General features: G+C 43.0%; 1 protein-coding gene across 2 annotated transcripts; it reads right to left on the minus strand.

The window, feature by feature from the left end:
- Positions 1–20,742: 20,742 nt before the first annotated feature.
- Positions 20,743–57,981, minus strand: LOC143764282 (nicotinamide N-methyltransferase-like). 2 transcript variants are annotated; one of them, XM_077249715.1, is made up of 3 exons: positions 57,786–57,981; positions 30,667–30,808; positions 20,743–24,080 (listed from the first exon to the last, which is right to left on the minus strand). In XM_077249715.1, the coding sequence occupies exons 1-3, from the start codon at positions 57,934–57,936 to the stop codon at positions 23,657–23,659; spliced, it is 717 nt and encodes a 238-aa protein (XP_077105830.1). In that variant the 5' UTR covers positions 57,937–57,981; the 3' UTR covers positions 20,743–23,656. The 2 variants fall into 2 exon arrangements, with proteins under 2 accessions (XP_077105830.1, XP_077105829.1); XM_077249714.1 differs by having other exon boundaries at positions 30,667–30,874; positions 57,786–57,980.
- Between the last annotated feature and the right edge of the window lie 13,276 nt (positions 57,982–71,257).

Here is a 71,257-nt window from a genome sequence, read left to right on the forward strand (position 1 = left end):
TGTCACAAAGATTGACAGGCCTCAAAATGCTGACAGGGATTTCTCTCAGAAGAGACAATTACCGTATTTTTCGGACTATAGGACGCACCGGACTATAAGGCGCACCCAGGTTTTAGAGGTGGAAAATAGGGAAAAAAATATTTGAAGCAAAAAAAATGTGGTAAAATATTTAATAACATAAATAACATACTATTATATGTGGTGTTATTATATATAATAGTATGTTATTATGTTGGAAGCTGCGGGACCAGTGTGGTGTCTGTGAAGTACGATATGAAGACACTGGAGGGTGAGTATAAGGGCACATTTCCACATGCGAGGCACACGTCCGTATCTCCCATGTGGAAACCAAGCTCTGGCGCCGCCACTTTGGAGCGGAGCTGTGCAGCTCCATGTGTTCCTATGCGGCCGCATGCTCCGCTCTGGAGTGCCGGCTCCACAGCTTGGTTTCCACATGCGAGACACGGACGTGTGCCTCGCATGTGGAAATGAGCCCTAAGAATGGGGGCACAGGGCTTATAGTGAAAGCACCACTCCAGCACTGCAAAATAGCACTGAAGTGCTGCTTTAAAATCCCATGGGAGAACTATAACTCCCAGCATGTCTTGCAGATCCTATGACATGCTGGGAGTTATAGTTCACCAAAGGAGTGGCAGAGTGCTTTATTGTGTTTTGTAAAGACTGACCTCTTGATTGTGGCAGCCAGCCATACTGTGGTGAGGTAAAAGCTGGAGCATCCCATGGCTGCACACACACAGAGCCCTCCCTGTTGTTGTTGCCTTTCCACAGCGCAGGACATAAGAGGAAGCTGCAGATTCTAGGTGGGAGTCTGAAGGACCTGTGATGATGTCAGAAGAGGGAGGGCTCTGAGCTGCCATGTGATGCTGCAGCCCGCCCACTTCTGACATCACACAGGTCCTCCCTGTGCACCACAGACAGCTCAGCGTCCAGTACAGGCAGGTAGGCAGCGATCTCCTGGCCCCTGCTGCTGCCTCCTCCTCCCCCGGACACACAGATTCTCCCCGGAATCAGTGCTGGGGAAACTGTGTGTCGCTGCTTAAGTGCAGTATTCATTTGCTGCTCCCGGCTCACCGCTCAGCTGATCGGTGGGCGGGGAGTAGCTAATAAATATTCACTGCACTTAATCAGCGGGGCCAAGTGGTTTCCACAGCAGCTGATTCCGGGCAGCGGGGACATCCTGAAGTGGGATAACAGTGCGATCCCACTCACTGCTGCCCCCCTCCCCACATTCTATATCCGTACTATATGACGCACCCACACTTTCCTCCCAAATTTGGAGGAAAAAAAGTGCGACTTATAGTCGGAAAAATAAGGTAAGTCACAAATTTAGGTTCTCTGTTATCCTAGAGAGATACTGGGAACATATCCTCGATTATTTTACCAAAGGATGTTGTTTTTCCACGGTTTGAGTTGATTTTAGACGATGTAACTCAGGAGCTTAGGCACCGCACACCTTACACCATTGCTGCCTAGGCCACGCCCCTCCGATTTCTCATTTTTCCAGCAAAATTTACAAAATCATTTTTATAGGGACCACATCACATTTGAAGTGACTTTGAGGAAAATTACAGAAAATACACAAAAGTGACATCATTCTAAAAATTACACCCTCAAGGTGCTCAATACCATATTCAGCCAGTCTCACACATCCAGATAATTCCGGTACCGGAGCAAACGGTACCGGAGTTATCCGTGTCCGTGTGTCCGTGTGCTCACGTAGGCCATCCGTGTGGGATCCGTGTGATGTCCGTGAGTACGTTTTTAGGGTCCGTGTGCTGTCCGTGTGCTGTACGTGTGCTGTACATGTGTCCGTGTATTGCAACAATTTTTACAATTTTAACCCTATGACAGGAAAAACGCACACGGACAGCACACAGATGGCACACGGACAGCATCCATGTGCGGTACGTGTTTACATGGACCCATTGACTTTAATGGGTCCGTGTAATCCATGCGCTCCCACGAACACTGACATGTCTCCATGTTTTGCAAACGGACACACGGTCCGTGAAAACATGCTGACATGTGCAGAGACACACTTATTTTAATGTGTCTACGTGAGTCAGTGTCTCCGGTACATGAGGAAACTGTCACCACACGTACCGGAGCCACAGACGTGTGAAACCGGCCTTGAAGAAGTTTTTGGAATGAAAAAATTAATATTTAAATTTTTGTCACAAAAATTTTAGGTTAGACCCAATTTTTTTATTTTAGCAAGGGTAACAGGAAACAAATTGACCCCAAAATATGTGGGGGAAAACCACTGTTTGGGCTCGGAAGGGAATGAGCGTCATTTGACTTTTTGAATTCAAAATTTGCTTGAATAATTCGCAGACGCCATGTCGCGTTTGGAGAGCCCACAAGTTACACTGTTATGGAAACTAGACCCCTCACGGAACTTATCTAGATGTGTGGTGAGCACCTTGAACCCCAAGCTGCATCACAGAAGTTTATAACATAGAGCCGTGAAATTAAAAAAAATCTAAATTTTCCCACAAAAATGTTATTTTAGCCCCATTTTTTTATTTTTGCAACCATAGCTGAAGAAAATAGACCCCAAAATTTGTTTTGCAATATCTTTGGAGTACACAGATATACCATATCCAAAACTACTATTGAGATACAGTTCAAAGCTCAGAAGGGAAGAAGCGCCATATGGGAATTCACATTTTGTTGGACTGGTATGAAGATGCCATGTCACATTGGCAGAGCCCCTAAAGTGGCACAACAACAGACTCCCCCCATAAGAGACCCCATTTTACAAACTACACCTCTCAATGAATTCATATAGTGGTGCAATGATCATAATGACACAACAGGTGGGTCACAGAATTTTATAGCAATGGGTGATGAATAGTGTTGAGCGATACCGTCCGATACTTGAAAGTATCGGTTTCGGAAAGTATCGGCCGATACCGGCAAAGTATCGGATCTAATCCGATACCGATACCCGATACCAATACAAGTCAATGGGACTCAAGTATCGGACGGTATCCCTGATGGTTCCCAGGGTCTGAAGGAGAGGAAACTCTCCTTCAGGCCCTGGGAACCATATTAATGTGTAAAATAAAGAATTAAAATAAAAAATATTGATATACTCACCTCTCCGAAGCAGCCTGGACATCACCGCTGGTAACCGGCAGCCTGCTTTGTTTAAAATGAGCGTCTTCCGTGCCTTCCATGACATCACGGCTTCTGATTGTTCGGTGCCGCTCATGTGACCGCTCAGCGACCAATCATATGGCTAAGCAGTATGGTAAAAAAGGAGGCATCCTGGAGCACAGAATTTTCTATAATAGTTTGCAGACTCCATATAGAGAGCCCCTAAGTGCTAGAAAAGCAGAATCCCGCCTCAAGTGACCCCATTTTGTAAATTATACCCCTTTGGGAATTTATCACAAGGTGTCGCCATGATTTTGACTCCATAGATATTATCCAGAAACAAGCAGCAATGGATGTTGCTGAGTGAAAATTGCAAACTGCCATTGTAGTGACCAGTATGTTGTGCCCAGCTAATACACCCACAAATTTAACGGACTCTCATCACTACAGCAATGCCAAACATGTGGACGCTAACTGCAGTTTAGGAACACTGGGGCTCAGAAGGGAGAGGGACATTTGGATTTGGGAGCTCAGAATTTGCTGAATTGCTTTTGGGGGACAAGGGCCATTTCACTTTTACTGAACCTTTGTGCTATCAGTAATGTGGAAGCCCTTATATTTCCATTAACAGATGATGGACCTGAGAAAGGACTTGTTTTTTTTTGTGAATTGAGTTGAAGCTTTTATTAGGAACATTTTACATAGCATTTAGGTTCACATTTATCCAGCACTCTACGCTGAGCACTTACATTGGGGTTTTACATCTAAATCTCCAAGTGACATGATTCAGATGAAAGCCCCAAGGGATTCATTCACTACAATGAGCCTGCAGAGTGTCTCTGGTCTCTGTCTGACCTCTGTTAAGTGGTCTCCTTTTTTTTAGAGGTGCACAACACTGTGGTGGACATCACTTTTAAACCCTCCTAAAAAAAGATGAACAGCACGAGATTACTGGTCAGGCGATGTCCACAGTGCCTCCATTTGCCTGATTATAGAGAATCTTTTGCCAGAGGTTCCGTCTGAATCACATGTTTCAGAGATTTACACAGAAACCCCGGTGTAAGTGCTCAGCACAAAGTGCAGAATAAATGTGTGCCGAGCATAAACTGTGATCTTTGGGAGGCAGAATGAACATGTGAAGAATTGGCTTTATTTATTTTTACGCCGTAAGTGATTTGGTGACTTTATTCTTCCGGTTGGTGCGATAACAGTGATACCAGACTTATATCGGGTTTTTATGTTTGGCTGCTGTCACACACTAAAAGACACTTTATGTTTCAAAAACTAAAAGACACTTTATTTTTCAAAAACTAAAAGACACTTTATTTTTCAAAAACTAGTTTTTGCAGCGCCACATTTAGATAGCTATAACTTTTCTATATTTTGGCCCAGAGAGTCATGTGAGGGCTTGTGAGGTGTTTTTTTTTGTGGGACAAAGTGACGTTTTTATTGATACCATTTTCATGCTCATGACATTTTTTGATCGCTTTTTACTCTGATCTTCGGGAGGCAGAATAAACAACAACCAAGAATTCAGGAATAGTTTTTTTTGTTTTATTTTTTTATGCCGTTCCCCGTATAGTAAAATTGATAAGGCAGCTTTATTCTATGGGTCAGTACGATTACAGTGAAACCTATATTTTTTTATGCTGTTTCATGTGTAGTAAAATTGGTAAGGCAGTTGTATTCTTCGCGTTAGCACAATTATAGTGATACCTAATTTATATAATTTTTTATGTTTTGTCACTTTTACACAATATAAACTATTTTAAAGAAAAAATAATTATTTTTGCATCAATTAATTCTGAGAGCTATAACTTTTAAATTTTTCAGCTCATGGAGCTGTATAACAGCTTGTTTTTTGCAAGACAAGATGACGTTTTCAGCGGTACCATGTTTATTTACATTTGTGTTTTTGATTTTATTCTGCTTTTTGTTCATCAGTATGATAATAAAGCATTGTTTTTTGCCTCATTTTTTATTTTTTTTTATTGTGTTCACTAAAGGGGTTAACTACTGGGACAGTTTTATAAAGTGGGTCGTTATGGATGGCGATACCAAATGTGTAATTTTATTGCAATGATTAAGGATCTCATTCCGAAATGCGTTTGTCCACGTGTCTAATCCGATGCACATGGCTGCGACTTTTATATCTATGAAATTTTAGATTTTTTTTTAATTAAGGCTCTATTTTACTCAAGATTCAGATGATGGATATTTTTCTCTCTTTTTTTGGCTCCTTCCTCTTTCTTCAAAATTATCTGGGCACACAAATCTCAAAGGGTGCCCAAACCTTTGCATCGGTGCATTTTCCTTTTTTTGTAATTTTTAAAATGAAAAAATAATGACAATATATATATTTTTTGCCTAAAATACAAAGGAATTATGTCATTTTTTTAACTTTAGCCCTTTCAGAGATCATTTCACCTTGCATATCTGTTCACAATAACAGTAATTTTGAACAGGGGTGCCCAAACGTTCACATGCCACTGTATGAACAAAATAACAAAGATTTAATCAATAGCTCCCAACTGTCCTAGATGCAGAGTAACAGTCCCAGATTTGGGTCTACTTCCTGCTGTCCTGGATGGTCTAATGAATGGTGAATGTCCTTTGCAGTCACCATGCCCCCTTTTTATCTCTTTTTATAAGGATAGAAAGAAATGGTAAATGGGTCTGTATAGGGGTGTGGTTAGGGGTACACCAAAAATTTCCTACATCGTAAATATTTGTCCCTTTTTCTCTTCTGTGAAAGTTGGGAGGTATGATGCTGGTGCACTTATTTAAACATTATACTGTGCTCATTAATATCAATAGGTTATAATCTGAGCTCAATGCAAACAAATCTTCAGATATTGACCTGAAGTGTGTAGACTTTAACATTGGATTTTACCTTTTGCAATGCATGACAAATTAGTGTCAAAATCCACATTGAATGTGGATTTCCTATTGATCTGCAACAAAATCTGCATTTGTAAATTTGTAAATGTGAATGCATCCTTGCAGCAGATTTAAGAGTAATTATAACAACAACTGAAACTTTTGTTTAACCGTTTATCATTCTCAACATATTTTCCAGGGTTCTGAAAATTACAGAGGAAAACAGTTACACTACTAACCCCTGAAATATCATATTATTCATCATATGGAATATTCAAATACAGCTTTGCTCTACTTCCCTTGCTTGAGATGAGTCGGGCACTGTACTTTCCACCTTAGATCCCCCAAACTATTACAAATCAAATTTGCCTCTGACACTTCACTTCAGATATTTGTAGACAGCTATTAAGTCTCATCTTAGCCTTCGTTTTTGCAAGCTAAAGATTCCTAGATTCTTTAACTGCTCCTCGTAGGTCATACTTTGCAGTCCACTCACCATCCTGGCAGCTCTTCTCTGAATTTGCTCCAGTTTTTCAATTACTTTTTTAAAATCTGGTGCCCAGAACTGGACACAGTATTCCAGGTGAAGCCTGACCAAGAAGGAGTAGAGGGGGATAATGACTTCACGTGATCCATACTCTATGCTTCTCTTAATAATCCTAGAATGGTATTTGCCTTGTTTTACTGCTGCATCACACTACTATCATCGGTGTAAGAGAGAGAGGGGTTTTGCCTTTGTCAGGCGAAGGCAAAGCACCGAAACGCGCGTTGGGGAGGACGCCATTCAGGAACCAGGGACTTACTAGCTCACCGAGGTGATTAAACACTGCTGATATTCCTTTTTACAGTGTTTTCAGTGTTTCCCTGCTTGCTTTTTTACTTTTTTTTACGGCTCAACCCCTCTCTCTCTTACACCGATGATAGTATACTGCTACTATTTCCTATATTTATCCAAATGAAATCTCACTTGTTTTCTATTTATACCTCACGGTATTATTATTTGGTTTATTGGCACTGAGTAGTGTTGAGCATTCCGATACCGCAAGTATCGGGTATCGGCCGATACTTGGCGGTATCGGAATTCTGATACCGAGATCCGATACTTTTGTGGTATCGGGAATCGGCATCGGGATTAATATCAATGTGTAAAAGAAAGAATTAAAATAAAAAATAGGGATATACTCACCTCTCCGGCGGCCCCTGGACTTTACCGCCGTAACCGGGAGCCGTTGTACCTAAGAATGCGCACTTGAAGGGCCTTAGATGACGTCACAGCGCTCTGATTGGTCCGTAGCGGTCGTGTGACCGCTACGCGACCAATCACAAAGCCGTGACGTCACCTAAGGTCTTTCAAGCGCTTGAAAGCCCTTAGGTGACGTCACGGCTTTGTGATTGGTCGCGTAGCGGTCAAGCGACCGCTACGCGACCAATCAGAAGCTGCGGACGTCTTCTAAGGTATTTCAAGCACTTGAAAGACCTTAGGTGACGTCAAGGCTTTGTGATTGGTCGCATAGCGGTCACGCGACCGCTACGGACCAATCAGAGCGCCGTGACGTCATCTAAGGCCCTTCAAGCGCGCATTCTTAGGTACAACGGCTCCCGGTTATGGCGGTAAAGTCCAGGGCGCGTCAGAGGGTGAGTATATCCCTATTTTTTATTTTAATTCTTTCTTTTATACATTGATATGGATCCCAGGGCCTGAAGGAGAGTTTCCTCTCCTTCAGACCCTGGGAACCATACAGGATACCGTCCGATACTTGGTGTCCCATTGACTTGTATTGGTATCGGGTATCGGTATCGGATTAGATCCGATACTTTGCCGGTATTGGCCGATACTTTCCGATACCGATACTTTCAAGTATCGGACGTTATCGCTCAACACTAGCACTGAGTCAAGTATTGAATTTTGTGTGAATTGCATTTTTTTCACCTTATGTACACTATTGTTTTTATTTTTTTACACACTGTTTTTGGTAATATATGGGGATTTTATTATTATTTTTTATTTTTTTTTTTATTTTACCTCAGTGATATTATACATCACGATTTTTTGCACATGTTCTTGGCCGTGATTTATATTGTGTCCTATTGTATATATATTTATTCAAAATTTTTCCTTTTGCAATTCTATTGATAATTGCTGTTTTTATTATCCTGGAGATTTTCCCGCTACTGTACTACTTATTGTAATCTTATATTGATAGAATAAAGTTATTTTATAGTGGACTTTTTGGTCGGTTGTGCTGCTCCTTTTAGTGTTCCACTACGGCTGATGTAGAATGGGAGACCGCAGCAGACATGGTTCGAGATTCCCCCTGTGCAGCGGCGGGAACTCGACACCTAACAAAAGTCATCTTCAAGGTAGCACTTGCGGGTGTTGGAATCCATCATCCAATCTTCTATCACAGGCAGGGTGACTCCATCAACACTGCTGCTTAAGGCCTTTATATCATCATCAGAAATCTATTTTTAAAGCATGCTAGCAAGGAATATATTAACTTATATCACAAGTTCTTCTCTTTATTTATACAGTCATTCCATTAAACTGTAACATGTAGAATGTAAGTCCGCAAGGACAGGGTCTTCTCCCCTCTGCACCAGTCTGTCATTGTAAATTTATTTACTGCAGACTTTATCTATATAACCCTGTACTTAACCCCTTTTCTCATGTACAGCACCATGGAATTAATGGTGCTATTTAAATAAATAATAATAATAATAATATAAGCAAAAAAAATAATGTTTTACCCATTAATGACCCTAATTTCAGGAATACTCTAAATTTTTAAGTTTGCTTTTTGCCATGGAAAAGCTAATATTTTGCCCATTACATATATCCTGTGACAAAGCATGGCAAAACATGAGACATGATGCCCCACCACAATAGCTGACTAGAGTATGCTGTTTATTATCTGATAAAGCATGCTCACTACTTACTTATGGGGCCTACAGTACAATATGGTGGTGGTTTCCTTATGCGGGTCTGCTGGAGTTGGGGAGCTACAGTTCATTGATGGTATTGTAAATTCATATATGGACGCCTGCTTTATATTGAAAGAGAAGATGCTGCCATTGCTCTGTGCCCTTTGTAGATGAGCATTTTTCCAACATGGCATTGATCCAAAACTCACATCTGTTGTACTTCAGAAGGAAAGCAGGTGACAGTGATTCAGTAGTCAAGTGTGTCCTGATCTGACCCTAATCAAACACCTATGGGGACTTCTGAAGGCGCAAGTTGTCATCACTCTCCATTCAGCATCTGGGCTCTAAAAGATCTCGTTCTCGAAGAATTGAATAAAAGGGATGTTGGAATATGTCGCCAACTTACTCATTCCTGGCCTTGAAGACTTGATGCTTTCTTTACAAATAATCTAGGTCACATAAATACTAGATGTAGTAGATTTTGATGTTTTGATTTTTGCATTAACTAATTTGAGTAAAATGTAAGATTGTGTAATGAAAGATATATTATTAACCTTTCTCTGTCATGTTATGGGCTAAAAAAAGTTCTATGAAATTCAGTCTCATAAAAATTTTGTAAAATGTTATTTTATTCAATGAGATATTGATTAAAATCTTACTTTTCAAAGGGCAATGTAGACATTTATGCTCAAACTCACCTGTGGATAGCAACAGGTATGGGCAATATGAAAATCACACCTAACACCAGTCAAAAAGGGGAGAAGTTGACTCAGTCTTTGCATTGTGTATCTGTGTGTGTCACACTTAGCATGGAGAACAGAAAGAGGATAAAAAATTGTCTGAGGACTTGAGAACCAAAATTGTTAAACAATATCAACAAGTTCATCTCCAGAGATCTTGATGTTCCTTTTTTTTTTTTACTTTTCCAACCCTCTACTTTTCAGCAGGATAATGGTCGCAACTAGATGCCATTTTGCTGAATTCGTGTGCAGCAGAGTACAATAAATCTGAATTTGCCAGAATGCGGCTTTTTGTTGAATTTGAGAATTAATTTCCACTCGAAAAAATTCCTCCTTCTCTAGTTGTTACTTATAACTTACGAAATTATTTAATTAGGGGTATATTACACTAAACTTACAAACAAAACTACCCTTTAAAAACTGTACATTTTTAGTGTTATCATATCAATTAAAATCTAAGCAAAAGGTGGCTACTTTAAAGAGCCTGGAATATAAGACATAATTTCAGTTGTTTCACACTTTCTTGTTAAGTATATAATTTCACATGTGTTAATTCATAGTTTTGATGCCTTCAGTGTGAATGTGCAATTTTCATAGTCATGAAAATACAGAAAAATCTTTAAATGAGAAGGTGTGTCCAAACTTTTGGTGTGTACTGTATAGCACAGGCCACGTAGTATAAAGGAGCCATGTAGTATATAGCAGACAAATACTATGTGGACTGTGCTATATACTATGTGACTGCTATATACATACATACATACATATTGTAGAATACCCGATGCATTAATACAGGTCATGCAATATATAACAGTGGCCATGCAGTATATAACACAGCCCAAACAGTATATAACACAGCCCATGTACTATATAACACAGCCCACGCAGTATATAGGAGCCACGCAGTATATAACACAGGCGATGTAGTAAATAACACAGGCCTTTGACACTGTAAATAACACACGTCTCTTTGACACTTTCCGGTCCCTACTCAACCCAAGAGAGCAGGCCCCAACCACAGATCTCCGCGCTGACGATCTGGCCAATTACTTCAAAGAAAAAATTGACCACATTCGACAGGAAATCATTTCCCAATCTCTTCATACCAAGCACTGTCCTCCCTCCCCCACTGCATCTAGTTCACTCTCTGACTTTGAACCAGTTACAGAAGAAGAAGTAAGCAGGCTCCTTGCATCTTCTCGCCCGACCACTTGCACCAGCGACCCCATTCCGTCGCATCTCCTCCAGTCCCTTTCCCCGGCTGTCACCTCTCACCTAACAAAAATATTCAACCTTTCCCTCACTTCCGGTATTTTTCCCTCCTCATTTAAGCATGCCATCATACATCCACTACTTAAAAAGCCCTCCCTCGATCAAAATTGTGCCGCTAATTATAGACCTGTCTCTAATCTTCCCTTCATCTCTAAACTCCTGGAACGCCTGGTCCACTCCCGTCTTACCTGCTATCTCTCAGATAATTCTCTTCTCGACCCTCTTCAATCTGGTTTCCGCTCTTTACACTCTACTGAAACTGCCCTCACTAAAGTCTCTAATGACCTACTAACAGCTAAATCTAATGGTCACTATTCCATGCTCATTCTCTTGGATCTCTCCGCAGCATTCGACACTGTGGATCATCAGCTCCTTCTCACTATGCTCCGCTCCATCGGCCTCAAGGACACCGTTCTCTCTTGGTTCTCCTCCTATCTCTCTGGCCGATCCTTCACTGTTTGTTTTGCTGGTTCCTCCTCCTCTCACCTTCCCCTTACTGTTGGGGTTCCTCAAGGATCAGTCCTAGGCCCCCTCCTCTTCTCTTTGTATACTGCCCCTATTGGACAAACAATCAGTAGATTTGGTTTCCAGTACCATCTCTATGCTGACGACACCCAATTATATACCTCTTCTCCTGTTATCACGCCGACCTTTTTAGAAAACACCAGTGATTGTCTTACCGCTGTCTCTAACATCATGTCCTCCCTCTATCTGAAACTGAACCTGTCAAAAACTGAACTCCTCGTGTTCTCTCCCTCTACAAACCTACCTTTGCCCGACATTGCCATCTCTGTGTGCGGTTCCACCATTACTCCAAAGCAACATGCCCGCTGCCTTGGAGTCATCCTTGATTCCGAGCTTTCATTCACCCCCCACATCCGATCACTGGCTCGCTCTTCTTATCTGCATCTCAAAAACATTTCCAGAATTCGCCCTTTTCTTACTTTCGACTCTGCAAAAACTCTTACTGTCTCACTTATTCATTCTCGTCTGGACTATTGTAACTCTCTACTAATTGGCCTACCTTTTACCAGACTCTCCCCGCTCCAATCTGTCCTGAATGCTGCTGCCAGGATCATATTCCTCGCCAACCGTTACACCGATGCCTCTACCTTGTGCCAGTCATTACACTGGCTACCCATCCAATCCAGAATCCAGTACAAAACTACTACCCTCATCCACAAAGCACTCCATGGCTCAGCACCACCCTACATCTCCTCTCTGGTCTCAGTCTACCAACCTACCCGTGCCCTCCGCTCTGCTAATGACCTCAGGTTAGCATCCTCAATAATCAGAACCTCCCACTCCCGTCTCCAAGACTTTACACGTGCGGCGCCGATTCTTTGGAATGCACTACCTAGGTTAATACAATTAATCCCCAATCCCCACAGTTTTAAGCGTGCCCTAAAAACTCATTTGTTCAGATTGGCCTACCGCCTCAACGCATTAACCTAATTATCCCTGTGTGGCCTATTAATAAAAAAACAACAACATAATCACGTTCCTCCATCATGTTCTCATACACTTTATGCAGTTAATAGCCTCTGTGTCTGTACTGTTACATACTTAGGTAGTTAACTGGTTCATGCAGCTTTACATGAACACCCGAGCCTTACACTATGGCTGGTCCAAATAACTAAAGCAATTGTTACCATCCACCTCTCGTGTCTCCCCTTTTCCTCATAGATTGTAAGCTTGCGAGCAGGGCCCTCATTCCTACTGGTATCTGTTTTGAACTGTGATTTCTGTTATGCTGTAATGTCTATTGTCTGTATAAGTCCCCTCTATAAGTTGTAAAGCGCTGCGGAATATGTTGGCGCTATATAAATAAAATTATTATTATTATTATTACAGGCCACGCTGTAATGATTCCCCAATGGCATGGGAACATCAGAAACACAAAAATAACAAACGAGCTCTCGGGAGATGGAAACTCAAGCTGACCGTGACCTAAATCTACCACACAACTAAAAGTAGCCAGGGAGCATTCCTACGGCTGCCTAGATGCCACGCGCCAGCCGGAGAACTAACTACGCCTGGAAGAGGAAGGAACAGACCTGGCTTACCTCAGTGAAATTCCCCAAAGATGATAGTAGCCCCCACATATATTAACGGTGAGTTCAGGGGAAAAGACATACACAGTATGAAGGTAGATTCAGCAAAGCGAGGTCCACTTACTAGATAGAGGAAGGATACAAAAGAGGACTTCACGGTCAGCTGAAAACCCTTTCAAAAACCCATCCTGAAATTACTTTAAAACTCCTGTGTCAACTCATCACACAGGAGTGGCAATTTCAGTCCACAAGAGCTTCCAGTAACAGGGAATGACAAAACTGTAAACTGGACAAAAAATACAAAACAACAAGGACAAGAGTCCACTTAGCTGATCAGTAGTCTAGTAGCAGGAACATGCACTGAAAGACTCAGGTTACAATGATGACCGGCAAGGAAGTGACTGGAGAGCAAGGTTAAATAGGGAACTCCCAAACACTGATGGAAGCAGGTGAGCTGAGGCAGAAAGGTACACACAAATCCCCAGTACCACCAGCCACCACCAGGGGAGCCCAAAAAGCGGATCACAACACCACGCAGTATATAACACTGGCAACGTAATATATAACACAGCCCATGCAGTATATAACACTGGCCACATAATATATAGCACAGCTCACGCAGTATATAACACTGGCCACATAATATATAGCACAGCCCACGCAGTACATAACACAGCCCACATAGTATCTAACACTGGCCAGGTAGTATATAGCAGCCACGCGGTATATAACACAGCCCACGCAGTATATAACACTGGCCACGTAATATATAACACAGCCCATGCAGTATGTAACACAGCCCATGCAGTATATAACGCAGCCCATGCAGTATATAACACAGCCCAAACAGTATATAACACTGGCCACATAATATATAGCACAGAATAGCAGGTTTTTTGTTTTTTTATTATTTTTAACATTACATCTTTTTACTATTGATGTTGCATAGGCAGTATCAATACTAGAAAGTTGGGGACACACAGGGTTAATAGCAGCGGTAACGGAGTGCATTACCCGCGGCATAACGCGGTCCGTTCCTGCTGGCATTAACCCTGCGTGAGCGGTGACTGGAGGGGAGTATGCGGGCGCCGGGCACTGACTGCAGGGGAGTAGGGAGGGACTAATCGGACTGTGCCCGTCACTGATTGGTCGAGGCAGCCATGACAGGCAGCTGGCAAGACTAATCAGCGACACGGGATTTCCATTAAGGAAGTTGCAGACAGACAGACAGACAGAAGTACCCCTTAGACAATTATATATATAGATACCTATAAATATACAAACAGATAGAGGGATGTTCTCCCTGCTCTAGACTGTGAATCCGTCCCTACCTAACAACGGATGTTGGCACCCTAGGGATTTAGGAATTGGCACCCCTGCTCCACAGCAGCTTACCTTGCTGCCCTCAGTTTGCTCTATAACAGGGGCTACTTATCAATACTGAAATATTATCTTTGTCCTATTTGGGGCAGAGAAAGATAGTGTCAAGTTTTAGGTCACAAGGTAGTCCACCCTTGCTAGACCAATCTCTTCCAAGATGAACATAGAAAGATTGGTGCGACAGTCATGTTAGCAAAAATTATATTAAATATTTAATCTCATTCCTCCTAGTCATCCAGAATATGTAGAGTTAAGGGGATAGTTTCCCTACAAACATCTAACAAATTATTTCCATACCTGCCAGCAGAGGTTGGCACCCTAGAGGGACACATTATGGCGCCCTTGCTCCATAGCGTCTTCCCCTAATTTTCCCTAATTCGCCTTGATAGAAGTAGAAGAGATGGGTAGGGGAGGGGTATGTTTGTGAAGGTTAAGATATATATATCCCAGCCTAGTTTTGATGAGTTCTACCATATTGTAATGATATCACTTATTTGAAATGTATACACTCCTACTGTCACGATAGGACTGGCGAGTAAACTGGGACCAGGGGCACCTTTCCTGGCCCTAGGACTAGGGGGTGTCCTACCTTGCCCTGTTCCCCGGATTACTTCAGATGGCGAGGATGTCGGGGCCTCCACCCTTGCCCTGTCTCCTAGCTGCAGCCCTGCATCTGTCCCCTTCCTCCACCAGGGGGAAGAGAGGCGCTACCGTGTGCCGCAGTGCACCAACCCGACAGACAAGGGATCAAAGACAAGGGTAAAAGAACATTCCACTCACACAAATATACTCTCACAAATAACAGAGGTATTCACCAGGGTGTGAAGGATGGGGGAAGAAAAAAAGCACGTAAGGATGAGGAATTTCCAAGCGTACAAACCAAGCAACAGTTGCACAATAAACTCCTCCAGCTCTCCAGATACCAGTTCTTCACTCTCCAGGTCTATCTAGCAAGTGCTAACTCAGACATGGATCTGGCCAGAAGGCCTAGCTTTTATAGGAGAGAGTAGTGGCTAACCGAGCACAGCTGAATGCAGGGATTTCCACATGGCCAATTAACCCCTGCCCTGCCCTGTCAAACACATTTAATGCAGCGGAGAAGTGCTTCTTCTCAGCGGTGAAGCAGGAGTCATCAGACACCGCGGCCTTCTGTCACTACTCTGTTGTGGTAACTCCGTGACACCTATCTCAATGATGTCACTTATCTCAAATGTTGGTAGAGTATGCACTCCTGCCTCTATGTGTTTCCCCTCATTCCCCTCAGTTGTTACCAATAGTTAATTATGTGTTGTAATGTTCTTTATTAAATTTGATTAAAATTTTCAGATCCATTGACAGTGGATTGCTATAAATCAGCAGTTTATACCACCTGTTATAGTTGATTAGCACCAATATATCTATCCTCTATATTTTTTCGTGGCCATAAAGCAGAAAACAAAGAAACTCCAAAAGTAAAACTTTACATACGCCCAAAGTGAACATTTAAAAGATATATACATTTTTTTTAGAACGATTGTAAAAACAAGGTAAAAAGTGGAAAGAAAACCACTGGTACAGACAGATCGGTGGTTACACCCGGATAGATTAACCCCTTAACGACCGCCGATACGCCTTTTAACGGCGGCCGCTAAGGGTACTTAAACCACAGCGCCGTTAATTAACGGCGCTGTGGAAAAAGTGAATAGCGCCCCCCAGAGTCGGATTTTCTCTGGGGTCTCGGTTGCCGAGGGTAGCCGAGACCCCAGAGAACATGATTCGGGGGGTTTTTACCGACCCCCGAGTTGCAATTGCCGGTAATTAACCGTTTACCGGCGGTCGCAACAAAAAAAAACCCCGCGATTTGCCTTTTAATTCCTCTGTCCTCCGATGTGATCGCACATCGGAGGACAGAGAAATAGGGTCCCCGATGGCCCCCAATAGCCCCCCAATACTCACCTATCTCCCCCGGTGCTCCTCGTGGCTCCCGATGGGTGCCGCCATCTTTTTTCCGGGAAAAAATGGCGGGCGCACGCGTAGTGCGCCCGCCGCCCAGCACCCGGAAGATCGAGACCCCAAAGAACATGATCGGGGTCGGTTTGCACCGACCCCTGTTTTGCGATCGCCGGTAATTAACAGTTTACCGGCGACCGCAAAAAAAAAAAAGCGATCTGTAATTCTCTGTCCTCTGATGTGATCGCACATCAGAGGACAGAGAAATAGGGGGATTCGGGGACCCTAACATACTCACCCGGTGTCCCTGGGTCCTCTTCTGTCTTCTCCTGCCGGCCGGCTTTTTTCTCATGGCGGGCGCATGCGCAGTGCGCCCGCCATCTGCTGCCATCTGCCGGCCGGCAGGAGAGACGAGTTGGGGCTAAAATTAGGATTAGTGTTGTGAATTCTGTTTTTGGGCTCCCTCTGGTGGTTACTGGTGGTACTGGCTGACTTCTGTCTCTTATTTCCAGTGCACCTGTTCCCATCAGGAATTGGGAGTTTCCTATATAGTCTGGCTTCTCAGTCATTCTAGTGCCGGCTATCAATGTTACCAGAATACCTCTGTTGCTTGCTACCTGCTCCAAGTTTCCTGATTCAGCTAAGTTGGATCTTTTGCATTTTTGTATATGTTTGTCCAGCGTGCACTTATATGACTCTTGCTGCTGGAAGCTCTAGTGAACTGAAATGACTACTCCGGTGTCATGAGTTGATATCAGAGTTAAAGTAATTTCAGGATGGTTTTTTTAGGGTTTTGAGTTGACCGCGAAGTCCCTTTTGTATTTTCTGCTATCTAGCTAGTGGGCCTCTCTTTGCTGAACCTATATTCATACTACGTACGTGTTTTCCTCTTACCTACCCGTCATTATATGTTGGGGGCTACTATCACTTTTGGGGTTTCCCTGGAGGCAAGCCAGGTCTATGTTTTCCTCTGTTAGGGGTAGCTAGATCTCCAGCTGGTGCGAGACATCTAGGGATAAAACGCAGGTATGTTCCCCGGCTATTGTTAGTTGTGCGTTAGGTTCAGCATCGCGGACAGCTTAGATTCATCATCCTAGAGCTAGTCCTGATTTTGACTATTTCCCTGCCATTGGGAATCATGACAGGTTAGGGTTAGGGTTAGGGTTAGCGTTGGGGCTAAATTTAGGGTTAGGGTTAGGGTTGGGGCTAAATTTAGGGTTAGGGCTAGGGTTAGGGTTGGGGCTAAATTTAGGGTTAGGGTTAGGGCTAGGGTTAGGGTTAGGCTACTTTCACACTAGCATTTTTTGGCTTCCGTCGCAATGCGTCGTTGGAGAAAAAACGCATCCTGCAAAAGTGCTTGCAGGATGCGATTTTTCTCCATTGGCTTGCATTAGCGACGCATTGCGACGGATTGCCACACGTCGCATCCGTCGTGCGACAGATGCGTCGTGCTTTGGCGGACCGTCGGCACAAAAAAAGCTACATGTAACTTTTTTGTGCGACGTGTCCGCCATTTCCGACCGCGCATGCGCGGCCGGAACTCCGCCCCCGCCTCCCCGCACCTCACAATGGGGCAGCGGATGCGTTGAAAAAACAGCATCTGCTGCACCCGTTGTGCGGCGCTTACAACGCTAGCATCGGTACGTCGGCCCGACACACTGCGATGGGCCGAGTACGACGCTAGTGTGAAAGTAGCCTTAGGCTTCTTTCACACTTGCGTCGGTACGGGGCGGTCGCAATGCGTCGGCCCGACGTACCGACGCACGTTGTGAAAATTGTGCACAACGTGGGCAGCGGATGCAGTTTTTCAACGCATCTGCTGCCCAGTCTATGTCATGGGGAGGAGGGGGCAGAGTTACGGCCACGCATGCGCGGAAATGGCGGATGCGACGTACAAAAAAAAGGTTACATTGAACTTTTTTGTGACGACGGGGGCTAAAGTTATGGTTAGGGTTGGGGCTAAAGTTAGGGTTAGGGCTAAAGTTAGGGTTAGAGTTGGGATTAGGGTTAGGGTTTGGATTAGGGTTGGGATTAGGGTTACGTTTGGGATTAGGGTTGGGATTAGGGTTACGTTTGGGATTAGGGTTTGGATTAGGGTTAGGGATTAGGGTTAGGGGTGTGTTGGATTTAGGGTTTTGATTAGGGTTATGGTTGGGTTGAGATTATGGCTGTTTTGGGGTTAGGGTTGTGATTATCGTTAGGGTTGTGATTAGGATTATGGATCGGGTTGAGATTAGGGTTAGGGGTGTGTTGGAGTTAGGGTTGGAGTTATAATTTGGGGGTTTCCACTGTTTAGGTACATCAGGGGGTCTCCAAACACGACAGCCAATTTTGCGCTAAAAAAGTCAAATGGTGCTCCCTCCCTTCTGAGCTCTGCCGTGCGCCCAAACAGTGGTTTACCCCCACATATGGGGCATCAGCGTACTCGGGATAAATTGGACAACAACTTTTGGGGTCCAATTTCTCCTGTTACCCTTGTGAAATTAAAAACTTGGGGGCTAAAAATCTTTTTTGTGGGAAAAAAAAATATTTTTTTATTTTCACTACTCTGCATTATAAACTTCTGTGAAGCACTTGGGCATTCAAAGTTCTCACCACATATCTAGATAAGTTCCTTGGGGGGTCTATTTTCCAAAATGGGGTCACTTGTTGGGGGTTTCTACTGTTTAGGTACATTAGGGGTCTGCAAACGCAACATAACGCCCGCAGACAATTCTATCAAAGTCTGCATTCCAAAATGGCGCTCCTTCCCTTCCGAGCTCTGCCGTGCGCCCAAACAGTGGTTTACCCCCACATATGGGGTACCAGCATACTCAGGACAAATTGGACAACAACTTTTGGGGTCCAATTTCTCTTGTTACCCTTGTGAAAATAAAAACTTGGGGGCTAAAAAATCTTTATTGTTAAAAAATATATATTTTTTATTTTCACGACTCTGCATTATAAACTTCTGTGATGCACTTGGGCATTCAAAGTTCTCACTACACATCTAGATAAGTTCCATGGGGGGTCTAGTTTCCAAAATGGGGTCACTTTTGGGGGGTTTCTACTGTTTATGCACATCAGGGGCTCTCCAAACGCGACATGGCATCCGATCTCAATTCCAGTCAATTTTGCATTGAAAAGTCAAATGGCGCTCCTTTGCTTCCGAGCTCAGCCATGCGCCCAAACAGTGGTTTACCCCCACATATAAGGTGTCGGCGTACTCAAGACAAATTGTAAAACAACTTCTGGGGTCCATTTTCTCCTGTTACCCTTGGTAAAATAAAAATTTGGAGGCAAAAAGATCATTTTTGCAGAAAAAATGCGATTTTTTATTTTCACGGCTCTACGTTATAAACTTCTATGAAGCACTTGGGGGTTCAAAGTGCTCACCACACATCTAGATAAGTTCCATAAGGGGTCTAGTTTCCAAAATGGTATCACTTTGGGGGGGTTTCCACTGTTTAGGCACATCAGGGGCTCTCCAAACGCGACATGGCATCCGATCTCAATTCCAGCCAATTCTGCATTGAAAAAGTCAAACGGTGCTCCTTCACTTCCAAGCTCTGTGGTGCGCCCAAACAGTAGTTTACCTCCACATATGGGGTATCGACGTACTCAGGAAAAATTGCACAACAAAATTTGTGGTTAAATTTCTGTTTTTACACTTGTGAAAATTAAAAAAATGGTTCTGAAGTAAAATGTTTGCAAAAAAAAAATTAAATGTTCATTTTTTTTCTTCCACATTGTTTTAGTTCCTGTGACGTACGTAAAGGGTTAATAAACTTCTTGAATGTGGTTTTGAGCAGCTTGAGGGGTGCAGTTTTTAGAATGGTGTCACACTTGGTTATTTTCTATCATATAGACCCCTCAAAATCACTTCAAAGGTGATGTGGTCCCTAAAAAAAACATGATGTTGTAAAAATGAGAAATTGCTGGTCAACTTTTAACCCTTATAACTCCATAACAAAAAAAAATTGTTTCCAAAATTGTGCTGATGTAAAGTAGACATGTGAGAAATGTTATTTATTAACTATTTTTTTGTGACATATCTCTCTGATTTAAGGGCATAAAAATACAAAGTTTGAAAATTGCAAAATTTAAAAAATTTTCGCCATATTTCCATTGTTTTCATAAATAATCGCAAGTAATATCGAAGAAATGTTACCACTAACTTGAAGTACAACATGTCACGAAAAAACAATCTCAGAATCAGCGGGATCCGATAAAGCGTTCCAGAGTTATAACCTCTTAAAGTGACAGTGGTCAGAATTGTAAAAATTGGCTCGGTCATTAAGTACCAAATTGGCTCTGTCACTAAGGGGTTAAATATGAACTCTCTGTATCAGAGACCTCATTTGTATGAGTAAAACCCAGCTAGTAAGAGGGGGGCGAAGCATGTCAGTGGAGTTTCTTCTAGCTGATTAGCACCAAAGAAGAGATTTCTCCAGCCAGTTGGATTAAAATAAATCCATAATTTTTATTTCATCAGATTAAAACCAGGTAAAGTATAAGCAACAATTATAGAATCATCCTACATGGTTTAGATGCAATAGACTGAAATTTATATATCCTGGCCGAATCATATAAAACAGAAGATACTATTAGAGATAAGTGAATACAAAAAATAAATTAAAAATTACTCTAACTAGTTGGCTCTTGTGAAATTTTCACAGATTGGTTGTCGGGGGCGCAGGCAATTTCAGGAAAATCAAGCTGGTAAAATGTAAATGTATTTAATGAGATGATAAACACAGAGAGGTATGTGTCTCGCTGACATATATAGTGAGACTGTACATATGTTTTCACGACTATTTGGACCCATGGATCCATTATATGTCCATTTTGCAAGCCGCGGAGAATATCTCGCCATACGGATGTCATACGGATGTCACACGGATGCTTACATGTGAGAAAATTGCATCCTCGCACTGCACACGGATGACATACGGATCACTATTCAGTGAACATTTCATCGGATACAATGTACAGTCTGAGTTATGTCAACGCTGCAGTTTTTTACTTGGAACCAGAGGTGACTCCAGGGCACCAATAAGCTGCAACCTTAGAAGGAAGATAGACTTTTCAATGGCTATCCAGTAATATGGAAAATCTGATGGTTCAGAACCTGTCTGGTCCCCTTTAGGCTGCATTCATTGATATCTTCAGTTTTAAAGCTGAAGTCTTAAACAGTTAAAGTTTTACTTTTATTCTACTTCCACATATGTAGCAAATATTTTATGTGTACCTGCCTGAAATTGTCTCCTTTAGGTCACCTAAATAAAATGGGAATGGTTGGTGGTATCAATTTCCTGTTTGTGGCACATTAGTATATGGGAGGGGGAACACTTTTCAAGATGGGTGGTGACCATGGCGGCCATTTTGAAGTTGGCTATTTTGGATCCAACTTTATTTTTTCTATTGGAAAGAGGGTCATGTGACACATCAAAATTATTGAGAATTTCGCAAGAAAATTGAGATAGCACATCTTGTATCTTCACAGCTTAGACAATTGCTGTCAGATGACCCCAAAGAAAAAAGTCTAAAGATCAGGAGACCTTGGTGGCCATTCAACTTGCTCACGATGACCAATCCACTTTCCAGGAAACTGTTCATGTAGGAATGCTCAGACCTGACACCCATAATGTGGTGGTGCACCATCTTGCTGGAAAAACTTAGGGAACGTGCCATCTTCAGTGAATAAAGAGAGCAAAACATCATCATGTAGCAATATCAGATATCCAGTGTCATTGAGGTTTCCATTGATGAAGAATGGCCCCACTATCTTTGTACACCATATACCACACCATACCATGTGCAGCATCTGAAAACACCGGATACTGGAAGCCTGTTCTAGCATTTTTTCTGTGTTGTTGCTATCAGTGTGTCAAGAGTGGGAGAAGTGAGTTGCATTGACAATCCATCACAAGGGGCAGCACTTTGAACACATTTTATAATAAACTTGTAAATAGCTCATGAAAGAATAAAGTTACGTTAAAACCAAGCACACCATTGTTTTTCTTGTGAAATTCTCAACAAGTTTGATGTGTCACATTACCCTCTTCCCATTGGAAAAAATAAAGTTGAATCCAAAATGGCCAACTTCAAGATGGTCACCATGGTCACCACCAATCTTGAAAAATGTTACCCCTCCCATATTCTAATGTGTCACAAACAGGAAGTTGATATCCCCAACCATTCCCATTTTATTTAGGTGTATCCATATAAATGGCCCACCCTGTATAATAAGGGTTATTCAATTTGCAGAGAAATAATTTTCTACAAACAGAATTTCCACTAAGCAAACAGCTAAATTTGAAATTTGCTTGATTCACTCATCTCTAAGAACCATAGAAAATAGATAAAAAAATAACCTATTGTCTCTATGTAGAATGGTTATACATACGCATGCGAAATATGGACGATAAAGAATTAAGGCAGAGGAAGAATCGACAACTACGAAATGTGGTGCTAGAGAAGGATGTTGTCAATACCATGGAATGCAAGAAGACCAAACTAATCAATTTTGGAAAAAATCAAGCCAAACATGTCAATGGAAGCAAGGATCACCAAGCTATGATTTGCCTACTGTGAACACATAATACAAAGAGAGCAATTATTAGAGAAGAACAATATGGATGGAAGAATAGAAGGAACAAAGCAAAGAGAAAGATCAGCATCCCGATGGCTTGATACTTTCAAGATAACAGCGGAGAAGACCCTGGTTGGCCTTTTTAGCCTTGCACAAGATCCATCTAACCACAGAGCATTCATCCATCAAGTCACCATGGCTTGAGATTAAGCTGAGGCCAGTAAATAAAATAGGAATGGTTATTATTGATGAACATCACATCCCTTTTAGAATTTATACCTTGGAGGTCTCTAATTTTCAAATTCATGATCCAGTAGGTTTTCCGGGTAAAAAGGAAATATTTATATAAAAGTTCATTGGAACAAGATGCTGACTAAAAGCAGATATCTGTCAAAAATCAATTTGATCTGATTTCATTTTTGTTTCTGCTTGCTCATAAATAATTTTTTTCAAAACTTAGAGGAAGTAAGTGTGAAAAGTTTTGTCTTAGTAAAGGACACAAGTAGGAAAATCGGACATCTGTCCTCTTATAATGACTTCATTGTGTGCATTTATAATATTAAAGATCCAACTCCTTGGTGGAAGACATGAGTGTGAATGGATATTCTTCAGTATTTCCCCCAGGGACACATTGTGCACAATGCATTTTATAATAAATAAAGAACAATTATATTGTTTGTTATACAGTTGAATCATGCACTAGACACAAATTAAGGATTTTTTTGTAGGATTTAAGCTTTACATAAAACATTTGACTTGGCAACTCATCTCGTGTCATAGACCTACATCTCTTTGTGAGCTGCAATGAATATCATGGCCTTATAATCATTGTGGTCATTCATAACTGTTCTCTTTTTAACCTCACAGCGGTCAATGATTAAACCTTCTCCAACTAGAGCTTTCCTGGCAAAATCCTCATCATAATTCAAAGCATGGAACTTTTGTTTCCCAACTGTGTAAAATGTCATCTCTAAGCCACCAATTAATATAATGTGCCCTCCAGGTTTCAGCAACTTTAAGAGCTTCCTGAGATATCTAATGTAATCATCTTTATCTTTGCAGATCATATCCAGAAGCCCAAAACTGATGATACAATCTGCTGGTGGTAGGACGATTGGATCCATAATATTTTCTTTCTCAAGGTCACATTTCACAATATGTTGAAGGGCTGATCGCACTTTTCCTTCTTTGTCCTGTAACTGATCACTGAAATAAATGAGAAAAATTGTGAAAATTATAGTCCCCCAGTCAATACTGAATAAGACGGATTTATAGCTCAGTGGTTAGCTCTGGATCATTGACTTTCAGTTGAGGAAATACTTGAATCCTCCAAGACTATTATACACTGCTCAAAAAAATAAAGGAAACACTAAAATACCACATCCTAGGTATCACTGAATTAAATTTTTCAGTTGCAAATCTTTATTCATTACATAGCAGAATGTGTTGAGAACAATAAAACATAAAAATGATCAAAGTAAATTAAAATGAATATCCCATGGACGTCTGGATTGGAATGATACTCAAAATCAAAGTGGAAAATCAAATTACATGCTGATCCAACTTCAGTGAAAATGCCTCAAGACAAGGAAATGATGTTCAGCTGTGTGTGTGTTGCCTCCATGTGCCCGTATGAACTCCCTACAATGCCTGGGCATGCTCCTGATGAGGCAGCAGATGGTCTCCTGAGGGATCTCCTCCCAGACCTGGACTAAAGCATCCGCCAACTCCTGGACAGTCTGTGGTGCAATGTGACATTAGTGGATGGTGCGAGACATGATGTTCCAGATGGGTTCAATTTAATTTAGGTCTGGGGAATGGGCAGGCCAGTCCATAGCTTCAATGCCTTCATTTTACAGGAACTGCTGACTCACTCCAGCCACATGAGGTCTGGCATTGTCCTGCATTAGGAGGAACCCAGGGCCAACCACACCAGCATATGGTCTCACAAGGGGTCTGAGGATCTCATCTCAGTACCTAATAGCAGTCAAGCTACCTCTGGCGAGCACAAGGAGGGCTGTGTGGCCCTCCAAAGAAGTGCCACCCAGTGCCATTACTGACCCACTGCCAAATGTGTCATGCTCAAGGATGTTGCAGGCAGCAGATTGCTCTCCACGGCATCTACAGACTCTGTTATGTCTGTCACATATGCTCAATGTGATCCTGCTTTCATCTGTGAAGAGCACAGGGCACCAGTGGCGAATTTGCCAATCCTGGTGTTCTGTGGCAAATGCCAAGCATCCTGCACGGTGTTGGGCTGTGAGCACAACTACCATCTGTGGACATCAGGCACTCAGACCACCCTCATGGAGTCAGTTTCTAACCATTTGTGCAGACATGCATATTTGTGGACTGCTGGAGGTCATTTTTCAGGGCTCTGGCAGTGCTCCTCCTGTTCCTCCTTGCAAAGGCTGAGGTAGTGGTCCTGCTGCTGGGTTGTTGCCCTCCTACGGCCCCCTCCACATCTCCTGGTGGACTGGCCAGTCTCCTGGTAGCGCCTACAGCCTCTGGACACTACGTTGACAGACACAGCAAACCCTCTTGCCACAGCTCGCATTAATGTGCCATCCTGTATGAGCTGCACTACCTGAGCCACATGTGTGGGTTGTAGAGTCCGTCTCATGCTGCCACAAGTGTGAAAGCACAACCAACATTCAAAAGTGACTAAAACATCAGCCAGAAAGCATTGGTACTGAGATGTGGTCTGTGGTCCCGACCTGCAGAACCACTCCTTTATTGAGTGTGTCTTGATAATTGCCAATAATTTCCATTTGTTGTCTATTCCATTTGCACAACAGCATGTGAAATTGATTGTCAAACAGTGTTGCTTCCTTAGTGGACAGTTTGATTTTACAGAAGTTTTATTTACTTGGAGTTATATTCTTTTGTTTAAAGTGTTCCCTTTATTTTTTGAGCAGTGTATATTGTTTGAATATAATTGTTTTGTTGCCTTCAAATGCATAAATCTGTAGGACTCCATTCATTTATATGAGGCCACATACTGTATAGTGTCTTATCGTTCTCTGTTAATGTATTATACGCTGGCAAAAATGTTTACAAAATAGAAAAGCACAGCAAATAGCGCTTTCCTGTACAGAAAGCCACTGCAAAAAAAGGTATACCATTAAATGGTCTGTGAAGGATGAGGGAGACTCTATTTTGGATTTATTAATTCTGGCCCCATAGATTATCCAGAGATCTCCCTTGAACAGCAGGGTTGTGGCCCCCACCCTTGGGACAAGTACACAATTTCCAAAAGAACAGAACTTCGTGATTTGGCCACTGAATTAGAGGCCATGTGTTAATGAAGGCAAGGAGGAGCAGAGCTGAGACCCCCTGCTGTCTTTTGTGCAAGGCAGCCAGCATCAATTATCTATCAATGGAAACCCTAGACCGAGCGTCACCAACATCTAGAGATGAATTATAAAAGTACCGTGCATCTCAGGGTTAAGTCCCATATGCCACCAAAACCCTGGGAGACCTCTGCACACACCCCTGCATCGGGGTAAAGGTACCTTCACACGAAACGACTTTGAAACGATATCGCTAGCGATCCGTGACGTTGCAGCGTCCTCGCTAGCGATATCGTTTCGTTTGACACGCAACAGCGATCAGGATCCTGCTGTGATGTCGCTGGTCGCTGAATAAAGTTCAGAACTTTATTTGGTCATCCAATCGCTGTGTATCGTTGTGTTTGAAAGCAAAAGCAACGATACCAGCGATGTTTTACACTGGTAACCAGGGTAAACATCGGGTTACTAAGCGCAGGGCCGCGCTTAGTAACCCGATGTTTACCCTGGTTACCAGCGTAAAAGTAAAAAAACAAACAGTACATGCTCACCTGCGCGTCCCCCAGCGTCTGCTTCCTGGCACTGGCTGAGCGCCGGCCCTAAAGTGAAAGTGAAAGCACAGCGGTGACGTCACCGCTCTGCTGTTAGGGCCGGAGCTCAGTCAGTGTCAGGAAGCGGACGCTGGGGGACGTGCAGGTGAGTATGTAGTGTTTGTTTTTTTACTTGTACGCTGGTAACCAGGGTAAACATCGGGTTACTAAGCGCGGCCCTGCGCTTAGCAACCCGATGTTTACCCTGGTTACCCGGGGACCTCGGCATCGTTGGTCGCTGGAGAGCGGTCTGTGTGACAGCTCTCCAGCGATCAAACAGCGACGCTGCAGCGATCGGCATCGTTGTCGCTATCGCTGCAGCGTCGCTTCGTGTGAAGGTACCTTAACTCTTGACTCTGCCCTGTCCTTCAAACCTCCCGTCCAAGCTCTTGCCACCTCCTGTCGCCTTCAGCTCAAAAATATTACCAGAATCCGTTCCTTCCTCAGTCCACAATCTACCAAAACTCTTGTGCATGCTCTCATCATCTCCCGCCTCGATTACTGCAACACCCTTCTCTGTGGCCTCCCCGCTAACTCTCTCGCACCACTCCAGTCTGTCCTCAACTCTGCTGCCTGCCTAATCCACCTCTCTCCTCGCTACTCCCCTGCTTCTCCCCTCTGCAAATCCCTCCACTGGCTCCCAATCCCCAACGAATCCAGTTCAAACTACTAACACTGATTTACAAAGCCATCCACAACCTGTCCCCTCCCTATATCTCTGAACTAATCTCCCACTATCTTCCCTCACGTAATCTTCGTTCATCCCAAGACCTCCTACTCTCCTCCACACTTATTCGTTCCTCACACAATCGCCTCCAAGATTTCACCCGAATATCCCCCATCCTCTGGAATTCCATGCCTCAACACGTCCGATTATCCACCACCCTCGGATCCTTCAGACGGAACCTGAAAACCCATCTCTTCAGGAAAGCCTACAGCCTACAATAACCGCCGCCGCCTCACCCCTACCTTCTGTATCTTCCCCACTATCCCATAGAATGTAAGTCTGCAAAGACAGGGTCCCCTCCTCTCTGTACCAGTGTGTCACTGTAAACCTGTTTACTGTAAATGATATCTATAACTCTGTATGTAACCCCTTTCTCATGTACAGCACCATGGAATTAATGGTGCTATATAAATAAATAATAATAATAATAATCTCATATTTCTCTAGCTGTCCCAGATACCGAGCTATCGAGACTGGCCCTCCAGAACCTCTTAGTCGACCTAAATTTGGACTCTCCTTATCGGTCCAGACCCAACTAACCCATTGAGATGTTAGTCGTCCCGCTTGGACCCCCCTTGGAAGTTATGACCCATCCTAGATATTGAGAATTATTTCATCTAGAAGGTAAAGGGAGGAGAATTCAGTCCAACACAGAGGGACGGTGGCAAATATGGGAGGGGGTGAGCTAGTGGTTAAAAGCTAGCTGCACACCTTTTGCCTTTGTCATTGTTATGCCATAGAAGCCGCATCACGTCACGCGTGGAGACGGACCAGAAACTAAGAAGGTGCCTGTGGATATGAGAGCTTTCCTCCATTTACAAGTTAGAAGAAATGGTAATGTGACACATACAGCTAACTACTATCCCCAACCTGTACCCTACCTATATCTGTACTTCTGGCTGTAATATCTGTATATTATTCTGTATACATGTAGTATCTAGTGCACCTTTTGGTGATTAAAATATCAATTAATTTTGGGCTGCTCTTTTATCTCGAAACCTGATTTCCCATGTCCAGGAGTCTGGCTAGTACTTTCACGCTACCTGGGGCTGGTTTCTGACCCGATATAAGCTTGATAACAGACCGGGCTAATATCTAACCAGGAATTGGTGGCAGCATACCATTCTGGTGTTATTGGGGGAGCATGGCAGTGACAGATCGGAGGTTTATATATATATATTCCCAGCCTGGGACTGGTGATATATATACCACCTTCACTGCAGAATGCCCCTGTTAGGGTTGGCGGATTGTACTAAATGAAATAAATAATAAAGTGCAATCTCAACCCAGGGTCCACCGTGCAGAGATGTAGAACTGCTGCTAGTGAGCAATTGTGGAACTAAACGGAGAATGAAACACCTTGAACGCACAGTGTTAAACACCACACTGTGTGAGCAGGACCAAGAGTACTCAGCTCAGTTACTTTACAGAGTTTTACTTAGCTGAAGAGCCAGCAATAACCAGAGGTATATCACCAGCCTGAGCAAGATTCTGGGACCGATGTTTGTGCTGAGCAGCAATCCCAATGGCAGGACCAGAATGGGAGACCACACCAGACAATGCCTCGGATCTATCCCGGGCAGCAGAAGAATCCTGGCACCCAACAGCCCCAATAGCCAGTACATGACAGGGCAGCCTCTCTGGTGACTACTTATCCTAGGTGCAGTTCCCTGATTGACCTGAAGGTAGGGGGGGTGCCAGAGAGATGTGACTGTGTAAGCTCTGTCACAGAATGGTAATGGCGGGGGGATATCTGTTTCCCCCGACTCTCCTCTCGAGTTTTTCTCACATGCTCTTTTTTTGCTCTTTGGTCAATGATAACTAATTCCCACTATATGGCTAATCAGAGGAATATATTGGATATATACATCAGAGCTGATGTTTGTATGCTGCCATTTTATTCCTCCAACCAAAATGTGACAGAAATAAAGCCTTACTGTGCCCTTCCAACAATACTCATTACTCTACAGCTACAAAGAGGGTGAATTTTCTTAGTGGCATCTAAATTTTTTTTTAAAATAGGTTGCGATTATAAAATAAGGTAGACAAAAGATACACAAAATTACACTAAGACCGCAGTCATAGCATTTGTTATAAGAATAGTATGCCAACTAGCACTATGGGAAATGATGAAAAGGACTACTTGAGGTGATGTATACACTCCAGTATATTTAGACTTATGGAAAAATGTTATCCTTACATGTATTGCACTTGCTCCAGATTTCCCATTAAAATTTGCTATGGTTCAATATGTAAAAAACTTTAGCCGTGGCTCGCACAAGTTTCCTACGCTTGGAACTGAGGGTGAAACATCCAAATAAATCCCGTTCGATGAAGGACTAAGTATTGCTAATTACATGCGGGCTTAATCGTTGTTTGGCAATGCCAATTGCCGCCATGAAATGTCTTTAAGCAAAGACTTATTATTCCCACGTCTGCTAATATAGGTCCATTTTTAAATATCTAATATGAATATAATAATATTGCACACTGAATAAATGGACCAGAATGTGCCAACCTTAGTAGTCCCAGTACTTGCTCCTGTTGGTAAGATGTCCACTTTGCACAGTCCACGTAAAATGTAGTTAGAATGCTGAAGTGTTCCATTACAGATGACGGCGCGCCTGGAAGATTAAGAAGCTGTAGCTGCTTGCTAAAATCCTCACCTGTGTAAGTTGAAGACTCCGGTGAATTCAGTGTGCAGGTAAACTTGAACAACCTAGTGTCACGCGACTTCACGATGGTTGTAAGGAAAACTGAATGTATCAATTCCTACTCGTTTTGGAAGCAAACGGCTTCCTTTATGATGCCTGATGACAGAAGCCGTTTGCTTCACATCACACCAAAAGTTTTTTACTTATTGAACCATGGTGAAATTTGTAGGGAAATCTGGGGCAAGTGCAATATATGTAAGGATGAAAAATTTTACATAAATCTAAATAAATGGGAGTGTACACATCACCTCAAGTGGTCCTTTTCATAAATTCCCATAGCACTAGTTGGTGTACTACTATTGCAATACATTTTCTTTTTTGCAAACTGTGGAATTGGCTATTCAATCAGCAGCTGGGGAAATTAAGGATATTTAGTGCCAGTGTACGCTCATTATTATTAGACAGTCATCTCTTATGTACTGTAGAAACAATGACAGTGGAATTCCCACAAGTTTTGGAAAAATGCTTAACCTGTTTCCTTCTATGTCAGCATGAAGTTGTGTGGCATGGTTCCAATCAAACGCTCCTGTACGTGAGTCCACCCATCTTTTCATCTCCATGATGCATCTGTCTCTCATCTTCAGCACTATGATGTGCTTGAAAAAGTCACAAGCTGCAAACAGATGATGAACAAGGGAACCAACAGTGAGGTCAATCAAGATATCGCCTTTAACATGACCTGCAAAGAAAATTCAAATATTGAAATATTTATACATAGAGATGAAAAGGTCACAATATCAGTTACGAATATCTAAATATACTACTTTTACTGTAAACTACAGGAGGATTAAACACTTGTTTATTTTTTTATGTCTTGTGATATTTATTGACCTTTTTGCAACAAAATCTTCAAGTTGGAGACGGCTGTGGAGTTGGTAAGTCAAACCTCCGACTCATCAATTTCTATGACACCTACTCTGACTCCCTCATACATGGCTCATGTTTAAGATTATTTGTTTTAAACATCTTTTTATTGAGTTTAACATATAAAACAATAAAAAAGTAGCGGTGATGAGATTTCCATGTGATAAGATTCACAGTAATTGAAGTAGTCAGTTCTTCTTAGAAGAACAATATCATTGGTAAAATAGTTGGTTATACAAACAGCTGAAACATAGTAAAACATGATAAAAACGGTTCACAGCAAAGTGAAGTAAACTAGTGACTACTCTGAAGTTAGAATTAGTAGGTCACCAATGTAACTTTAACATAACAGATAACTGAACAGAATAGAAAGAGGGGGAAAGAAAGAAGGGGGAAGCAAGATTTAGGATTTACCCCTAAGGTGGGGATAGTAGCCGGCATATGAAGAAGTAAAAACGAGAGAGGTGATATAGTAAATCAGAGTGAATATTTTTGATTTGTTGTGGAGTCCAAGAAGGCTCATGTTTAAGATTAAGTAATAAATTTACTGTAGTAAAATGGTAACATCAGGCTTTTAATCATTATTATGATACAATAATCAAGCCTTGTAGATAGAATATAAAATATATTTATTGGAATACAGTTTTAGAACAAAAAACTTTTGCATATTTACAATTTATTATGCACTATGCAGTACGTGGAAAAAAACAGTTTTCAATAAAAACGTACTGAATTACATTTGTGCAGTCTACGAATTTGTTCTGAGAAATAGTATCGCCTCCTACAGATCCTCCTTCATATATGACCTCAAATCTGACCTAATTATTTTAACCCCTTCCCGACCTTTGACGCAGCGTATGCATCATGAAAACCAGTGCCAATCCGACCTGTGACGCAGCATATGCGTCATATTCGGATTGCGTCCCTGCAGGCCGGGTGAAAGGGTTAACTCCAATTTCACCCAACATGCAGGGACAGGGGGAGTGGTGCTACAGCCCAGGGGGGGTGGCTTCACCTCCCCGTGGCTACGATCGCTCTGGCTGTTGAAAGTGAAACAGCCAATCAGAGCAATCTGTAATATTTCACCTATGAAAATTGGTGAAATATTACAATCCAGCCATGGCTGATGCTGCAATAGCATCAGCCATGGCTGGAGACCCCGATCTGGCCCCCCCACCGACTGACGGCGGCGATCTGCAGCTGCCGTCAGTGTTCCCTACCCCTCCGTCCTGTCCTAAGCGCCTTCCTCTCCCCTCCGACCCTCCCTCGTCCTTCCCTCCGCCCACCCCCCCGCTGTCCGATCGCACCCCCCATACTTACCTAGTCCCGGTGTCCCTCCCGATGTCCTCAGTCTTCTCACATGGGCGCCGCCATCTTTGAAAATGGCGAGCACATGCGCAGTGCACCCGCCGAATCTGCTGGCCGGCAGATTCGTTCCCTGTGCATTTTGATCGCTGTGATAAGTTCTATCACAGCGATCAAAATTAAAAAGATAGTAAATAACCCCCCCTTTATCACCCCATAGGTAGGGACAATAATAAAGTACAGAAAATATATTTATTTTTGTTTTTCCATTAGGGTTAGGGGTAGGGTTAGGGTTAGGGTTAGTGTTAGGGTTAGGGGTAGGGTTAGGATTGCACTTAGGTTTGCACTTAGGGCTAGAGTTGCACTTAGGGCTATGGTTGCACTTAGGGCTAGGGTTGCACTTAGGGTTGCACTTAGGGCTAGGGTTGCACTTAGGGCTAGGGTTGCACTTAGGGCTAGGGTTGCACTTAGGGCTAGGGTTGCACTCAGGGCTAGGGTTGCACTTAGGGCTAGGGTTAGAATTAGGGTTACAATTAGGGTTAGAATTAGGGCTAGGGTTGGAATTAGGGTTAGAATTAGGCTATCTGCACATGGTGCGGATTTGGCTGCGGATCCGCAGTGGATTGGTCGCTGCGGATTCGTAGCAGTTTTCCATCATGTTTACAGTACCACGTAAACCTATGGAAAACCAAATCCGCTGTGCCCATGGTGTGGAAAATACATAGCGGAAACACTGCGTTGTATTTTCCGCAGCATGTTCATTCTTTGTGCGGATTCTGCAGCGTTTTACACCTGCTCCATAATAGGAATCTGCCGGTGAAATCCACACAAAAAACACTGGAAATCCGCAGTAAATCCGTAGGTAAAGCGCAGTGCGTTTTACCTGCAGATTTATCAAAAATGGTGCCGAAAAATCCACACACAAATCCGCAACGTGGGCACATAGCCTTAGGGTTAGGGTTGGAATTAGAGTTAGGGTTGGAATTAGGGTTAAGACTAGGGTTAGGGGTGTGTTGGGGTTAGGGTTGTGGCTAGGGTTGGGATTAGGGTTAGGGGTGTGTTGGGGTTAGTGTTTGAGTTAGAATTGAGGGGTTTCCACTGTTTAGGCACATCAGGGGGTCTCCAAATGCGACATGGCGCCACAATTGATTCCAGCCAATCTTGCGTTGAAAAAGTCAAATGGTGCTCTCTCCTTTCCGAACCCGGATGTGTGCCCAAATAGTGGTTTACCCCCACATATGGGGTACCAGCGTACTCAGGAGAAACTGGACAACAACTTTTGGGGTCAAATTTCTCCTGTAACTCTTGGGAAAATAAAAAATTGCGGGCTAAAAAATTATTTTTGAGGAAAGAAAAAGGATTTTTTATTTTCACGGCTCTGCATTATAAACTTCTGTGAAGCACTTGGGGGTTCAAAGTGCTCACCACACATCTAGATAAGTTCCTTTCGGGGTCTAATTTCCAAAATAGGGTCACTTGTGGGGGGTTTCTACTGTTTAGGCACATCAGGGGCTCTGCAAACGCAACGTGATGCCCGCAGAGCATTCCATCAAAGTCTGTATTTCAAAACGTGACTACTTCAATTCCGAGCCCCAGCATGTGCCCAAACAGTGGTTTACCCCCACATATGGGGTATCAGCATACTCAGGAGAAACTGGACAACAACTCTTGTGGTCAAATTTCTCCTGTTACCTTTGGGAAAATAAAAAATTCTGGGCTAAAAAATTATTTTTGAGGAAATAAAATGTATTTATTATTTTCATGGCTCTGCGTTATAAACTTCTGTGAAGCACTTGGGGGTTTAAGGTGCTCACCACACATCTAGATAAGTTCCATTGGGGGTCTAGTTTCCAAAATGGGGTCACTTGTGGGGGGTTTCTACTGTTTCGGCACATCAGGGGCTCTGCAAACGCAACGTGACGCCCGCAGAGCATTCCATCAAAGTCTGCATTTCAAAACGTCACTACTTCCCTTCCGAACCCCGATGTGTGCCCAAACAGTGGTTTACCCCCACATATGGGGTATCAGCGTACTCAGGAGAAACTGGACAACAACTCTTGGGGTCAAATTTCTCCTGTTACCCTTGGGAAAATAAAAAATTGCGGGCTAAAAATCATTTTTGAGAAAAGAAAAATTATTTTTTATTTTCATGGCTCTGCGTTATAAACTTCTGTGAAGCACTTGGGGGTTCAAAGTGCTCACCATACATCTATATTAGTTCCTTGGGAGGTCTAGTTTCCAAAATGGGGTCACTTGTGGGGGCGCTCCAATGTTTAGGCACACAGGGGCTCTCCAAACGCGACATGGTGTCTTCTAATGATTGGAGCTAATTTTCCATTCAAAAAACCAAATGGCGTGCCTTCCCTTCCGAGCCCTGCCGTGCACCCAAACAGTAGTTTACCCCCACATATCGGGTATCAGAATACTCAGGACAAACTGAACAACAAAATTTGGGGTCCAATTTCTCCTGTTACCCTTGGGAAAATAAAAAATTCCAGGCTAAAAAATCATTTTTGAGGAAAGAAGAATTATTTTTTATTTTCACAGCTCTGCGTTATAAACTTCTGTGAAGCACCTGGGGGATTAAAGTGCTCACTATGCATCTAGATAAGTTCGCTTGGGGGTCTAGTTTCAAAAATGGGGTGCCTTGTGGGGGAGCTCCAATGTTTAGGCACACAGGGGCTCTCCAAATGCGACATGGTGTCCGCTAACGATTGGAGCTAATTTTCCATTCAAAAAGTCAAATGGCGCGCCTTCCCTTCCGAGCCTTGCCGTGCGCCCAACCAGTGGTTTACCCCCACATATGAGGTATCGGTGTACTCAGGAGAAATTGCCCAACAAATTTTACAATCCATTTTATCCTGTTGCCTATGTGAAAATGAAAAAATTGAGGCTAAAAGAATTTTTTGTGAAAAAAAAGTACTTTTTCATTTTTACGGATCAATTTGTGAAGCGCCTGAGGGTTTAAAGTGCTCACTATGCATCTAGATAAGTTCCGTGTGGGGTCTAGTTTCCAAAATGGGGTCACTTGTGGGGGCGCTCCAATGCTTAGGCACACAGGGGCTCTCCAAATGCGACATGGTGTCCGCTAAAGATTCGAGCCAATTTTTCATTCAAAAAGTCAAATGGCGCTCCTTCCCTTCCGAGCCCTGCCGTGCACCCAATCAGTAGTTTACCCCCACATATGAGGTATCAGTGTACTCAGGACAAATTGGACAACAACTTTTGTGGTCCAATTTCTCCTTTTACCCTTGGGAAAATAATGAAATTGTTGCTAAAATATCATTTTTGTGACTAAAAAATTAAATGTTCATTTTTTCCTTCCATGTTGCTTCTGCTGCTGTGAACACCTGAATGTGGTTTTGAGCACCTTGAGGGGTGCAGTTTTTAGAATGGTTTCATTTTGGGGTTGCACTGTGTTATGCATTATGCACAGTGCGGGGCGGGGATTCAGTAACAGGGTGGCCGCACTGCCCGCACAGGCGCAGACCGGAACCCAGCATCAGAGCTTGGAAGGCCAATGCTCTATGCGCCTGCTCCAGGCAGAAGAGCAGAGCGCAGGCGCCGGATTTCGGACGAAAACAGTGCTGAGGGGGCGGCGACAATCGCCCCAGAAGAGATGACTGACTGCAGTTGGGCGCTTCAAAGAGGAGGCTTCAGACCTGCCTCCAGGTACAAAGATAGGTATTTGAGCAAAATTATAAATACCTTTATTGTGGGAATATCAGCAACAAAAACTAAAAGAGTCACCTTGGTAGACTGCAGCATTACTGCTGCACAAGGTGGCTCTTTTAGTTTATAACGGCTGGAGGGGGTGACAGTGTCCCTTTACGGTCAAAATAGACTGGGTCATGAAGGGGTTAAGGCTAGAGAACAACCTCTCTACCCTAACTTGGGTTGGTGGAAAAGCAGTAACAACATGGGCAACATCTCTAACAATTTCAGGGTATAAAGGAATTGCCTCATGCACAGTCAGTTTTGATGAACAATTGGACTCTTTTACTTCTTTGAGAACAAGTGAAAAATTATGCTGAAATATGGTCAATCGTTTTTTTATGGGAGTGGAATCTTTTTCTCTGTAGCAACACTTTGCCTGCTCCATGTCGTCCAAAAACTTTTCGAAATCAAACTCCTCATCTGATGAGGATGAAGAAATGGCAGCAGCAGCACTGGCAGGACTCGAGTCCTCTTGCACTTTGCCATCTTGTAGCCCACTCATCCTAACTGCTACCACAATCAGAGCTTCTTTTCCTTTAGTAAGCTGTTGATCATCCAGCAATATATGATGACTCGGGTCCACATAATCAACTGCCAGAGGAATTTCATTTTTAATAGCATTGTCTCTCTCCATTTCATTGAAGCAGCAATGCCATCTGCGATTAAACCTCCTCTTTGGGACAGGCAAAACAACAAGTTCTTCCACTCCTTTATAAAAATGCCAGGAGTTAAATCCTCTGCTTGTAACTTTTTTAGTCACTTTAAATCGGTGATGAAGCAATTCCTTTAATTCAGCCACCTGTATCTGTTGACTTTCATGTAGTGTTACCTGAGGGTTGGCCATATCTACAAGGAAGGGTTTCAGCTCAAGCAGTCGATCAATCATTAAATAGGTGCTGCCCCACCGTGTGGCTTGATCCACAATTGCCCCGTTTCCAGCACGTCTCTTCCAGATGGAATCAATTTTAGGGGTTCTGGCACCAATAGCCAACTTCCTCACTTTGTTAATCAGAGTTCCAGCATGTCCATCTTGCAGACTATCTCTTATTGCCAGCTGCAGCCTATGCACAACACAGCGCTTGTGATGAATAGGAAAGAGGTGTGAAGCAGCTGCAACAAGATCATATAATTGTTAAGAATCATTTTGCTGTTCTTCTGTAGTATTATCTGTTTGCTCCTCTGTTACGGGAACAGGACTCTGGCCTTCTATCTCCAACATACTGAATGTGAAATGTTCTTCTAGCTGCTGTTCACCTTCATTATTCTCATTCAATGGTTTAATTGTACTTATCAATTTTGAAGCATTATCAGTTACAATAGCAAGACACCTGTTCTTTTTTGAGTTCATAATCTTGCAGAACTTTTTCCAATAAGGTCTGGAGAAACTGTCTGCTGTGATGAGCTTTAGTATATTTTACTGTCAGTGTCTTAGTATCAATTTTTTGGCTGTCACAAACATATCATACGTTGATAGTAAAATAGTTTAATCAGTGACGTGTGCAGGTACCCATTTTAAGAAACACAAAACATCTCTTGAGAGTCTTTTTAAGATCTTCCTTTTTGATTAAGGGTTTCTTCAATCACTAATTTTCTAATACTTTCTCTTTCCAGAGAAACACCAAGTTTGCGGGCCAATTCTCCATTAAGAGCTGTAACAGCTGGTCGTGCAAATAATGACAATGGTACATTGTCCTTCACAACAAGCTTGATGAGCTGTCTTTTAAACACATCTGCTGTCATTGATACAGTAACCTTTTCACTTACAAAATATCTTGTAACTGATGTTTGAGAGATGCTCTTTCCTCCTTTGCCTGGTGGGAAGTGCTGGTCTCTGGTTTCTTGATGGTGCTGTGATCTTTTTCAATCACAGCATTGCAAACTTCTGGGTGGCAGTATTGTAAATGTATTTTTGGATTGGAATCTCTTGAAGGTGCATTTTTATCACTGCCTGAGTATGCACTGATTTTGGCATCACAGCATTTGTTTTCATCTGGGTCACTTATACACTGACAAACAAAATGTTTTTAATGTTGAGTCACTGTGAAATGCAGTATATTTTAGGATAATTTAGGATAGAAATAAAACAATCTTTGCATAAATCAATAAGACAGATGATAAGTATAAAGTTTGTAAAATATGTTGATAGAAAGCTTTACACTGAGCTTTCAATGTCAGTCTTGTCTCAGGAAAGTCAGTCTTGTCTCAGGGTACAGCTCACTAAATGCTTCACATCATATTTCTCCACAGTCTATGAGAGTGGAGGAGGGATCATGTTTGTGCCGTAGCTATTCCAGAACACACACATAGACAAATATATATATGTCCTCATCGATCCTGTTACTGTATTTCCAAATTTGAGATGTTAGAAAACAGTTTTTCCACTTATATTCTACGTATAGTGTATATAAGTCATCAGAGCAGCTAATTTCTCCAAATACGAGCTTAGAGGAAAAACAAACTAAAACATCAAGCATACAGAGACAACATATACTGGACTATTGATTTATGCAGTTTATTGAAAGTTTAGATATGGTTTAAAAAATACTTACCTTAATCCTGCTTTCATTTTCATTCCAGAAGTTCTGTGATGAATGCAAGCATTCCTTCCCTCTGTGTTTGTAATTTTTTCCCTTATCTGTAGAGAAGGAGCTTCACCACTTATTATGAACATGAACTGCAGCACAGATTCATCTCAGCTAAAAGTCTAGACCTAAGATCAGGAATAGGACAGACATTTATAGGACATTTCATAACTCTCCCAAATTCTTTCCAAAAAAATATTCCCCACACACTGCATTGAACTACTGTACAAAATTTATTATATATTTTAGGAGTCGGTCCATTTTATACCGACTCTGTCACCACCAAAATGGGCTCCGACTCTTATTCCACGACTTCGACTCCACGTCCCTGGTTGGAGATACTCTAGATTATAATAAGGTACAAATTTCCTGGGAAAATCCACTCAGTCAAATTCGAAATTTGTCTGATCTGTTCATCTATATTTTTTTTTTCCTTTTTTGTCTTTGACACGTATTTCTTCTTTTTTTGTTCAAAAAGTCCCACATTGCCTCAAAATTTGCTCCAAAATAGCTAGTGTACATGAAATCATCTTAGGTGAAGTCTAAACCACTCACTCTAGAGGAAAAGGATTCAATCCGGCACACCCAACTCGGTTAAAAACATGAGTTTATTTCATCATGATTTAAAAAAAAAGCTTAAAAAGAAACTTGATGATTTTGTGGCGCAAGTGTGGCGCCCTGACTCACAGGACGTCAAAAAGAAAATGGAAACATGCATATGAAGAAAAATTAACAAATCATCTATCAGAATTAATTAAGTGTAGGTGCCTGCATATGGGCAAGCAAATGACAGCACAAATCTGGATACAAGCAGTTAATAAATGGAATATAAGTCGTTCTTGTAATTCATCACATTAGGAAATTTGGTATTTAAACATAAGATCCAGTATTCATCCATAAGAGCAACCTCTCTGTGCCAATTTGGGATAGAGGACCTTCTCTAAACCACAAAAAAACACAAATTGTGTAAGGTCGCTCATGTGAATTGTGATTAAATGTTTGCATGCACCTGATTAGGAGCTGTTTTTATTATTGATGTTTGCTGTGTCGTCAACAATTCTTTCTTTCAATTTTTCTGGTTGTGCAACCTATGCAGTTCAGTTTGCATGTAACACACTGTTAGGGATGGCGGATTGCACTAAATAAAATCCCACACCTAAAAAGGGAGATTTCTATTGCCAATCAGTGCATCTGCGCCAGTCCTGTCTGTGGTATCTCTGTCAGTCATTTTCTGCCACAGAAACTATACTGTAATACAGTGGGCCTGATTTATTCACTAGTCTCCATAAAAAAAAGGGAGATTAATATTGCCAAATCTGTGCATCTGTGCCAGTCCTGTCTGTGGTATCTCTGTCAGTCATTTTCTGCCACAGAAAATATACTGTAATACAGTGGGCATGATTTATTCACTAGCCTCCCATTAAAAAAAGGGAGATTAATATTGCCAAATCAGTGCATCTGTGCCAGTCCTGTCTGTAGTATCTCTGTCAGCCATTTTCTGACACAGAAACTATACTGTAATACAGTGGTCCTGATTTATTCACTAGTCTCCCATTAAAAAAAAGGGAGATTAATATTGCCAAATCTGTGCATCTGTGCCAGTCCTGTCTGTGGTATCTCTGTCAGTCATTTTCTGCCACAGAAACTATACTGTAATACAGTGGGCCTGATTTATTCACTAGTCTCCCATAAAAAAGGGAGATTAATATTGCCTAATCTGTGCATTTGTGCCAGTCCTGTCTGTGGTATCTCTATCAGTCATTTTCTGCCACAGAAACTATACTGTAATACAGTGGGCCTGATTTATTGACTAGTCTCCCATTAAAAAAAGGGAGATTAATATTGCCAAATCTGTGCATCTGTGCCAGTCCTGTCTGTGGTATCTCTGTCAGTCATTTTCTGCCACAGAAACTATACTGTAATACAGTGGGCCTGATTTATTCACTAGTCTCCCATTAAATAAAAGGGAGATTAATATTGCCAAATCTGTGCATCTGCGCCAGTCCTGTCTGTGGTATCTCTGTCAGTCATTTTCTGCCACAGAAACTATACTGTAATACAGTGGGCCTGATTTATTCACTTGTCTCCCATAAAAAAAGGGAGATTAATATTGCCAAATCTGTGCATCTGTGCCAGTCCTGTCTGTGGTATCTCTATCAGTCATTTTCCGCCACAGAAACTATACTGTAATATAGTGGGCCTGATTTACTCACCCACACATAAAAAGGGAGATTTATATTCACAACAAGTTAACATACACTTTCTACCTTGTTTTTCAGTACCATATAACGGTTGTTAGTTTGGTTACATTTTTCCAAGAATGAGGAAGGCTGGTGGAAGAGGTCGTGGCCATGGGCGGTCATTGCCATCTGGTAATGCTGATGGTGGTGGTGGTGGTGCTGGTGGAGCATCGGGTGGCAGAGGGAAAATCAAAATCGCACCTAAGTCTCGAGTTGTTGAGCCAGCGTCATCGTCTGGCTACACAAGGCCTCGAACGCTACCTTTTCTGGGAGTAGGAAAACCGCTGTTAAAGCTGGAGCAGTAGGAAAAAGTTTTGGCTTTCCTTGCTGACTCTGCCTCTAGCTCTTTCGCCTCCTCTTCAAAAAGTTCAAAATTGAAAAGTAGCCAGTCATCGGTGGATGCTCTTGGTCAGGAACAAGTTGATTCCTTGTGTCCTTCCCCCAAAACAACAGTGAAGGATGCGTCAGGCAACACAACAGGTTACTCCATGGAGCTCTTTACACATACCATGCCTGGGTTAGAAAGGGAAATAGTTAACAGCCCACTAGAAGATAATTCGGACATGGAGTGCACTGATGCACAGCCACAGCTAGATTGTCATGCTGTTCCATTGACTCACATCACTACATTGCCCTCGCAGTGTACTGAGCCAGAAACTGACCCTGATGAGACGATGGTGCCCCTTCCCGAACGTTATAGCACCTTACATGGTGACACAGAGATAGCTGAACATGAGATTGAAGAGGAGGTGATAGATGACCCAGTTGTTGACCCAGATTGGCAGCCATTGGGGGGGAAGAGGGTGCTGCTGGCAGTAGCTCAGAAGCGGAGGAGGAGGATCAGCAGCAGCCATCGACATCACATTTGCTTTCATCTGGCAGGCCTGCCTCTGGGCAAAAAAGTTTGTCAAAACCAAAACTAGTTTTAGGACAGCGTGGCCATCCAGTGAAAGTAACACAGTGTGCAATGCCGGAAAAGGTATTCCATAGTAGGAAGAGTGTAGTGTGGCAATTTTTTACCCAAGATCCGAATGATGAGTGCAAAGTTATCTGTAAGAAATGCTCAAAAACATTTAGCAGAAGGAAGAATCACCACAATTTAAATACAATGTGCATGCTCAGACACGTAACCAGCATGTACTTGCAAGCCTGGAATAACTCCCAAACGTCCCGTACCATTGGTGCACCTGCTCAGAATCCAGGTAGTCAGCAACGCTACATCGCTTCCCCCACTGTAAGCCCACTGGTTAGAACAACTACTGCAGCAAATGTGGAGGTGTCATCGCTAGGACAAAGCAGTCAGGGAATCACAAGTTTATTGGTAGGAAACACAGCATATAGGCCTACATCGAGAATACCATCACCAACCCTCTCTCAATCCGCCATGTCCACCACCACCACCACCGCTAGTTCCACCATATGCACCTCGCCAGTCCAGCTCACCCTCCAAGAGACTCTCATTAGGAAAAGAAAGTACTCACCCTCTCATCCGCGTACACAGGGTTTGAACGCCCACATTGCTAGACTTATATCGTTAGAGATGATGCCCTACCGATTGGTTGAAAGCGAAGCTTTCAAAGCCTTGATGGCCTACTTGGTACCATGCTATGAGCTACCCAGTCAACACTTCTTTTGATTAAAAGCCATCCCAGCCCTCCACCAGCATGTCAAACACCGCATTCTCCATGCACTAAGGCAATCAGTCAGTAGAAAGGTGCACCTCACAACTGATGCGTGGACCAGTAGGCATGGTCAGGGACGTTACGTGTCTATCACAGCACACTGGGTTAATGTGGTGGATGCAGGATCCACAGGGGACAGCCACAGTGGGACAGTTCTGCCTAGCCCACGGTCTAGGAAACAGTTGGCTGTAGGCATTCGCCACCCCTCCTCCTCCTCCTCTTCCAGCCGAAGCGAAAGGTCATTCACAGAGCGCAGTCGCACGACCAATCCATCCGCAGCTGCCAGTGTTGAACACGAGGTGTCCCATTATGGAACAGCTAGTGGTAAGCGTCAGCAGGCTGTGTTGGAAATGAAGTGCTTGGGCGACAAAAGACACACCGCGGAAGTTCTGGCCGAGTTCTTGCAGCAAGAAACTCAGTCATGGCTGGGCAGTGTACATCTTGAGGCAGGCAAGGTAGTCAGTAATAGCGGGAGGAATTTTATGGCTGCCATATCCCTTTCACAACTGAAACACATACCTTGCCTGGCTCACACCTTGAACCTGGTGGTGCAGTGCTTCCTGAAAAGTTATCCGGGTTACCAGCCCTGCTCCTGTACGTGCGACGACTTTGCTCTCACATCCGCCATTCGCCCGTACACTCCAGCCGTATGCAGAACCATCAGCGATAGTTGAAGCTTCCCCAGTGCCGCCTAATAATCGACGTTGCAACAAGGTGGAACTCCACACTGCACATGCTTCAGAGGCTGTGCAAACAAAGGCATGCTGTAATGTATTTGTGGGAGGATACACATACACGTGCAGGCAGTTGGATGGCAGACATGGAGTTGTCAGGTGTGCAGTGGTCGAAGCTAGAAGACCTCTGTCAAGTCCTTCAGTGTTTTGAGGAATGCACACGGCTGGTCAGTGCAGACGACGCCATCATAAGCATGAGCATCCCACTAATGCGTCTGCTGATGCAAAGTTTGATGCACATTAAGGAGCAGGCATCTGCAGCCGAGGAGGAGGGAAGCCTTGATGACAGTCCGCCATTGTCTGCTCAGAGAAGTCTCCGGGACGAGGTTGCGGACAAAGAGGAGGAGGAGGAAGATGGGGATGATTATTTATGGGAGGAGGAAGCTTCTCAGGGGGCAATAGAAACTGTTGGTGGTGCAAGGTCAGGTACAGGTTTTTTGCGGGAGACAAGTGATGTGGATTTGCCAGAAAGTGCTCCTCAACCCAGCACAAGCATTGATTTGACACCTGGAACATTGGCCCACATGGCTGATTATGCCTTGCGTATCCTAAAAAGGGACCCCCGCATTATCAAAATGATGACCGATGACGATTACTGGTTGGCCTGCCTCCTGGATCCACGCTATAAAGGGAAATTGCTAAATATCATGCCATATGAGAAGCTTGAGCAAATATTGGCTACCAAACAAGCAACTCTTGTAGACCATTTGGTTCAGGCATTCCCAGCACACAGCGGCGGTGATGGTTCTCACACGAGCTGCATGGGGCAACATGCAAGAGGTGTTAGAGGGGCACAAATCAGAAGTGGCGTTGGACAGAGGGATTTTATGACCAGGTTGTGGAGTAATTTCGCAATGACCGCAGACACGACAGGTACTGCTGCATCGATTCAAAGTGACAGGAGACAATATTTGTCCAGTATGGTTACTAACTATTTTTCCTCCCTTATCGATGTTCTCCCTCACACGTCATTCCCATTTGAATACTGGGCATCCAAAATAGACACCTGGCCTGAAATGGCAGAATATGCTTTACAGGAGCTCGCTTGCCCAGCTGCTAGTGTGCTATCAGAAAGAGTATTCAGTGCTGCTGGTTCAATACTGACCGAAAAAAGGACTCGTCTGGCTACCCAGAGTGCTGTGCAAACTGTCAGATCAGCGATCTGTGATGTCCCCCCCGGGACAAAGTAAAAAAGTTTTAAAAAAAATTTCCACATGTGTAAAAAAAAAAAAAATCCTAAATAAAGAAAAAAAAAATATTATTCCCATAAATACATTTCTTTATCTAAATAATAAAAAAAAACAATAAAAGTGCACATATTTAGTATCACCGCATCCGTAACGACCCAACCTATAAAACTGTCCCACTAGTTAACCCCTTCAGTAAACACCGTAAGAAAAAAAAAAAAAAACGAGGCAAAAAACAACGCTTTATTATCATACCGCCGAATAAAAAGTGGAATAAAACGCGATCAAAAAGACAGATATAAATAACCATGGTACTGCTGAAAACGTCATCTTGTCCCGCAAAAAAAGAGCTGCCATACAGCATCATCAGCAGCAAAAAAATAAAAAAGTTATAGTCCTCAGAATAAAGCGATGCCAAAATAATTATTTTTTCTATAAAATAGTTTTTATCGTATAAAAGCGCCAAAACATAAAAAATTATATAAATGAGGCATCACTGTAATCGTATTGACCCGAAGAATAAAACTGCTTTATCAATTTTACCAAACGCGGAACGGTATAAACGCCTCCCCCAAAAGAAATTCATGAATAGCTGGTTTTTGGTCATTCTGCCTCACAAAAATCGGAATAAAAACCGATCAAAAAATGTCACGTGCCTGAAAATGTTACCAATAAAAACGTCAACTCGTCCCACAAAAACAAGACCTCACATGACTCTGTGGACTCAAATATGGAAAAATTATAGCTCTCAAAATGTGGTAACTAGTGTTGATCATTCCGATACCGCAAGTATCGGGTATCGGCCGATATTTGCTGTATCGGAATTCCGATACCGAGATCCGATACTTTTGTGGTATCGGGTATCGGTATCGAAACAACATTAATGTGTAAAATAAAGAATTAAAATAAAAAATATTGCTATACTCACCTCTCCGACGCAGCCTGGACCTCACCGAGGGAACCGGCAGCGTTGTTTGCTTAAAATGCGCGCTTTTCCTTCCTTCCGTGACGTCACGGCTTCTGATTGGTCGCGTCGCGGTCACATGGGCGACGCGACCAATCACAAGCCGTGACGTCACAGGAGGATGGACACGCGCGCATTTTAAAATGCGCGCGTCTCCTGCCTCCCGTGACGTCACGGCTTGTGATTGGTCGCGTCGCCCATGTGACCGCGACGCGACCAATCACAAAGCCGGAACGTAATTTTAAAATACTGAAGGACCTGAAATTACGTCATGGCTTTCTGTGATTGGTTGCGTCGCGGCCAACATGGCGACGCGACCAATCACAAGCCGTGACGTCACGGAAGGAAGGAAAAGCGCGAATTTTAAGCAAACAACGCTGCCGGTTCCCTCGGAGAGGTGAGTATAGCAATATTTTTTATTTTAATTCTTTATTTTACACATTAATATGGTTCCCAGGGCCTGAAGGAGAGTTTCCTCTCCTTCAGACCCTGGGAACCATCAGGGATACCATCTGATACTTGAGTCCCATTGACTTGTATTGGTATCGGGTATCGGTATCGGATTGTGTCCGATACTTTGCCGGTATCGGCCGATACTTTCCGATACCGATACTTTCAAATATCGGACGGTATCGCTCAACTCTAGTGGTAACGCAAAAAATATTTTTTGCAATAAAAAGCATCTTTCAGTGTGTGACGGCTGCCAATCATAAAAATCCGCTAAAAAACCCGCTATTAAAGTAAAGCAAACCCCCCTTCATCACCCCCTTAGCTAGGAAAAAATTAAAAAAAGTATTTATTTCCATTTTCCCATTAGGGCTAGGGTTAGGGTTAGGGCTAGGGTTAGGATTAGGGTTAGGGTTAGGGCTAGGGTTAGGGCTAGGGTTAGGGTTAGGGTTAGGGTTGGGGCTAGGGTTAAGGCTACAGTTAGGGTTGGGGCTAAAGTTAGGGTTAGGGTTTGGCTTACATTTACGGTTGGGAATAGGGTTGGAATTAGGGTTAGGGGTGTGTCTGGGTTAGAGGTGTGGTTAGGCTTACCATTGGGATTAGGGTTAGGGGTGTGTTTGCATTAGGGTTTCAGTTATAATTGGGGGTTTTCCACTGTTTAGGCACATCAGGGGCTCTCCAAAAGCGACATGGCGTCCGATCTCAATTCCAGCCAATTCTGTGTTGAAAAAGTAAAACAGTGCTCCTTCCCTTCCGAGCTCTCCCGTGTGCCCACACAGGGGTTTACCCCAACATATGGGGTATCAGCATACTCAGGACAAATTGGACAACAACTTTTGGGGTCCAATTTCTCCTGTTACCCTTGGGAAAATACAAAACTGGGGGCTAAAAAATTATTTTTGTGGGAACATTTTTTATTTTCACGGCTCTGCGTTATAAACTGTAGTGAAACACTTGGGGGCTCAAAGTTCTCACAATACATCTATATAAGTTCTTTGGGGTCTAGATTCCAATATGGGGTCACTTGTGGGGGTTTCTACTGTTTAGGTACAATAGGGGCTCTGCAAACGCAATGTGACTCTTGCAGACCAATCCTACTAAGTCTGCATTCCAAATGATGCTCCTTCCCTTCCGAGCTCTGCCATGCACTCAAACGGTGGTTCCCCCCCACACATCAGGTATCATCGTACTCAGGACAAATTGGACAACAATATTTAGGGTCCAATTTCTCCTGTTACCCTTGGAAAAATACAAAACTGGGGGCTAAAAAATAATTTTTGTGGAAATTTTTTTTTTTAATTTGCATGGCTCTGCGTTATAAACTGTAGTGAAACACTTGGGGGTTCAAAGCTCTCACAACACATCTAGATGAGTTCCTTACGGGGTCTACTTTCCAAAATGGTGTCACTTGTGGGGAGTTTCTACTGTTTAGGTACATTAGGGGCTCTGCAAACGCAATGTGACGCCTGCAGATCATTCCATCTAAGTCTGCATTCCAAATGGCGCTCCTTCCCTTCCGAGCCCTCCCATGCACCCAAACAGTGGTTCCCCCCCACATATGGGGTATCAGCGCACTCAGGACAAATTGACAACAATTTTGGGGGTCCATTTTCTCCTGTTACCCTCGGAAAAATACAAAACTGGGGGCTAAAAAATAATTTTTGTGGGAAAAAATTAGTGTTTTATTTTTATGGCTCTGCATTATAAACTTCTGTGAAGCACTTGCTGGGTCAAAGTGCTCACCACACCTCTAGATTAGGGTTGAGCGAAATGGGTCGGCAATTTTCAGAAGTCGCCGACTTTTGGCAAAGTCGGGTTTCATGAAACCCGACCCGACCCCTGTGTGGGGTCGGCCATGAAGTCGGCGATCTTCTGAATCTGGAATCGGAATTCCGATACCGATTCCCGATATGTTTAAGATATCGGAAATTGGTATCGGAATTCAGAATTAAGTGTAAAATAAAGAATTAAAATAAAAAATATCGCTATACTTACCATCTGATGCGCCCTGGTACTAAGCGGGAACCTTCCTTCCTTAGAATCAGCCTTCCAGGACCTTGCGGTGATGTCGCGGTGACGTCGCGGCTTGTGATTGGTCGCGCGGCCGCCCATGTGACCGCTCGCGCGACCAATCACAAGACGCGACGTCATCGTGACGTCACCGAGGGTCCTGGAAGGGCTGATTCTTAGGAAGGAAGGCTGCCGGAAAGAAGCAGGGCGCGTCCGAGGGTGAGTATATACCTAATAGGAATATACTCACCCTCGGCTTCTTTCCGGCAGCCTTCCTTTCTAAGAATCAGCCCTTCCAGGACCCTCGGTGACGTCACGATGACGTCGCGGCTTGTGATTGGTCGCGCGAGCGGTCACATGGGCGGCCGCGCGACCAATCACAAGCCGCGACGTCACCGCAAGGTCCTGGAAGGCTGATTCTAAGGAAGGAAGGTTCCCGCTTAGTACCAGGGCGCATCAGATGGTAAGTATAGCGATATTTTTTATTTTAATTCTTTATTTTACACTTAAATATGGATCGCAGGGCCTGAAGGAGAGTTTCCGCTCCTTCAGACCCCGGGAACCATTGGAAACCCAATGCACTGCATTGAGTTTCGCGTTTCGGCCGACCCCGACCCCGACTTTTTTATAGGATCGGCCGATTGCACTCGACCCGACTTTTGAAAAAGTCGCGTTTCGTGAAACCCGACCCGATCCTATAAATGTAAAGGTCGCTCAACCCTACTCTAGATAAGTTCCTCAGGGGGTCTACTTTCCAAAATGGTGTCACTTGTGGGGGGTTTCAATGTTTAGGCACATCAGTGGCTCTCCAAACGCAACATGGCGTCCCATCTCAATTCCTGTCAATTTTGCATTGAAAAGTCAAACGGCGCTCCTTCCCTTCCGAGCTCTCCCATGCGCGCAAACAGTGGTTTACTCCCACAAATGGGGTATCAGCGTACTCAGGACAAATTGTACAACAACGTTTGGGGTCCATTTTCTCCTGTTACCCTTGGTAAAATAAAACAAATTGGAGATGAATTAAATTTTTTGAGAAAAAAAGTTAAATGTTCATTTTTATTTAAACATTCCAAAAATTCCTGTGAAACACCTGAAGGGTTAATAAACTTCTTGAATGTGGTTTTGAGCACCTTGAGGGGTGCAGTTTTTAGAATGGTGTCACACTTGGGTATTTTCTATCATATAGACCCCTCAAAATGACTTCAAATCAGATGTGGTCCCTAAAAAAAAAATGGTGTTGTAAAAATTAGAAATTGCTGGTCAACTTTTAACCCGTATAACTCCCTAACAAAAAAAAATTGGGTTCCAAAATTGTGCTGATGTAAAGTAGACATGTGGGAAATGTTACTTATTAAGTACTTTGTGTGACATATCTCTGTGATTTAATTGCATAAAAATTCAAAGTTGGAAAATTGCGAAATTTTCAAAATTTTCGCCAAATTTCCGTTTTTTTCACAAATAAACGCAGGTAATATCAAAGAAATTTTACCATTATCATGAAGTACAATATGTCGTGAGAAAACTTTGTCAGAATCACCAGGATCCGTTGAAGAGTTCCAGAGTTATAACCTCATAAAGGGACAGTGGTCAGAATTGTAAAAATTGGCCCGGTCCATAACGTGCAAACCACCCTTGTTACCCTTGGAAAAATACAAAACTGGGGGCTAAAAAATAATTTTTGTGGAAAAATATATATTTTTTTTATTTTCATGGCTCTGCGTTATAAACTGTAGTGAAACACTTGGGGGTTCAAAGCTCTCACAACACATCTAGATGAGTTCCTTAGGGGGTCTACTTTCCAAAATGGTGTCACTTGTGGGGAGTTTCTACTGTTTAGGTACATTAGGGGCTCTGCAAATGCAATGTGACGCCTGCAGACCATTCCATCTAAGTCTGCATTCCAAATGGCGCTCCTTCCCTTCCGAGCCCTCCCATGCACCCAAACAGTGGTTCCCCCCCACATATGGGGTATCAGCGCACTCAGGACAAATTGGACAACAATTTTGGGGGTCCATTTTCTCCTGTTACCCTCGGAAAAATACAAAACTGGGGGCTAAAAAATAATTTTTGTGGGAAAAAATTAGTGTTTTGTTTTTATGGCTCTGCATTATAAACTTCTGTGAAGCACTTGCTGGGTCAAAGTGCTCACCACACCTCTAGATAAGTTCCTCAGGGGGTCTACTTTCCAAAATGGTGTCACTTGTGGGGGGTTTCAATGTTTAGGCACATCAGTGGCTCTCCAAAAGCAACATGGCGTCCCATCTCAATTCCTGTCAATTTTGCATTGAAAAGTCAAACGGCACTCCTTCACTTCCGAGCTCTCCCATGCGCTCAAACAGTGGTTTACTCCCACATATAAGGTATCAGCGTACTCAGGACAAATTGTGCAACAACTTTTGTGGTCCAATTTCTTCTCTTACCCTTGGGAAAATAAAAAAATTGGGGGCGAAAATATAATTTTTGTGAAAAAAAATGATTTTTTATTTTTACGGTTCTGCATTATAAACTTCTGTGAAGCACTTGGTGGGTCAAAGTGCTCACCACACCGCTAGATATGTTCCTTAGGGGGTCTACTTTCCAAAATTGTGTCACTTGTGGGGGGTTTCAATGTTTAGGCACATCAGTGGCTCTCCAAACGCAACATGGCATCCCATCTCAATTCCTGTCAATTTTGCATTGAAAAGTCAAACGGCGCTCCTTCCCTTCCGAGCTCTCCCATGCGCGCAAACAGTGGTTTACTCCCACAAATGGGGTATCAGCGTACTCAGGACAAATTGTACAACAACGTTTGGGGTCCATTTTCTCCTGTTACCCTTGGTAAAATAAAACAAATTGGAGATGAATTAAATTTTTTGAGAAAAAAAGTTAAATGTTCATTTTTATTTAAACATTCCAAAAATTCCTGTGAAACACCTGAAGGGTTAATAAACTTCTTGAATGTGGTTTTGAGCACCTTGAGGGGTGCAGTTTTTAGAATGGTGTCACACTTGGGTATTTTCTATCATATAGACCCCTCAAAATGACTTCAAATCAGATGTGGTCCCTAAAAAAAAAATGGTGTTGTAAAAATTAGAAATTGCTGGTCAACTTTTAACCCGTATAACTCCCTAACAAAAAAAAATTGGGTTCCAAAATTGTGCTGATGTAAAGTAGACATGTGGGAAATGTTACTTATTAAGTACTTTGTGTGACATATCTCTGTGATTTAATTGCATAAAAATTCAAAGTTGGAAAATTGCGAAATTTTCAAAATTTTCGCCAAATTTCCGTTTTTTTCACAAATAAACGCAGGTAATATCAAAGAAATTTTACCATTATCATGAAGTACAATATGTCGTGAGAAAACTTTGTCAGAATCACCAGGATCCGTTGAAGAGTTCCAGAGTTATAACCTCATAAAGGGACAGTGGTCAGAATTGTAAAAATTGGCCCGGTCCATAACGTGCAAACCACCCTTGTTACCCTTGGAAAAATACAAAACTGGGGGCTAAAAAATAATTTTTGTGGAAAAATATATATTTTTTTTATTTTCATGGCTCTGCGTTATAAACTGTAGTGAAACACTTGGGGGTTCAAAGCTCTCACAACACATCTAGATGAGTTCCTTAGGGGGTCTACTTTCCAAAATGGTGTCACTTGTGGGGAGTTTCTACTGTTTAGGTACATTAGGGGCTCTGCAAATGCAATGTGACGCCTGCAGACCATTCCATCTAAGTCTGCATTCCAAATGGCGCTCCTTCCCTTCCGAGCCCTCCCATGCACCCAAACAGTGGTTCCCCCCCACATATGGGGTATCAGCGCACTCAGGACAAATTGGACAACAATTTTGGGGGTCCATTTTCTCCTGTTACCCTCGGAAAAATACAAAACTGGGGGCTAAAAAATAATTTTTGTGGGAAAAAATTAGTGTTTTGTTTTTATGGCTCTGCATTATAAACTTCTGTGAAGCACTTGCTGGGTCAAAGTGCTCACCACACCTCTAGATAAGTTCCTCAGGGGGTCTACTTTCCAAAATGGTGTCACTTGTGGGGGGTTTCAATGTTTAGGCACATCAGTGGCTCTCCAAAAGCAACATGGCGTCCCATCTCAATTCCTGTCAATTTTGCATTGAAAAGTCAAACGGCACTCCTTCACTTCCGAGCTCTCCCATGCGCTCAAACAGTGGTTTACTCCCACATATAAGGTATCAGCGTACTCAGGACAAATTGTGCAACAACTTTTGTGGTCCAATTTCTTCTCTTACCCTTGGGAAAATAAAAAAATTGGGGGCGAAAATATAATTTTTGTGAAAAAAAATGATTTTTTATTTTTACGGTTCTGCATTATAAACTTCTGTGAAGCACTTGGTGGGTCAAAGTGCTCACCACACCGCTAGATATGTTCCTTAGGGGGTCTACTTTCCAAAATTGTGTCACTTGTGGGGGGTTTCAATGTTTAGGCACATCAGTGGCTCTCCAAACGCAACATGGCATCCCATCTCAATTCCTGTCAATTTTGCATTGAAAAGTCAAACGGCGCTCCTTCCCTTCCGAGCTCTCCCATGCGCGCAAACAGTGGTTTACTCCCACAAATGGGGTATCAGCGTACTCAGGACAAATTGTACAACAACGTTTGGGGTCCATTTTCTCCTGTTACCCTTGGTAAAATAAAACAAATTGGAGATGAATTAAATTTTTTGAGAAAAAAAGTTAAATGTTCATTTTTATTTAAACATTCCAAAAATTCCTGTGAAACACCTGAAGGGTTAATAAACTTCTTGAATGTGGTTTTGAGCACCTTGAGGGGTGCAGTTTTTAGAATGGTGTCACACTTGGGTATTTTCTATCATATAGACCCCTCAAAATGACTTCAAATCAGATGTGGTCCCTAAAAAAAAAATGGTGTTGTAAAAATTAGAAATTGCTGGTCAACTTTTAACCCGTATAACTCCCTAACAAAAAAAAATTGGGTTCCAAAATTGTGCTGATGTAAAGTAGACATGTGGGAAATGTTACTTATTAAGTACTTTGTGTGACATATCTCTGTGATTTAATTGCATAAAAATTCAAAGTTGGAAAATTGCGAAATTTTCAAAATTTTCGCCAAATTTCCGTTTTTTTCACAAATAAACGCAGGTAATATCAAAGAAATTTTACCATTATCATGAAGTACAATATGTCGTGAGAAAACTTTGTCAGAATCACCAGGATCCGTTGAAGAGTTCCAGAGTTATAACCTCATAAAGGGACAGTGGTCAGAATTGTAAAAATTGGCCCGGTCCATAACGTGCAAACCACCCTTGTTACCCTTGGAAAAATACAAAACTGGGGGCTAAAAAATAATTTTTGTGGAAAAATATATATTTTTTTTATTTTCATGGCTCTGCGTTATAAACTGTAGTGAAACACTTGGGGGTTCAAAGCTCTCACAACACATCTAGATGAGTTCCTTAGGGGGTCTACTTTCCAAAATGGTGTCACTTGTGGGGAGTTTCTACTGTTTAGGTACATTAGGGGCTCTGCAAATGCAATGTGACGCCTGCAGACCATTCCATCTAAGTCTGCATTCCAAATGGCGCTCCTTCCCTTCCGAGCCCTCCCATGCACCCAAACAGTGGTTCCCCCCCACATATGGGGTATCAGCGCACTCAGGACAAATTGGACAACAATTTTGGGGGTCCATTTTCTCCTGTTACCCTCGGAAAAATACAAAACTGGGGGCTAAAAAATAATTTTTGTGGGAAAAAATTAGTGTTTTGTTTTTATGGCTCTGCATTATAAACTTCTGTGAAGCACTTGCTGGGTCAAAGTGCTCACCACACCTCTAGATAAGTTCCTCAGGGGGTCTACTTTCCAAAATGGTGTCACTTGTGGGGGGTTTCAATGTTTAGGCACATCAGTGGCTCTCCAAAAGCAACATGGCGTCCCATCTCAATTCCTGTCAATTTTGCATTGAAAAGTCAAACGGCACTCCTTCACTTCCGAGCTCTCCCATGCACTCAAACAGTGGTTTACTCCCACATATAAGGTATCAGCGTACTCAGGACAAATTGTGCAACAACTTTTGTGGTCCAATTTCTTCTTTTACCCTTGGGAAAATAAAAAAATTGGGGGCGAAAATATAATTTTTGTGAAAAAAAATGATTTTTTATTTTTACGGTTCTGCATTATAAACTTCTGTGAAGCACTTGGTGGGTCAAAGTGCTCACCACACCGCTAGATATGTTCCTTAGGGGGTCTACTTTCCAAAATTGTGTCACTTGTGGGGGGTTTCAATGTTTAGGCACATCACTGGCTCTCCAAACGCAACATGGTGTCCCATCTCAATTCCTGTCAATTTTGCATTGAAAAGTCAAACGGCGCTCCTTCCCTTCCGAGCTCTGGCATGTGCCCAAACAGTGGTTTACCCCCACATTTGGGGTATCGGCGTACTCAGGACAAATTGTACAACAACGTTTGGGGTCCATGTTCTCCTGTTACCCTTGGTAAAATAAAACAAATTGGAGATGAATTAAATTTTTTGTGAAAAAAGTTAAATGTTCATTTTTATTTAAACATTCCAAAAATTCCTGTGAAACACCTAAAGGGTTAATAAACTTGTTGAATGTGGTTTTGAGCACCTTAAGGGGTGCAGTTTTTAGAATGGTGTCACACTTGGGTATTTTCTATCATATAGACCCCTCAAAATGACTTCAAATTAGATGTGGTCCCTAAAAAAAAAATGGTGTTGTAAAAATGAGAAATTGCTGGTCAACTTTTAACCCGTATAACTCCCTAACAAAAAAAAATTGGGTTCCAAAATTGTGCTGATGTAAAGTAGACATGTGGGAAATGTTACTTATTAAGTACTTTGTGTGACATATCTCTGTGATTTAATTGCATAAAAATTCAAAGTTGGAAAATTGCGAAATTTTCAAAATTTTCGCCAAATTTCCGTTTTTTTCACAAACAAACGCAGGTAATATCAAATAAATTTTACCATTATCATGAAGTACAATATGTCGTGAGAAACAATGTCAGAATCACCAGGATCCGTTGAAGCGTTCCAGAGTTATAACCTCATAAAGGGACAGTGGTCAGAATTGTAAAAATTGGCCCGGTCCATAACGTACAAACCACCCTTGGGGGTAAAGGGGTTAATTCATAGTTTTGATACCTTCAGTGTGGATTCGCAATTTTCACAGTCATGAAAATACAGAAAAATCTTTGAGAAGGTGTGTCCAAACTTTTGATCTGTACTGTATATGAGAGGGCAGTGGCCAACACTTAACAGCTAAGACCATTTAATATGATGGTGAAGTAATTATAATCAGCGCAGGAGAAATCAAACACGGGGTCTACCTCTCTGTAGCAGTAAACCCACAAACATTATGTTTGCATTAAGAATTTGCTAATATTTCATTGAATCCATTCCCTCTACCCATGCCATTGGCTGCAACACAACCCCAAAGCATGATTGATTCAACACCCACGCTTAATTGTTGACGAGATGCTCTTTCCTGAAATGTTGTGCCCTTTTTTCTCCACACATTCTTTTGATTATTGTGGCCAAAGAGTTCTATTTTAACCTCATCGGTCCACAGGACTTGTTTCCAAAATGCATCAGGCTTGTTTAGCTGTTCTTTTGCACACTTCTGATGATGAAATTTATGGTGAGTGTGCAGGAGAGGTTTTCTTCTGATGACTCTTCCTGTTATGATCCCAGTGGCTGGGGATCACTAGAAATACTAGCTAAGTTACTGAACAAAGAACAAGATCTAGGGAGGTGGTAACTGGACTGACCGCAATCCTGATCCTATCCAAACACACTAAAGGTAGCCGGTGAACATGCCTAAAATCCTGGACGTCTCGACGCAGCCTGAGAAACTGACTACCCCTAAAGAGAAAGCAAGACCTCACTTGCCTCAAGAGAAATAACCCCAAAGATATAAGAAGCCCCCAACAAATAATAACGGTGAGGTAAGGGGAAAAGACACACGTATGAATGAAAACAGATTCAGCAAATGAGGCCCGCTAATACTAGATAGCAGAAGACAGATAGTGAGCTGTGCGGTCAGCAGAAAGCCCTACAAAATATCCACGCTGAGAATTCAAGAACCCCCACACCAACTAACGGTGTGGGGGGAGAAACTCAGCCCCCTAGAGCTAACAGCAAGCAGGGAAATCACATATTAGCAAGCTGGACAGGAAATATATTGAACACTGATGATCAAAAAATGAACAAACGGAAACTTAGCTTCTCTTGAAGAGACTGGTAGCAAGGTAGTCAGAAGGAATCAGAGTAGCACTGAATACATTGACAGCAGGCATAGACTGAGAGTCCAAGTGAGCTTAAATAGGAAACCAGCCCACATATAACGAGACAGCTGATGCCAGTCACAAACCTGCAGAAAGATAGCACTCACACAGTACCACTTGTGACCACAAGAGGGAGCCCAGAAATAGAGTTCACAACATCTTCCATAAAGACCATATTTGTGCAGATGTCTCTGACAGAAAAATGACTGGCACATCCAAACTAGTGTGAATAGGTGCATACCAGGAGCAGCTACCTCCATATACAATATACAAAAAAAGGTTGCACTCTATCATGCCAAAGCATGTCAAATATGAAATACATGAAATATGAATAGCAAAATGGCTTTTTGAACATTAGGAAAAATTTGTGAGACGCTTTGCACAGAATTTGGCCAAATAGTGTGAGCCCATCAACCATCGTCAAGGTGGTCTCAGGGACCCATCAGATTAATGAGACCACCTTGACGATGGTTGATGGGCTTCTCCTGCTTTGTGGGTTTCCACGATTTTCATTTTCAGAGTGCTAGGCAGCTACTTTGTAATTTTTAAAATGAATCAAAATAAATAAATAATTATATATATATATATATATATATATATATATATATATATATATATATATATATATATATATAGATATATATATATATATATAGATATATATATATCCTAAAATACAAAGGAACTGTATCAATTTTTGACTTTAGGCTTTTAAGAAGTCATTTTATCTTCAACTTGCTTAACTGTTCACAATAGCAGTAATTTTAACCAGTGGTGCCCAGACTTTCCCAGACTTTTACATGCCACTGTATGAACAAATTATCAAAGAATAAATCAAAAGCTTCCAAATGCCCCACATGCAGAGTAACAGTCACAAATTTTGGTCTACTTCTTGCTCTCCCAGGTGGTCTGTTGATTGTCTTTTGTAGCCACCATACCCCCTGATATATTTTCCTATAACGGTAGAAAGAAATGGTATATCGGTCTGTATAGGGGATTGGTTAGGGGTGCGCCAAAAATTTGCCACAGCGTACATAATATTTTGTCCCTCTTTCTCTTCTGTGAAAGTTGGGAGGTATGATGCTGGTGCGCTCATTCATAACAATAAGTTATAAATGAGCACAATGCAAAAAAATCTTCAGAAATTGACCTGAAGTTTGGAGACTTTAACATTGTATTTTACCTGTTGCAATGCATGGTAAATTAGTATCAAAATCCACCTTGCATGTGGATTTTCTATTCATCTGCAGAAAAATCTGCATTTGTAAATGTGAGAGTATCCTTACAGCAGATTTAAAAGTAATTGCACCAACAAATGAAATCTTTGTTTAACTGTTTATTATCCTCAACTTATTTTCCAGGGTTCTGAAAATTACAGAGGAAAACAGTTACTCTACTTACTCCTGAAATCTTATAGTATTCATCATATGGAATAATCAAACACAGCGTTGCTCTTCTTCCCTCGCTTGAGATGAGTCCGGCACTGTATTTTCCACCTTAGCTCCCACGAACCATTAAAAATCAAATTTGCCTTATTTGAATTTAGTTAAAACCATCTAAACAGAACAATTAGGATACTTACCCTCTGTAAAACTTTTCATAAGATTTTTAATAGGAAATATCAAGGAATCCTCTACAGAGATCATATCAGGGTTATCTGACAAATAACTCTCCAAATGTTGTCTGGAATCAAAGCCATCTTCATGGTAGCGCTTATGGGTGCTGGAATCCATTGTCTAATCTTCTATCACAGGCAGGGTGACTCTTTCTACTCCGCTGCTCAAGGCCTTTATATCATCACCAGAAATTTATTTACAAAGCATGTTAGCAAGGAATATGTTTGCTTATCATATCACAAGTTCTTCTCTTCATTTATAAAGTCATTTAAAATATAACATAAGCAAAACAAAAAATGTTTAACCCATTAATGACCCTACTTTCAGGAGTACACAACATTTTTAAGTTTGCTTTTCACAATTGAAAAACTAATATTGTGTCCAAGCCTGATGAAACATGAGACGGGATGCCTCACCACAATAATTGACTTGAGTATGCTGTTACAGTTGTTCTCAAAAGTTTACATACTCAGGCAGAATTTTTGCTTTCTTGGTTTTTGCTTAATACTGTGTATTGCCCCCCGTAACATCAATGACAGCTTGAAGTCTTTTGTGGTAGTTGTAGATGAGGTTCCTTATTTTCTCAGATGGCAAAGCTGCCCATTCTCCTTGACAAAAATCCTCCATCTCTTGTAATTTCATGGGATGTCTAGCATGAACTGCATTCTTGAGATCTCCCCAGAGTGGCTCAATTATATTGAGGTCAGGAGACTGAGAAGGCCACTCTAGAACTTTCACTTTGTTCTGCTGAAGCCAATGACAGGTCGACTTGGCCTTATGTTTTGGATCGCTGTCATGTTGGAACATCCAGGTATGTCCCATGTGCAGCTTCCGGGCTGATGAGTGCAAATTTGCCTCCAGTATTTGCTGATAATGTGCTACATTCATCTTTTCTTCAACATTGACCAAGTTTCCTGTGTCTTTGTAGCTAACACATCCCCAAAACATCAGCAAATCACCCCCATGCTTTACAGTAGGAATGGTGTTCCATTGATCATAGGCCTTGTTGACCTCTCTCCAAATGTAAACTTTATGTTTGTGGCCAAAAATTTCAATTTTGGTCTCATCACTCTAAATTACTGTGTCCCAGAAATGTTGAGGCTTGTCTCTGTGCTGTTTTGCATATTGTAGACAAAATACTTTGTGGCATTTGCGCAGTAATGGCTTTCTTCTGGCGACTCGACAATGCAGCCCATTTTTCTTCAAGTGCCTCCTTATTGTGCATCTTGAAACAGCCACACCGCTAGTTTTCAGAGAGTCCTGTATTTCAGCTGGTGTTATTTGTGGATTTTTCTTTGCATCCCGAACAATTTTCATGGCAGTTGTGGGCGACATTTTTGTTTGTCTACCTGACCGTGGTTTTGTTTTTTCAGAGCCCCTGATTTTCCATTTGTTAATCACAGTTTGAACGCTGCGGACTGGCATTATCAATTCCTTGGATATCTTTTTGTATCCTTTTCCTGTTTTATACATTTCAACTACCTTTTCCCATAGATCTGTTGACAATTCTTTTGCTTTTCCCATGACTCACAATCCAGAAACGTCAGTGGCTGGATGAAAGATGCAAAAGTCTGGCTGAATCCCAGAAACTCACTCAGATTTTATGCACACACACTGATTACAAGCAAACAGGTCACAGGTGAGGATGTTACTTTTAGTAGCTATTCAAACCCATTTGTGCCAACTTCTGTGCATGTTATCAGGTCAAAATCACCAGGGTATGTAAACTTTTGATCAGGGTCATTTGGATGTTTTGGGTTGTCATTATGATTTAAAAAGAGAAAACACAGTAGTTTGACAATAAATGGCTTCACCCAACCACTAACCATGAGTGGAAAAAAAGTTTTGGTGTTATCATTCATACTCTCTGAAAAAAGGCCAAGAAAGCAAAAATTGTGCCGGGGTATGTAAACTTTTGAGCAGAACTGTATCTAATAAAGCATGCTCACGACTTACTCATGGGGCCTACAGTGAAATATGGTGGCTGTGTCCATATGGAGTTGGGGAGCTACAGTTCATTGATGCTATTATACATTCATAGAAGGACGACTGCTTTATATTGAAAGAGAAGATGCTGCCATTGCTCAGTGCCCTTGGTATGCGAGTACTTCTTTAACATGGCCTTAATCAAAAGCTCATGCCTGTTCTATTTCAGATGGAGAACAGGTGACAGTGATTCAGGCGCCAAGTGTCTCCTGATCTGACTCCAACAAGACACTTACTGGGAATTCTGAAGAGACAAGTTATCATCACTCTCCATTCAGCATCCGGGCTCTAAAAGAGCTCATTCTCGAAGAATTGAGTACGTTCAATGTTGCAATATGCTGCCAACGTGCTCATTCCTGGCCTAGAAGACTTGGTGATTTCCTTATAAATAATGGAGGTCATATAAATACTAGATGTAGCAGATTTTGATGTGGGGTGTACTCATTTTTGCATCAACTAATTTGAATAAAACGGAACATTGTGTAATGAAAGATATATTATTAACCTTTTTGTTTCATGCTATGGGCTAAAAAAAGTTATATGAAATTCAGTCTCATCAAAATTTTGGAAAATATTATTTTATTCAGTGAGATATTGATTATATCTTACTTTTCAAAGGTCAATGTAGTCATTTATGCTCAAACTCACCTGTGGCAAGTAACAGGTATGGGCAATATGAAAATCACACCTAAAACCAAATAAAAAGGGGAGAAGTTGACTTAGTCTTTGCATTGTTTGTCTGTGCGTGTCACACTTTGCATGGAGAACAGAAAACCAAAATTGTTAAACAATATCAACAATCTCAAAGTCACAAGTCCAGTCGCAGCTAGACGCCATTTTGCTGAATTCGTTTGCAGCAGATTACAAAAAATCTGGATTCGGCATAATGCGGCTTTTTGCAGAATTTGAGAAGAATTCATTTCCACTAGAAAAAAATTCTCCTACTCTAGTTGTTACTTATTACTTACAAAATTATTTAATTAGGGCTATATTACACTAAACTTGCAAACAAAAATACTCTTTAAAGACTGTAAATTTTTATTGATATCAATTAAAATCTCATTTTCAACACCATTTGTGTTCACACGGGAACAAAATAAATTTACAATACATGCATATATACCTATAAATAGATATACAAATAGAGGGATGTTCTCCCTGCTCTAGACTGTGAATCCATCCCTACCTAACAGCGAAGGTTGGAACCCTAGGGATTTACGAATTGGCACCCCTGCTCCACAGAGGCTTACCCTCGCTGCCCTTGGATTGCCGTATAACAGGAGCTACTTATCAATACTGAAATAATATCTTTGTCCTATTTGGGGCAGAGTAAGATAGTGTCCAGTTTTAGGTCACAAGGTTGTCCACCCTTGTCAGACCAATCTCTGCCAAGAGGAACATAGAAAGATCGGTGGGACAGTCATGTCAGCAAAAATTATATTTAACATTTAATGTCATCCCTCCTAGTCATCCAGAATATGTAGATTTCAGGGGATAGTTTCCCTACCAATATCTAACAAATTATTGCCCCTGTCCATGTTTGAAGTGACTTTAGAGGTCCTACATATTGGGAAACCCCCAAAAGTGATACCATTTTAAAAACAGCACCCCTCAACGTATTCAAAATTGCTTTCAGGTAGTTTATTAACCCTTGAGGTGCTTTTCAGGAATTAATGCAAAGTGGCATAACAGGAATGAAGAAATGTATTTTTACCATCAAAATGTTGATAACTTCTGAGCAGGCCACTGTAGCTGGCAGACTCTAAGGCCATTATTTGGCCATGAATTGCCATGGAAAACAACAAGAGTACACAATCATGATCTCAGGGTGCAGATGGGCTTAAAGAGGAAGCCCCCACACTGTGTTATCCATCTAGATGCTGTAGTCTTTATTCACAGCAGCATTTAAGGGGGTAAACTACTATAGTCAGTACCAACACTAATCATGGCTGATGCAGCAAGTTGTCAGCTATATTGTACAGCTGACAGCTATAGAATTGTGACCCATTGGGAGATACTAGTCTCTGTATCGCAGATCAGTAAAAATACATATGGGTGGTCAGTAAGTGGTTAAATCACTAGACCAATACTTTCAGCTTTGATGGGGCCCTGATGCAGGGCTGCCACTAGAAATTTCGGGGCCCCATACTGGCAAATTTTTCGGGGCCCCCTTGAGACTCCGCCCAGGCTCCACCCCTCGAACTGTCCACAGTCCCACCGCTCTCGCTTGGAAAAACTCCACTTCTCATCTATCGCACATTAACAGTTCCCATCACCAGATTACACATATAGCCGGCAGCTTCTGTTTTGGTCAAAAGATTTTTTAAGCCGCCACCATAACACGGTAGACACTTTTGGCCGAGCCCTACTGTGCTGTAACCTATTAAATATTTGTTAAAATATGCAATACAGTTTAGGTATATTTTTATTTATTTTTCAATTTTTTAAATGACCAATAATCTCACATACAAGGAACAAATACCGCTACACCATGTCCAGACCACATATTACCACCAGTGACCGAATAATATCACATACAAAGAACAAACACCACCGTACCATGACCAAACCACATATTACCACCACAGTGATCGAATAATATCACATACAAGGAACAAATACCACTACACCATGTCCAGACCACATATTACCACCACATAGTGACTGAATACTACAATACTGATAAGTAGTGTTGAGCGATACCTTCCGATATCCAAAAGTATCGGTATGAGATTGGATCGGCCGATATTCAAAAAATATCGGATATCGCCAATACCGATGCCCGATACCAATGCAAGTCAATGGGACCAAAATATCGGAATTGAAATAAACCCTTTCTTTCCTTGCAGATCAATTCTACATGAAGGAAAACAACTAAGAATAATGTAGGATGTATTGGGGAGGTGGAGGAGACATTAAAGGCATAGAGGTTTAGCCCAATCAAATGGAATAGCAGGAATTTTTTTTTTGTAAGACGTTCGCAGTTACAAAGATATTGACTATGTTGAGATTTTTTATATTTAGTCAGATATTTATGTTTCACTACTTCCATGCTGTTCACCTTCTTTTTAACTTCTCCCACACTTTCTTCTTCATCATCCTCTTTAGGGTCTTGAACTTGGAAATGTAGCAGAAGGTACAAGAGCAAAAGACCCTGCCGAGAACCAGCTGACGGTACTGGAACCCGGATGGCAAGCCGAAGGTACAAGAGCCAATGGAACTACCAAGGACCAGCTGACATTACTGGAACCCGGTCACTAAGCAGGAGGTACCTGTTCTAGAAAGCACTACCAAGGACCACCAGACGTTGGTGGAACTCGGATACCCAGAAGGAGGCACCTAAGCCAAAGGCTCTGCCCGGAACCAGCTGACAGTACTAGAACCAGGATGGGGAGCAGAAGGTACAAGAGCAAAATTCCCTGCCTGTAATAATTATAGGGGATAACTCAGGAGACTCTTTGCGTGGAACAAGACAACTACAGGACACAGTTTTATAAGTGGTAAAGTCTATATTATCACACGGTGATTCAAACAGGTGCAGAGAGAAACTCAAGTCCACAACACTTGGTGTAAATATTAAACGCAGCTTAGCAGTCTATAGGAACCTTCAGAGGAAAATGCAATCACACAGAAAGTCTATGAAGCACAATTATTCTTGAGGATACTTGACACGAATAAGTCCTTGCTTAGTCCAAAACACAGATAGATATGCTTATAAGGCAGTTCAAATAATATCTTAGCTCAACCAGGGAGGCCTGGGTAATAGTCTCAGGTTCTTGCAGAGCAGCAAACAGCTTACATGTCCAGCAAATGCAGATGGAAGTAAACACGAGCAGCAGATGAAGGAGGATTACTGGAACTGATGTATGCAGCAGAAACTCAGAGCAGAGTAGCAGGATCACCCCACAGGTTCACAGGAGCAGGTATATAGCCAGGGAGACACCAGGGTCTGGAGCTGGATGCAAGGCAGAATACTCTAGCACAGACTGAAGGCTGGGGTGGAGTTTTATAGCAGAAAGACACAGTGCACATGAGACCAAAGACGCCATCTTGGAAAAGGGCAGTAATGCACAAAAGGTAGTAAAAAATGTTCAGAGTCCTGACACTGCCGAGAACCAGCTGACGGTACTGGAACCCGGATGGCAAGCCAAAGGTACAAGAGCCAATGGAACTACCGAGGACCAGCTGACTTTACTGGAACCCGGTTACTAAACAGGAGGTACCCGTGCCAGAAAGCACTACCAAGGACCACCAGACATTGGTGGAACTCGGATACCCAGAAGGAGGCACCTAAGCCAAAGGCTCTGCCCGGAACCAGCTGATGGTACTGGAACCAGGATGGGGAGCAGAAGGTACAAGAGCAAAATTCCCAGCCGAGAACCAGCTGACGGTACTGGAACCCGGATGGCAAGCAGAAGGTACAAGAGCCAATGGAACTACCGAGGACCAGCTGACATTACTGGAACCCGGTTACTAAGCAGGAGGTACCCATGCCAGAAAGCACTACCAAGGACCACCAGACGTTGGTGGAACTCGGATACCCAAAAGGAGGCACCTAAGCCAAAGTCTCTGCCAGGAACCAGCTGACGGTACTGGGACTAGGATGGGCAGAAGGGACTACCCGTGACAAAGACACTTCTGAGCAGCAACTGGTGGTGTTGGAGCCCAGGGAATCCAGGAGAAGCAGAGTATAGGCTGGGACCTAATTGGAGCAAGTTGAAAGGGAACCTTTAACCCCCAAAGGTGTTTGCAACTAAAAGATCCTCCTTGTGCGGCACTAATGCTGCTCAAGGAAAAGGTGCCTCTTTTCATTATGCTCCTTGCACACGCTGAAGTTAACACTTATAAAATGTGTCCCCTCATACCGTGAAACCGTCCCGGAGGCGGGACTTTCCTTCTTAATGAGACGCAGCACAGCTGTCATTCACACCCCCTTGGCGCCGTGCGCCACCTCCTCAGCATTGTTTGAATCTGTCCCGGAGCCTGCGCTGTTATGTTATCCCTTGGCCATGCGCAGTTAGCGCTGCCTGTCTTCAGACATCATTTGTTGTCAGGCTTGCTGCGCCTGTGCGACTGCCCTGCCAGAGATCCCACTCCGCCGTGTCGTCTGATTTATTCACACTGGGATTCATGGGCATCTGCAGTGCATATCTTCGCCTCTCACTCATCTCCTTCCGCCTTCTTCAGACTGTGCCGCGCCAGCTGATCCCAAATTGCATGCCACGGCCGTGACGCGGCACAGTCATAAGAAGGCGGAAGAAGATGAGTGAGAGGCGAAGATATGCGCATGCCCATGAATCACAGGCCCGCAGTGTGAATAAATCTGAAGACACTGCGGGCCTGGGATTCATGGGCATCTGCAGTGCATATCTTCTCCTCTAACTCATCTCCTTCCACCTTCTTCAGACTGTGCCGCGCCAGCTGATCCCAAATTGCATGCCACGGCCGTGACGTGGCACAGTCAGAAGAAGGCAGAAGGAGATGAGTGAGAGGCGAAGATATGCACTGCGCATGCCCATGAATCACAGCCCCACTGTGTCAATAAATCTGAAGACACTGCGGGGCGTGATCTCGGGCAGGGCGGCCGCACTGGCACAGCCAGCCTAACAACAAATGATGTCTGAAGACGTGCAGAGCTAACTGCGCATGGCCAAGGGATAACATAACAGTGCAGGCTCCGGGACAGATTCAAACAATGCTGAGGAGGCGGCGCATGGCGCCAAGTGGGTGTGAATGACAGCTGTGCTGCGTCTCATTAAGAAGGAAAGTCCCACCTTCGGGACGGTTTCAGTGTATGAGGGGACACATTTTATAAGTGTTAACTTCAGCGTGTGCAAGGAGCATAATGAAAAGAGGCACCTTTTCCTTGTGCAGCATTAGTGCCGCACAAGGTGGCTCTTTTAGTTACAAACTCCTTGGGGGGGAAAGGTTCCCTTTAGTATCTGTTGTGTCAGAGTGATGGTGGTCGCAGGACATATTGCCGGCTACACTGCAGGGGAATAGCTGACGTTACTGAATCCCACTGACACAGTGTTGAGTGTTTTTCTCTGTGCAGCCAGCACTTCCGAGCACCAACTGGCAGTGTTAGAGCCCAGGGAATCCAGGAGGAGCAGAGTGTAGGCCGAGGCCTGCACTGGAGGCAGTTTTATATCAGTTGTTGTGTCTGCGTGGTGGTTGCAGGACACATTGCCGGCTACACAGCAGGGGAACAGCTGACGTTACTGAATCCCACTGACACAGTGGCGAGTGTTTTTCTCTGTGCAGCCAGCACTTCCGAGCACCAACTGGCGGTGTTAGAGCCCAGGGAATCCAGGACAAGCAGAGTGTAGGCCGAGGCCTGCACTGGAGGCAGTTTAATATCTGTTGTTGTGTCTGCGTGGTGGTCGCAGGACACATTGCCGGCTACACAGCAGGGGAACAACTGACGTTACTGAACCCCAATAACACGGCAGCAAGTGTTGACTGCGCAGACAGCACTTCCGGGCAACAACTGGCGGTGTTTAAGCCCAGGGAAAGCAGGAGGAGCAGACTTTAGTTTTTGCCTCACACACAGTAGGGGAACAGCTGGTGTTACTGAACTCCAATAACAGAGGAGCAACTGTTGACTGTGCAGACAGCACTTCCGGGCAAAAACTGTCAGTGTTGAAGCCCAGGGAAATCAGGAAGAGCAGACTTTAGTTTTTGCCGCACACACAGCAGGGGAGCAGCTGGCGTTACTGAACCCCAGTAACACAGTAGCGAGTGTTTTTCTCTGTGCAGACAGCACTTCTGGGCAACAACTGGTGGTGTTGAAGCCCAGGGAAAGCAGGAGGAGCAGACTTTAGTTTTTGCTGCGCACACAGCAGGGGAGCAGCTGGCGTTACTGAACCCCACTAACACAGGAGCGACTGTTTTTCTCTGTGCAGACAGCACTTCCGGGCAGCAACTGGTGGTTTTGGAGCCCAGGGAATGCAGGAGAAGCAGAGTGTAGGCCGAGGCCTAATTGGAGCAAGTTGAAAGGGAACCTTTAACCCCCCTCAGGCGTTTGTAACTGAAAGAGCCCCATTGTGCAGCAGTAATGCTGCAAAATGAAAAGGTGGCTCTTTTAATTATGCTCCTTGCAAACGCAGAACTAAACACTAAAATGTGTCCCCTGATACCGTGAAACCATCCCAGAGGTGGGACTTTCCTTCATAATGAGACTCAGCACAGCCGTCATTCCTACCCACTTGGTGCAGGGTGCCGCATCCTCAGCATTGTTTGAATCTGTCCCGTAGAATGCGCTGTTATGTTCAACCTTGGCCATGCGCAGTTAGCTCAGCCCGTCTTCTGACAACATTTGGTGTCAGGCGGACTGCACCTGTGCGGCCACGCTGCCCGAGATCCCGCCTCACAGTGTCATCTGATTTAATCACACTGCGGGCCTGGGATTCATGGGCATGTGCAGTACATATCTTCACCTCTCATTCACCTCCTTCCAGCTTCTTCAGACTGTGCGGCGTCATGGCCGTGGCATGCTATTAGGGATCAGCTGACGGCGCACAGTCTGAAGAAGGTGGAGGGAGATGAGTGAGAGACTGAGGTGAAGATATGCACTGCACATGCCCATGAATCCCAGGCCCGCAGTGTGATTAAATCAGAAGACACTCCGAGGCGGGATCTCGGGCATCGTGGTCCCACAGGCACAGTCCACCTGACACCAAATGATGTCAGAAGATGGGCAGCGCTAACTGCGCATGGCCAAGGTTGAACATAACAGCGCAGGCTACAGGACAGATTCAAACAACGATGAGAAGGCGGCGCCTGGTGCCAAGGGGGTAGGAATGACGGCTGCATTGCGTCTCATCAGTATGTTTTTTCCGCAGAACAGAATACAGAGTGAGCTGCACTCACACAGAGACCGTGCAGACAGCCGTGAACGGCGCTGCAAGGCCAAAACAAGCTCCTCTTTGTAATCCTATATAGTGTTTTTCCACAATCTAGCAGGATACGGATGGAAAGCCACTGATAGGATGAATTTGAAAAAATGTGCAGCAGGCTGCCCTAATTGAGAAACGGACAATGGAATGGTATGAGGCAGTGACGCACCCTGAGCTGACTACAACCGGCTGTGTTGGCAGAACAGACTACAGAGCGAGTTGCACTCACACAGAGACTGTGCAGACAGCCGTAAACGGTGCTGCAAGGCCAAAAAAAGCTCCTCTATGTAATCCTATATAGTGTTTTTCCACAATCTAGCTGGAAAAGGATGGAAAGCCACTAATAGGATAAATTCGAAAAAATGTGCAGCAGGCTGCACTAATTGCAAAAAAGGACAATGGATTGAACAGTATGAGGCAGTGACGCACCCTGAGCTGACTACAACCAGCGGTGGCTGCGGACAGACTACAGAGTGAGCTGCACTCACACACACAGAGACCTTGCAGACAGCTGTGAACAGCGCTGCAAGGCAAAAGCAAAGTTCTCACACAGTGGTTGCTAAATTAGCCTGGGTGTTGTGGATTCTGTTTGTGGGCTCCCTCTGGTGGTTACTGCTGGTACTGGGTGACTTTGGTGGGTTGCGGCCTTTGGTTTCCACCTGTCCATCAGAGGCTGGGTGTTTCCTATTTTACCTGGCCTTTCTGTCATTTCCCTTGCCGGCTATCAATGTATTCAGATGTGCTCTGTTTGGTTCCTGCCTACCTGCTCCCAGATCTTTCAGGATAAGCTAAGTGCTGATTTTCAGTTGTTTGGTTTTTTGTCCAGCTTGCTTATTATGTCTCTATGCTAGCTGGTAGCTCTAGTGGACTGAGGTTCTCCCCATGTGCCATGAGTTGGCACATGGGTTCTTGTAATCTCAGGATGGTTTTTTTGATTAGGGTTTTTTGCTGACCGCTCAGTCCCCTTTTGTATCGTTCTGCTTTCTAGTTTACAGCGGGCCTCAATTTGCTAAAGCTATATATATCATCTCTATGTGTGTGCCTTCCTCTCATTTCACCGTCAATACATGTGGGGGGCAACTATATCTTTTGGGGTTCGTTCCTCTGGAGGCAAGTGAGGTCTTTATTTTCTCTGCAGTACTAGTTAGCTCTTAGGCTGGTGCGTGGCGTCTAGAACCAACGTAGGCACGCTCCCTGGCTATCTCTAGTTGCGTTTGTCAGGCGTAGGGCAGCGGTCAGCCCAGGTTCCATCACCCTAGAGCTCGTCCGTCATTTATTTGTACTTTGCTTTTCCTGTGCTATCCCTAGCCATTGGGGATTCATGACACCTGGGTAAAGCACAATGAAGCAAATCGCTATCTCTAAACTGGCCCTCAGTCAGAACATAGCGTCCTGTCCCTAACTGAATTCACAGCAGAGTGAGCCCAAAATGGTGGCTGCGACTTTTATAGTGCATCATGACATCATTTCAGCAGCCAATCACAGCCATGCCAGTAGTTACATGCCTACAATGCAGAACAGGATGTGCCCACACTTATAATCATTCCTCATTGGCTGAATTCGGGCTCTTTGAATTATGGGAACTTCCAATTCCGGTATCCGATATACTGAAAGTATCGGAACTCGGTATTGGAATTCCGATACCACAAATATCGGCCGATACCCGATACTTGCGGTATCGGAATGCTCAACACTAGTCACTATGGATTGCCGAAACGTGACTTCCGTTTCGGCACTACTACTCCTCCTGACCTTATGCCACCCTCCCTGGGGACCCCACTATGCTTGTTGCACACGCGCGTATTTGCGCATGCGCACTCTCTGCTCCAGTGGACATGTTTTTATGCCTCCTTTGCTGGTGACTTCATTATATTTCCTGAACACGCGCACTCACACGCATGCGCAGTCATAGCCCCAGCAGCCTTGGAGATCACAGCCAGGACATGTAACTTCTGGGCAGACACTGGGGCTGAATGATCTATCGTCCACAGCTGATCTCTGGTCACTTCATTGTTTACAGGTATTTAAGTTGCCATGGACCACACTGCAGCAATTGCCTCTGAAGAAGCCAGTGTATTTGGTGACACGCATTGGGCACATCCTGTGCCCTTGCCTCCTCCGCTTTCTCTACCTGCAGCAGAACTTTCTTTGCTTACAGGACTCTTCCTGTGTGGATTCCATTTTGCCTATGCCCAGGTAGTATGCTGATCTATGATCCACCTTTGGTCATTGTTATTAGTATGTTTTCATCCCTCTGCTCCTGAGAGTGAATGTTGTCACACCGGGCTTCATCCAGAGCCAGCTCTATTTGGCCATTTTAGTGCCATGTGCACACATTGCTCTAGGGGATCACCTGATTTCTAGCAACTCAGTTTGCATGATATGATTCTATTGATATTCGTTAATCTTATTTATTTATCTCTATCGTGCTTACCAGTATGGGTGCTTTAGCTAATTGGCTTTAACAGTATGATTATCATGTGCTCATTGTGCATCTTTTGAATTGTTACTGTTTAGTTGGGGGTATGGCAAGGGCACAGCCAAATTGTGGGCTATTGTATTGTTACATGTTGTTTAAAATGTTTTTAGCCTTGCAGTGTTGTCACTTTAATCAAGTTGTTTGTATTATTTATATGGTGATCGCCCATGCTTTGCATGCTACCTTTCCCCCTTTGTTCTCGACACATGTACATTTTTAGCATGTAATGGGAGATCCCTGTTAGCGGTGCCCTCCAGTTTTCTTCTTTGCTGCATCTATTTTTGGGAAGGGTTCATCCTCCTCTTTTCTTGGAGAGTTGGCACACTATTGTCTTTTTGGACACCATGGACTTTCTTCAATATATATATATTTGAGTCAACACACCCTGTGTCTGTCCCTCTGATGAGGGAAAACCTTTATTTATTTATTTTGAATCTGCATCTTGTAGTGACTTTAATACCTCTTTATTTCCCATTTCACATTCGTTCATCTTATACACATGGTTTTTCCTGTATTGTTTCTGTACATCATTGAAATGTAGCCATATTTAGTCCGTGGAGTTTTTTTTCCCTCCTCTCCCCCTCCTTGATGTTGTATTTATCATGGAAAGTAATGGGGCACTTTGTGCTTTGATTCTCTGAGCACTAGGCTACTCCATCAGGGACGAAGCTCACATTCAATCACTCTTTTTCCATCAGGTCGCCTTTTACCTTGCATCCATAGTTACTGCCACTATGGATTGCCGACGCGTCACTTCTGTTTCGGCACCGCTACTCCTGATCTTATGCCACCCTCCCTGGGAACTTCACTACGCTTGTTGCACATGTGTGTATTCTCAAATGCCCACTCTCTGCTCCAGCAGACATGATTTTATGCCTCCTTTGCTGGTGACTTCATTACATTTTCTGCACACGCGTACTCACATGCATGCGCAGTCATTGCCCCAGCAGCCTTGGAGATTCTGGCCAGGACATGTCACTTCTGCACAGATGCTGGGGATGACTGATCTATCATCCACAGCTGATCTCTGGTCCTGGGGATGACTGATCTATCATCCACAGCTGATCTCTGGTCA

The sequence above is a fragment of the Ranitomeya variabilis genome, chromosome 4, assembly GCF_051348905.1.
Source record: "Ranitomeya variabilis isolate aRanVar5 chromosome 4, aRanVar5.hap1, whole genome shotgun sequence".
In the NCBI taxonomy this organism is placed as follows: Eukaryota; Metazoa; Chordata; class Amphibia; order Anura; family Dendrobatidae; genus Ranitomeya; species Ranitomeya variabilis.

Coding starts and splice junctions, on each gene's coding strand:
- LOC143764282 (XM_077249714.1), bottom strand. CDS start 57,936: ATGGATTCCAGCACCCATAAGCGCTACCATGAAGATGGCTTTGATTCC. Junction 30,875..57,785: donor TATGAAAAGTTTTACAGAGG/GTAAGTATCCTA, acceptor TTTTCTTTGCAG/GTCATGTTAAAGGCGATATC. Junction 24,081..30,666: donor GCTGACATAGAAGGAAACAG/GTTAAGCATTTT, acceptor CATTTATTTCAG/TGATCAGTTACAGGACAAAG.